Consider the following 70,301-nt stretch of genomic DNA (forward strand, 5'->3'; position numbering starts at 1 on the left):
CTCTAATTTATTTGACCAGGTTTTGTAATTCTCATTGTAGAGCTCTTTCACCTTCTGGTTAGCTGTACTCCTAGGTATTTTATATTTTTTGGCAATTATGAATGGGATTGCCTTTCTGATTTGGCTCTCAGTTTGGTTGTTGTTGGTGTATAGGAATGCTACTGATCTTTGTGCACTGATTTTGTATCCTGCAACTTTGCCGAAGTTTATTACCAGCTGAAGGAGCTTTGGGGCCAAGACTATGGGGTTTTCTAGATATAGAATCATGCTGTCTGCAAACAGAGATAGGGTGACTTTCTCTCTTCCTATCTGGATGCCCTTTATTTCTTTCTATTGCCTGATTGCTCTGGCTAGGACTTCCAACACTACATTGAACACAAGTGGTGAGAAAGTGTATCCTTGTCTTGTGCTGGTTTTCAAGGGGGAATGCTTCCAGCTTTTGCCCATTCAGTATAATGTTGGCTGTGGTTATTATTTTGAGTTATGTTCCTTCAATATTTAGTTTATTGAGAGTTTTTAACATGAAGTGATGTCAAATTTTATCAAAAGTCTTTTCTGCATTTATTGAGATAATCACATGGTTTTTGTCTTTAGTTCTGTTTATGTGATGAATCACATTTTTTGGTTTTCATATGTTGAACCAAACTTGCATCCTAGGGATGAAGCCTACCTGATCATGGTGGATTAGATTTTTGATGTGCTGCTGGATTTGGTTTGCAAGTATTCTGTTGAGGATTTTTGCATTGATGTTCATCAGTGATACTGGCTTGATGTTTTCTTTTTTTGTTGTGTCTCTGCCACATTTTGGTATCAGGATTATGCTGGCCTCATAGAATGAGTTGGGGAAAAGTCCCTTATCCTCTATTTTTGGAATAATTTCTGTAGGAATGGTAACAGATTGTCTTTGTACATCTGGTACAATTTGTCTGTGAATCTATCAGGTCCTAGGCCTTTTTTGGTTGATAGGCTATTTATTACTGATTCAATTTCAGAGCTTGTTATTGGTCTGTTCAGGGAATCAGTTTCTTCCTAGCTCAGTTTTGGGTGGATGTATGGGTCCAGAAATTTATCCATCTCTTCTAGGTTTTCTAATTTGTGTGCATAGAGGTCTTTGTAGTAGTTTCTGATGGTTGTTCTTATTTTTGTGGGGTCAGTAGTAACATTCCCTTAATCATTTCTAATTGTGTTTATCTTCTCTCTTTTCTTCTTCTTCTCCTTCTTCTTCTTCTTCTTCTTCTTCTTCTTCTTCTTCTTCTTCTTTCTTCTTCTTCTTCTTTTATTTTTTATTTTTTGACGGAGTCTCACTCTGTCGCCCAAGCTGGAGTGCAGTGGCACGATCTCGGCTCACTGCAAGCTCTGCCTCCCGGGTTCACGACATTCTCCTGCCTCAGCCTCCCAAGTAGCTGGGACTACAGGCGCCCGCCACCACGCCCGGCTAATTTTTTTTTTTTTGTATTTTTAGTAAAGATGGGGTTTCACCATGTTAGCCAGAATGGTCTCGATCTCCTGACCTCGTGATCCACCTGCCTCGGCCTCCCAAAGTGCTGGGATTACAGGCCTGAGCCACCGCGCCCGGCCTTTTCTTCTTAATTCATGTAGCTGGTGGCCTATTTTATTAATTTTTTCAAAAAACCAACTCCTGGAATTTCAAGCCTGTGGGTTGAATCTTGTGAGGTACTGTGGAAGTGGGGCCTGCGTGCTGTTGCTGCTCAGACCCCTGGATTCAGCCTCTTTCCTGGGGGTAGGTACAGGAGTCTAACCTTCCACTTTGCCGAAGCTGCAGCTACTTTTGCCAGAAAGCCCAAATATCTAAGGCTCCAAGTTCTCCTCACATGCCTGAGCGGCTGCTCTGCCAAGACTCCACGTGACTCTGTCAGACTGAAAACTGAAGGCCCTGGTGGAGTGGGTTCACAAGGAGATCTGCTGACCCAAGGGTTGCAAATATCTGTTGGAGAAGCATGGTTTCCTAGGGTCGCTCATTCACTCACCACTTTCCTGGGTAGGGGAGGATCCCCTCACTCCGTGTTGCTCCCAGGTGGGCCATTGTTCTATCTTGCTTTTTTTCATTCTCTGTGGGTAAAGTTGTTTCCTTGATTAATCCCAATGCAAGTACCTGGATGTTTCAGTTGAAGGTGATGTATTTACTCGCCCCTTCTGTTCCTCTCTGTGAGAGCCACACATACTACCTGCTTCTAGTCAGCCATCTTGGCCACTTGCCCAATTGGTTCTTTTCAATAATTTCTTTTTCTATACTAAAATTTCCTATTTAAAAATTCATTGTTATCCCCTTGGGCCATGTTTGTATATATTTTACATTTTTACACTTTTACCTTTTACATTTTACACATAACATTTACATTTCTACACTACACAATTGGCTTTGTGTAAATCACAGTAAACACAACAGCCAAAGTGATAAGTAGGGTTGGTGTATATAATTCATTCGTTAATTTATTCATAGATCTACCCATTCAACAAGCATTTACAGTGCACCTACTGTGTCAGACATTATTTTAAGTCCTAGAAATTTAGAGACAAATTACGAATAGTCCCTGTTCTTAAGGAGCTGCCAGAATGGTAAGAAAAGACAGGCATGTAAACAAATTTAGTAACACAACTTACTGGGGGTAGTGATAGGGCATATACAGAGTACAGGAGGATACCAAGTGGGCATGTCATACCTGGAAAGGGTCAGGAAAGTCCTCACAGGGAAGGTACACCTTGCATTAGGATAGAGGAGGAAAGATAGAGGTACATATCAGAAACATAGCAAACAATCATCAAATGGCTTGAAGAACATTAGGGAGAGGTGTCCAGTGAGCAGGTGGACATTGAGATTTGGAAAGCAGAAGTTGGTCCCAGAGAGCCAAACCTGATGGCATTTAGCCTTAAGGTGGTTGTGTGAAGCTGGGTGTATTAGTCTGTTTTCATGCTGCTGATAAAGACATACCAGAGACTAGGTAATTTATAAAGAAAAGGAGGTTTGAGGGACTCACAGTTCCACGTGGCTGGGAGGCCTCACACTCATGGCAGGGGCTGAAAGGCACATCTTACATGGCAGCAGGCAAGAAAGAAAATGAGAATCAAGCAAAAGGGGAAACCCCTTATAAAAACATCAGATCTCGTGGGACTTATTCAGTACCATGAAAACAGTATGGGGAAAACTGCCTCCATGATTTAATTATCTCCCACCAGGTCTCTCCCACAACATGTGAGAATTATGGAGCTACAATTCAAGATGAGATTTGGGTGGGGACACAGCCAAACCATATCACTGGGTGAGGGGCTGATATCCCCAGATGGCACCACAGTTATCCTAAGAGGATGTGGGTAAAACAGAGTTGTTTTGAGCCTTAGTCAGTGAAGGAGATCAGAAAAGAATTTGCTGGAACTGAGGGCCAGAAGCCAAGCCTGAGACATTCATAACAAGTTTTACCTTTATACTTAAGGACGCAGACTCTGGACTCAAACAGAGCAAAGTTCTAAAGCCAGCCATGTGGCATTGAACAAATTACTTAAACTCTGTTTGGCTCAATTTCTATAACCATGAAACAGAAGTAATAATAGTATCTGCCTCAGGACTGTTGTAAGAATTAGATGAGATAATATTTATAAAACAATGCCTGGCACATAGCAAACAATCGTCAAATAATAGCCTTTGTTATCAATTTATTGTTTTAATGGATATGAAAAGCTAGATAATTAATTTTAACCCTTAATCACTAGATTGTAACACAGATGCATTCATTTATTTGAGAAATATTTATGAAGCATCTACTATGTGCCAGGCATGTTTTTTTTTTTTGGTACTATCAGGGAGAAATCAGTATCTATGGTCTTAAGACCTTAACCTGGTGTTAAGATCTCAAAGGATCTATGAATCAGATGGCGAAAAATGAATCCTTATTTTTACTAAACTAACTAAACTTTAGTGTTTCCTTCAATTATGAGTGTAGGCAACAAACCACAACAGTATCGGCAGTACATGTGACTTTGTCACCAACAGAAGTAAATATTTTCATATCACATTACAGTTATTGCCAATAGCTAGACATTCGCTGGAAATAACATTTCAACAATTTATGATATTGGTAAAGAACTTTTAAGTACTACTATTTTATGTGTTAATGAAGAAGCATATATATCAATATAAAAATCATTATGAGCATGCTTTACGTTCTTGACTATTGTCAGCCCAGGGTGAGTTTCCCTTGGATGCTTTTTCCCTTGAGTATCAGAACAATTCTTGTTTCTTTTAGTAATCTAGCATTATATCCTGGACACTGCCCATAATGAGTTCTAGTAGATTTGGCTTCTTAGTTTCTGTTATATTTCTTCAAAGATGGGTCATTGTTTGTTATTGTTGCTGTTGTTGTGGTGGTGGTGGTGGTGACGGTGGTTTGTTGTCTTAGTAGACAACTAACCTAGCTAAACTCACACTAAGTCTCCCCTGTATTGGGTACCAACTGCAATCTCCAGACTCCGTCTCCACAGTATTGGGCATCAGCTGAAACCTCTGCTCACTTCTTTTCTTGGACTCTGCCCTGTGCATGCATAGCTCCGGGGTCAACCAGAGATTTGGGCAGAGTGTACAGGCCAAACATGGAGCTCATCCATACGGTGCTTCTCTGCTCCCAGATATTGCCCCTCCTGCTTTCCCTCTGCCATGGCCACCCTAAAATCTGCTCTCTGGGTCTCTGAGTTTTAGCCACCCAGCACAGCATCCTCTGTGGCCCACACTCACATGCAGATAAGCAAGAAACTCACCTTTGCAGAGAAGAACAAGGTTACAAACCTCACCGCTGTGCTCAGCAGTTCGGGCTCCCCTGTTGCTCCCGCCAATGACTGGGCAGACATTGCGGACGCTGCCAAGAGAACCACAGCTACCAGTGCTTCTCAAGGAATGGGTGGCACGACGCCTGCCACCAGCAGCCCAGCCTGAGTGAAAGCTGTGGGGACCCTGCTTCTTCCCACCTCAGGCCTCAGACTCAATGGGTAGTGGATTCATGTGATTGGTGGTGCCTGAGTTAGGTGCCCAAGCTGTAGTTACAAGGGAAGCTGAGACAGTGAATACTAACCATCTTCGGGATCTACAGTGGGAGGCAAATTCTACTTCGTGGGATAGGGCAATGCCCCAAACAAAGAATGGTTAATATAAAAATGATTGTCATTGTCTACTTTATATGGTATTAAATGGACAGAAGAAAGAAGAGAAACACAGGTTAAGAAACAAAACACACAGATTACCAATATCAGGAATCAGGGTGGTGTTATCACTGTAGATAATAATAGAACATCATGTACGACTTTATATTAATAAATTTGGCAACTTACATGAAATGGGCAAATTTCTTGAAAGATACAAATAGCAAAGCTCAGTCAAAAAGAAATAGATACAGGCATACCTTCGAGATAGTATGCCTTCTGTTCCAGACCAGGGCAATAAAGCAAATATCACAATAAGCCAGTTACCCAAATTTTTTGGTTTCCCAGTGCATACAAAAGCTATAGCCTATTAAGTGTACAATAGTATTATGTCTGAAAAAATGTACTCATCTTAATTTTAAAATATTTTATTGCTAAAAATGCTAATGATCATCTCAGAGTTTGGTGTGTGCTGAGGGCCTTCTTATCATGTCCTCATATGGTGGAAGGCAGACACAAAACAGCAAGCTAACCAGATGCTGCATGAAGCCTCTTTCATAAGGGCCTTAATTCCATTCTGAGGTAGTAGCCCTCTGGCCTAATCACCTTTTAATAGATCTGGGTCTCTCTCTCTTCTCCCTTCTGTCCATTTAATACTACATAAAATAGACAATGACAATGCCTCACCTCTTAATAATATCACATTGGCAACACCTGAATTTGGAAGGGATACATTCAAACCATACCATCCAGTCTCAGGTATTTTGTCATGGCGGTGCAAATTAAGACAATTTCCAAATAATTTTGTTGAGTGAAAGGAACCAAACACAAAAGAAGACTTGTTATAATATTTTATTATATAAAACTCTAGAAAATACCTTATAGTGACAGAAAGCAGATCATTGGTTGCCTAGGGACAGGAGAGGAGAAGAGAAAGGGATAGTCATGGGATGAGGAAACTTTGAAGGTGATGAAATCCTTATTGCCTTGATTGTGGTGATGGTTTCATACGTTTGTGTGTGTGTGTGTGTGTGAAAGCTTATCAAGTTGTTTAGCTGAAACATGACAAGCTCACAGTTTACTGTCTGTCAAATATATCTCAGTATAAACAGACAACCTACAGAATGGGAGAAAATCATCTGACAAAGGCCTAATATCCAGAATATAACCCTATCAAAAAATGGGCAAAAGATGTGAACAGACACTTCTCAAAAGAAGACATACAAGTGGCCAACAAACATATGAAAAAAAATGCTGTCATCACTAATCATCAGAGAAATGCAAATCAAAACCACAATGGGACAGTGTCTCACTCCAGCGAGAATGGCCATTATTTAAAAGTCAAAAAATAACAGATGCTGGAGAGACTGTGGAGAAAAGGGGACGCTTATACACTGCTGATGGGAATGCAAATTATTTCAGCCACTGTGGAAAGCAGTTTGGAGATTTATCAAGGAACTTAAAACAGAGCTACCATTTGATCCAGCAATCCCAGTACTGGGTATATACCCAAAGGAAAACAAATCATTTTACCACCAAGACACATGCACCTGTATGGTCATCACAGCACTATTCACAATAGCAAAGACGTGGAATCAACCTAGGTGATCATCAGTGGTGGACTAGATAAAGAAATGTAGTAGGTATTCACCACAGAATACAATGCAGCCACAAAAAAAGAATGAAATCATGTCCTTTGCAGCAACATGGATGCAGCTAGAGGATGTTATCCTAAGTGAATTAATGCAGGAACATAAAACCAAATGCCACACATTCTCATTTATAAGTGGGAGCTAAACATTGGGTACTTGTGGACATAAAGAGGGAACAACAGACAATGGGAACTACAAGAGGGGTCAGGGAGGGAGGGGTCAAGGGTTTAAAAAGTAACTATTGGGTACTATGTTCAGTACTTGGGTGACAGGATCATTTGCACCCCAAACCTCAACATCACACACTATACCGAGGCAACAAACCTGCACATGTACCCCCTAAATCTAAAACATAAAATTTCTCAGGAACTAAATGTCTGTGTATATATATATACACACATACACACACACATATATACACACATTGCACATAATGAGCTAGCTTCCTGTTTTGTCTCTATACACACACACACACACACACACATACACATATATATATATACTGCACATAACATTGGGCAAACTACTTGAACAGACACTTTACAAAGAAAGATATAGAAATGGCCAGTGAGCACATAAAAGCATACTCAACATAATTAGTCATCAGGGAGATGATAATTGAAATAACAATAAGATATCACTTCCCACCCTCTCAAATGGCTAAAAATAAAGGCTGACAACCTCAAATGTTGATGAGGATGGGAAAGAAAAGGAGCTCTCATACATTTCTGGTGGGAATGTAAATTGCACAACCACTTTGGAATACATTCTGGCAGTTTCTTATAAAACATAAAACTATCCTATGATGTGGCAATTCCTCTCTTAGGTATTTGCCCAAGAAAAATGAAAGCATATGTCCACACAAAGATGTGTACATGAATATTCATAGTAGCTTTATTTATGATCACCCAAACTGGAAACAGCCCAGATCATAACCTGGTGAATGAACAAACCAACTCTGATATATCCAAACAACAGCATACTACTCAACGATAGCACATTCAACAACATAGATAAATCTTAAAAACATCACTTTAAATGAAAGATTCCAGACACACAATAGTACAGACGATCTGATTCCATTCATACAGAACAGTGGCTTTCCTAGTCTATTGCCCTCAGTTCCCGACCCTTCACTCCCCCCACCACCATCTTGAAGACGCCCAAAGGAGAGAGGTCTCTTCCATTCCTTCGTTCCCTCCTTCGTCTGCTGGTCGATTTGTTCGCTCTTTCATTCATTCATTCTCACGCTCATTCCACTCCTCCCCACCTCCCACAAGCGTTCAGCCCGCGCGCGCAGCTCCCCCGCAGGCTGATCAGATTTGCCTGCCCAGTCCGCCCCGCCCCAAACCCCGCCCGTTTCCCGCCCCGCCCCCTTTCCTGGCCAATCGGGGCCGAGACTGGGGCCGGGGCGGGGCCTCGCTCGCTCAGAACCCCGGGCGGCGCTCACGGCTCCGGAAACGCGCCGCGGGGCTGTTAGCTCGGCCGGGCACTGGCGGCTCCGTGGCGCTTCCTGCCACGCCAGGCCTGCCTGGGCCGCGCCAGCGCTGCTCCACCGAGGGCCGCGCGTCGGCCGCCGCCGGGCCTGGGTGAGTGTGCGGGCCGCGGGAGGGTGTGCGTTGGCGCTGGAGGGGCCGCAGGGCGGAGGTGATCGTGGGGGCGGCAGGAGAATGTGAGGGCCCGAGTGAGCGTGCAGGGCCGCGAGAGGATGTGCAGGAGGCGCAGGACCGTGTGCGGGGCTGGAGCGAGTGTGCGGGCCGCAGAAGAGTGCACGGTGCAGGGAGGGGGCGTCTCTGGGCTGTTGGAGAGCTGCTCGGCCTTGGGCGGGCCAGAGCTGGGAACGGGTCCCGGATGACGAGTACGAAGAGGCCCGAAGGCCTTCCCGAGGCGGGCGGGGGGCGGCGGTCCCGGGTGGGAATCGCTAAAGTGCGGAGGCCTGCTCTGCTCTTTGGGGGAAGCTAGGAGATGAGAACCGCTCAGGGGCGGAAAGAGAGGACCCTCGCCCCTAACGCCTAGGAGCCCGATCTGGAGGGGCGTTGTAGGGGTGGGGATTAAAGGACTTTTCCCTGGTCTAGGGGAGGGGCTGAGCCGCAGTCTGGGCGCTGGGAGGGTGGGCTAGGTGGGAACAATTCCACTGGGGAGTCCCTCCTTTCCTTTGAGTGGGTTGGGTGGGGGTTAAGCCTCAGCTTGGTGGGGAGGATGGGGGCAGGTAGGTAGCCTAGAGAGAGAACTGTGGGAAGGGAGGGGAAAGGGGGCCGTGAGCTGAGCTCAAGGCCCTCTGTCTGAACCAGTCTTTTTCTCTCCCCTACTGGGGGCTGCCATCTCCCACTCCAGTGCCCCCGCCCCCTTAAACTCCTTTGCTGCCTCCTCCAGTCTATATTTGGGTGATTAATTACATGTCTTTCCACAACCCCCCACCACCACTCGCCTGCCGCCCAAAGTCCATGGTCCCTTTCAAACAACCCCCGCCCCCATTCCTGGCCCTCTTCCCAGAGGTCCCACCCTGCCACCTGTTCCAATTGAAGCCCTCCAGCCAGCCTTGGCCTAGCTGGGCCCGCGGCCCCCCTCCAGTCTCCTTGGTCAATGAAACATTTCCTCTTCAACCTCAGCCCGACATTTTTCCTTTACAAGAGAATTTCAGATGGGATTGCGGGAACAGCACCTCCCCTAGGTACTATGCTGCCTCAGCCCTTCCCCACCCCCACACTCCCCCCACCCCACAACATTGGACCTTCAAGTAGAAGCCACTTGCACAGTGTCTGACCCAGTTCAGTATATCCCCCTAGTAACATTTTGGGGAGATGTACTGAACTGGGCCAGACACTGTGACTTTTATATATAGAACCCTATTGAGTAGTGATTTTCAGCCTTCTGTCTGTGAGGGACCCTTGGAAATCTACTAGAACGTGTGAATTCTCTTCTAACCATCAGCACAGACTCGGAGATAGTGGGCTCCCATTTCACAAGGCTCCTGGGCAGGAATCCTGTCAATGACAGAGATTCTGAGAGTTGGAGAATCTGGGAACCTCCAGATTCTGACAGCCCAGTGTTAAGGAGGTGCAGTTCTGCATCATAATCTCCTGGGGTGCTTGTTGAAAAATGCAGATCCCTTGGTCTCTCCCAAACCTGCTACACTCCCACATGAGTTCTTAGTGAACTCCAAACCAACTTTCTCACCCGATGATCCAGCCCTTACCCAAACCTGCCTGGGCTCCTTGGATGGCCCTGGGCTCCTGCAATTTGCATAGCATCCCACCCCACCCCAATTCGAATCTTTTGTATCCAGGCAGTGTTACCTAAAGGCAGCTATACTTACAATTTATTTTGATTTTTAGTAAGATGCCATGAATATTCTTGGGGAAATGGGAACACAAAACTTTCCTCAATTAAGTACAACAAACACTACAAAATCCCCTTCTGGTCTACCTTCTGGCTTTTTATAGAAAGGAAATAAGATAGAAACCCAAACAGAAAGAGACAGGTGCCCAGGCAAAGTGAGAGAGGAAACAGATGCCTTCCCACCCACACATACAGAAAAAGGCACACACAGACACAAATACCCCAAGAGAGACAGACTTTCCTGGTGAGACACCCTCTCTTTAGACCCTTCAGGATTCTGCTACTTAGAGTAGCAGCCTGTTTGCTGCTTTGGGACGGGACAGGGTGGGCCCACGTGGGGCCTTCACTTCCGCCTCCTGGCCTGTCAGGTGGAAAGAACATGAAGGCCAGGCCCAGCGTGGTCCTGGACTTGGCTCAAGGGTTGCATCCTGACCTGGCTAGGGTGGATCCAGATTGTGGCGGTGTATATTCAGTTGAACCCTGTATCTGGCCCAGTTCAGTACATCCCCCAAAATGTGGGGGCCAGGTTGCTGGGAGGTGCACATGGGTCTGCTTCTGTTCACCTGAATCATTGCAATCCAACAGGTGGGACCTTACCTGCCAGGCTGATCCCTTGGAGTAGTTCTGAGCCATGATGAGTCATCCATGTGTGTCTCTTTTGGGTAAGTCTCGGTGTTTATGCGTGGTGTCTGCTGGCCTTGACGCTGGGCATGCTATCAGAAGACCCTATAGGTGGGGTTACAACATGGTGAGGAGTATCGTTTTGGTTCCAGAAGCACTTATATTTTCATCTATGCCATTGTTGCTGAACTGTCTTTGCCCAGAGACAGTTCTCTCAATCCAAGCAACACAACTCACAGGAGAAAAGATATTCAGGAAAGAGAATTTGGAATCTAATCTCCCTTTTGGATGGGAGAGGGAGCAGAAGCCATCCATCTGAATTGGATCTCTTGTGAGTGGAAACCTTTGAAGACACCCTTTGGGGTACATTTGCTCTGGCCTAGAACTGAACAGAACACAAGCCACCTGTTGTCTTCTGGGTAAACTCAAGCTTTAGGGCCTGAGGACATTCTGCTGCAGGTCTTTATTTAGATGCTTCAGAGAGTCCAGGTGTTTCTGGCACCCCTTGGAAGCTTCTGGAACCTTCCAGATGAGGCTTATTTGGGTGGCCTCGCTGCCTTTCCCCTGCCCAGGGAAGGACAGCGCACCTGTTAGAGAATGTTGCTTGGCTATTTGTGCAATAAAATCAGTTGAATGCTGGTCTTTAGGCTCAGAAGCTACCGTTAGCCAGTAGCCAAACATTCAGCAGTGAGGCAGGGTGTCTTTAATCCAAACAACAACCAGGAAACATCTCATTATTACTACATTTTGTGACATGGGTTGTTTTTTGTCTCTGTGAGTTCATCTCTTCATTTCTGTTCTTCCACATCGAAGTGGAATGATTATTTTGAGTCTCTTAGTGTTTTCTGCTTCCATGCAGTAAATTTGATTTAAATAAGTTGGTTAAAATTTACATTCTGATCTAAAGCACGTGAGCAGGAAGATTTGTTCACTCACGTGAGCTCTCGTGTTTTAGAAAGCATAATTTTTCAAATTATCAGGCAGTAGGTTGACATTGCCATCATTATTTTCCATTTATTCTAGCAGATGTTTGTTAAACAGCTGCAGTGTAATGGTGCTTGCCTAGGTCCAGTGTGCAATTCACAGCTGACCTTGACAGGGCCTTTGCTTTCTGGGAGTTTATAGTCTTTAGACTATCTTCAGATCCCATTGAAAGAAGGAGAGTAATACCACTTACATTAAGGGTTGGAAATGTGTTTTCCCACAGTATTTCTTTGAGCGTTCATATTTCCCAGTTGTATGTAGGAGTGCACCCTACGAGATTCAGGACATGCTTTTGTGCTGTGAGTGAAAGTGCCTTACTTCAAGGTCAGCATTACCCTGTGTGTCCATCGGGTGTGCATTACAATGATTTTCATGTTCTGTCTGGAATTCCTTCGACCTTGATTCCCCAAGATCCATGTCAGAAGGCAGTGGACACCTGCATTTGTCACTTTTGTCACAGCATCCAGCTTCTTTCCTGATTATTTCCACCATTTTAAAATAGAACAGTTGTGCAACATAGATTCTAAATGATCCGATTATCTCTAGGATTGATGATAATTTTATTTTGATCTGCAGTAGGGATTAATGTGTTATCTTTTTTTTAATGACCTTCCTTTACTTCTCATGAAGCTCTTTTATCTGATATACTTGATTGATTAATTATGCAAAGTTTCATTTCCTTTTGTGGAAGCAGGCCCCACTTCTTTCCTCCCATTTTTATGAGTACCTTTTAAATGATCTCCATGTCCAGGGGCTCTGTCACTGTGGGTGGTGATCACGCAGCCACTGAGAGCTAAAGTGCTCTCAGGCTGAGTCCCCTGGGTGAGCTGCTACAGGAAGGGGCACTCCTGTTGCTGCACAGGAAAGGATTATTAACAATTCATTTGGGAGTTATGGCTCCAGGATTTCAACAGTTAATCATGCCAATTAAGTAAAAACACTTCAGTAGGATTTGCCCTATTAAATGGAACACTTCAGGAGGATTCACTCGATTAAATGTGGGTGGCTCGGGGACTGTGTGTGTGTGTGTGTGTGTGTGTGTGTGTGTAAGAGACAGAGACAGAGAAAGAGAGAGAGGAATGACATGTCTCATTGTGCAGTGAGGGCATGTTAACAGGATGGTTTAAAGGCAGCACCCAAACACCCATATATCCCATTAGGCCTAGATGACGCTAAGCCTCACCCCCAGTCTGTCTTCTGGCTGTGGCGTGGTGTTATAGGTTGGATATTATTTCGCTCTTCTCTGGTGTGGTTCGAAAAGTCTCAAATCTTGGGAGATGGATATTAAGCAAGTTAACCTCCTAGAGCCCTGGTTTCCTTCTCTGTGAATGGAGGCGGTAATAACCACAGGATGTGATGAGTGAATTACAGGAAGGGAGATGCATGGCTCCAAACACGTGTAGCGCATGCTCCGGTATTGGAAGTGTGCTTCATTTAACATGCCACTCCCCACACACATTGATTCAGTCACCCCGCAATTTATCACGTGCCCACTCAGGGCCAGGAGCTGCTGCAGACACTGGGGACTCAGGAGTGACCAAGAATGAGAAAGCACCCCTGCGCTGTTGGAGCTCCATTTCTCCTGGGGACTGTCAGTTAGAAGCAAGCAATTTCATTGGATAGTTTTTAGTTAGCAAAAATGTTCCAAGTAGACTATGATGGACACTAGAGAGTGAAGGCATTCTAAGGAGGTGACATTAGAGTTGAAGCCTGATGTGGGCCAGGCGCAGTGGTTCACACCTGTAGTCTCAGCATTTGGAGGTTGAGGTGGGAACATGGCTTGAGTCCAGAAGTTCGAGACTGGTCTAGGCAGCATAGTGAGACTCCATCTCTACAATTTTTTTTTTTTTTAATTTAAAAATTTAGCCAGGGGTGGTGGCACGCAGCTGTAGTCCCAGCTACTCAAGAGGCTGAGGCGGGAGGATCACTTGAGCTTGGGAGGTCAAGGCTGCAGTGAGCTGTGATGGCACCACTACATTCCAGCCTGGGTGACAGAGTGAGACCCTGTCTCAGAAAAATAAAAATAGAGTTGAAGCCCGAATTCTCAGAAGAAGCCATCCATGAGAAGCCCATGGTACTCTCAGCAGTTTCAGAGGCCTTGAAGGCCACAGTCTTGGCCTATCTAGGATTGAATGAAGGCCAGTGTGTCTGGGTGTCACTGCGATGTGTCAGGGCAAGATATGGGATTGGGGGGCTGGGGCAGAACCTTGTCAGAAGGCTAAGTTCTTAGGTCTCTGGCCTGAGGTCAGTGAGAAGAGGTCTCTAACAGGTCCTCTTTCTCAGAAGGTATATCCACAATATCCCCCTCTCCATTCCATTTGGCAGCCAAATGTCAATGTCAATTGGAAGTGAATTTTTTTTAATGAATTGTGTAAGTAATTTATGACCAGTTCATTTTGTACTGGAAGCCAAAGTCAAATCAGACATTGAATGTATACCAGAGGAATCCAGCAGACCAGCAGGGCCCTGCCCAGGTGACAGTGGGACAGAGAGGGTATGGCTGCTGAGCACCTGAGGATGTACATGAACTCACACTGGGGAAGCCCCTGTGCCAGACAGCCAGTTAAAGATGGGAATGGGGCTGCCTTGGATTCTGGGACTAGATGAGGCCTTCTGCCCGCACTTCTTAGGTGCTGATAGCTTGCAGGGAGGAGCCCAGGAAGTCACAACCCCATGGGCCTGTCTCTAGGCTTTCTGGTCATTGCCCTTCGTGGACCGCCCACAGATTCCTGCCAGCCCTTCTCCCCTGCACTTGCCCTGCTGTGTGGGGATCCCAGGAAATGCTGGGTTTTTTACCCAAGCGAAGGGCCACTCCCCATTGACTCCTTGGCCTCAGCCCTTGGCTTCTCACATGCTGAGCATCTTTCTTACTCAAAGTCTTTTAAAACCAAAATATTTTACAATTGTTATGCTTTTCTGATACCAACAAAATTCAGCTTGGTTACTAAAAATTCTCACATTACAGAAAAAGAAAGCAGATCTTTCTAGACCTTGACTCTCCCCAACTCCAACCCCATGTGGTCACATACACATTAGAGATGTGCTTATTCTAGCTACAAGTCACTCTCACTTTTTTCCTTTTTTCTCCTAAAATGCAAATATATACTTAACCATCTCCTCCCCTTCCCTTACCCTCTTTGGGTTTTCAAGGGAGAGTAACTATCTATGCCTGTATCGTCTATGAAGGATTCACATTTTTGTCATCTGCAGCATATCATCCTACGCTGGCACCTGTTGGTTTTATATTGAAACCCTCCAGCTTTCTTCCTGCTGAGTTCTAGGGCTCTTTGGTAGTGTCTCCAGAGCTCTTAGCCACATTTGTCATTCATTCTTTCCCCCACTTCTTTATGACATTGAGATTTTCTAGACTCTTTGTGTTGGTTCTAGTATCCTGTTTTCCATTTTCCATCCATTTACTTTTAACCTATCTGTGCCTTTATATTTAAAGTTTCTTGTAGACAGTATGTCTTGTTTTTTATTACAGCCTGACAATCTCTGCCTTTTGATCGGAGTATTTAGTCCATTTACACTTACCTTAACTATCCACGTGGTTGGGTTTAAGTTTGCCATCTTGCTATTTGTTTTTATTTGCCCCTTCCATTCTTTTTTCCCCTCTTTTTCTTTACCCTTCTTCTTTCAGATTATTTTTAGTATATATTTGATCGCTGCTGTTGGCTTATTAGCATGTATCAGAGTCTTGGAGGACTTGCCAGAACACACAATCGTATGTTTTACTTCTGATGTTATAAACCCCACACTACCTTTTTATTATTTTTGCTTTGAATGATTGAATGTTTTTTAAAACATTTAAAAGTGAGATTGGTAAAAGCATTGTATATTTCCCCACATATTTATATTCCTGGTGTTCCTCATGCCTTTGTGTAGATCCATCTTTCCACCTACTATCATTTTCTTTCAACCTGAAAGATTTCCTTTAATATTTCCTATAGTAGAGATCTGCCAGTGATGAATTCTCTCAGCTTTTGTCTGAAAACAAACTTTATTTTGCCTTCATTTTGGAAGGAAATTTTCCTTGAATATAGAATTCTAAGTTGACAGTTTTGTTTTTCTTTTAGCACTTTAAAAATGTCATGCACTGGTTTTCTGACTTGCACATTCTCTGATAAGAAGTTAGTAATTACTCTGTTCCTCTCCACGCAGCAACATCATTTCTTTCCTCTGGCTATTTGAAGACTTTATCACTGGTTTTTCAGCAGTCTGATTATGATGGGTCTTTTAAAGTCTTGCTAGGGGTTCACTGACTTTCTTGGATGTGTGAGCTTATAGTTTTCATCAAATTTGGAAAACTGTCCTACCATTATTTCTTCAACTGTGTTTTTTATCCCTCCCCCACTTTTCTTCACCTTCTCAGGTTCCAGTTATGTAGGTGTTAGACCATTTTCTCTTACCCCAGATCATTGAGATGCTATTTGTTTTTAAAAACTCTTTTTTCTCTCTGAGCTTCTTTTGAGATCATTTGTATTGCTCTGTCATCAAGTTGTCTAATTTTTTTTTTATACTTTAAGTTCTAGGGTACATGTGCACAACGTGCAGGTTTGTTACATATGTATACATGTGCCATGTTGGTGTGCTGCACCCATTAACTCGTCATTTACATTAGGTATATCTCCTAATACTATCCCTCCCCCGTACCCCCACATCACGACAGGCCCCGGTGTGTGCTGTTCTCCTTCCCGTATCAGATGTTCTCATTGTTCAATTCCCACCTATGAGTGAGAACATGCGGTGTTTGGTTTTTTGTCCTTGCGATAGTTTGCTGAGAATGATGGTTTCCAGCTTCATCCATGTCCCTACAAAGGACATGAACTCATCCTTTTTTACAGCTGCATAGTATTCCATGGTGTATATGTGCCACATTTTCTTAATCCAGTCTGTCATTGATGGACATTTGGGTTGGTTCCAAGCCTTTGCTGTTGTGAATAGTGCCGCAATAAACATACATATGCATGTGTCTTTATAGCAGCATGATTTATAATCCTTTGGGTATATCTCCAGTAATGGGATGGCTGGGTCAAATGGTATTTCTAGTTCTAGATCCTTGAGGAATCGCCACACTGTCTTCCACAATGATTGAACTAGTTTACAGTCCCACCAGCAGTGTAAAAGTGTTCCTATTTCTCCACATCCTCTCCAGCACCTGTTGTTTCCTGACTTTTTAATGATCGCCATTCTAACTGGTATGAGATAGTATCTCATTGTGATTTTGATTTGCATTTCTCTGATGGCCAGTGATGATGAGCATTTTTTCATGTGTCTGTTGGCTGCATAAATGTCTTCTTTTGAGAAGTGTCTGTTCATATCCTTCACCCACTTTTTGATGGGGTTGTTTGTTTTTTTCTTGTAAGTTTGTTTGAGTTATTTGTAGATTCTGGATATTAGCCCTTTGTCAGATGAGTAGATTGCAAAAATTTTCTCCCATTCTGTAGGTTGCCTGTTCACTCTGATGGTAGTTTCTTTTTTTGTGTGCAGAAGCTCTTTAGTTTAATTAGATCCCATTTGTCACTTTTGTCTTTCGTTGCCATTGCTTTTGGTGTTTTAGACATGAAGTCCTTGCCCATGCCTATGTCCTGAATGGTATTGCCTAGGTTTTCTTCTAAGGTTTTTATGTTTTTAGGTCTAACACTTAAGTCTCTAATCTATCTTGAATTAATGTTTATATAAGATGTAAGGAAGGGATCCAGTTTCAGCTTTCTACATATGGCTAGCCAGTTTTCCCAGCACTATTTATTAAGTAGGGAATCCTTTCCCCATTTCTTGTTTTTGTCAGGTTTGTCAAAGATCAGATGTGTGGTATTATTTCTGAGGGCTCTGTTCTGTTGCATTGGTCTATATCTCTGTTTTGGTACCAGTACCATGCTGTTTTGGTTACTGTAGCCTTGTAGTATAGTTTGAAGTCAGGTAGCATGATGCCTCCAGCTTTGTTCTTTTGGCTTAGGATTGTCTTGGCAATGCAGGTTCTTTTTTGGTTCCATATGAACTTTAAACTAGTTTTTTCCAATTCTGTGAAGAAAGTCATTGGTAACTTGATGGGTATAGCATTGAATCTATAAATTACCCTGGGTAGTATGGCCATTTTCACGATACTGATTCTTCCTATCCATGAGCATGGAATGTTCTTCAATCTGTTTGTGTCCTCTTTTATTTCGTTGAGCAGTGGTTTGTAGTTCTCCTTGAAGAGGCCCTTCACATCCCTTGTAAGTTCGATTCCTAGGTGTTTTATTCTCTTTGAAGCAATTGTGAATGGGAGTTCACTCATAATTTGGCTTTCTGTTTGTCTGTTATTGGTGTATAAGAATGCTTGTGATTTTTGCATATTGATTTTGTATCCTGAGACTTTGCTGAAGTTGCTTATCAGCTTAAGGAGACTTTGGGCTGAGACAGTGGGGTTTTCTAAATATACAATCATGTCATCTGCAAACAGGGACAATTTGACTTCCTCTTTTCCTAATTGAATACCATTTATTTCTTTCTCCTGCCTAATTGCCCTGGCCAGAACTTCCAACACTATGTTGAATAGGAGTGGTGAGAGAGGGCATCCCTGTCTTGTGCCAGTTTTCAAAGGGAATGCTTCCAGTTTTTGCCCATTCAGTATGATATTGGCTGTGGGTTTGTCATAAATAGCTCTTGTTATTTTGAGATATGTCCCATCGATACCTAATTTATTGAGAGTTTTTAGCATGAAGGGCTGTTGAATTTTGTCAAAGGCCTTTTCTGCATCTATTGAGATAATCATGTGGTTTTTGTCTTTGGTTCTATTTATATGCTGGATTACATTTATTGATTTGCATATGTTGAACCAACCTTGCATCCCAGGGATGAAGCCCACTTGATCATGGTGGATAAGCTTTTTGATGTGCTGCTGAATTTGGTTTCCCAGTATTTTATTGAGGATTTTTGCATCCATGTTTATCAGGGATATTGGTCTAAAATTCTCTTTTTTTGTTGTGTCTCTGCCAGGCTTTGGTATCAGGATGATGCTGGCCTTATAAAATGAGTTAGGGAGGATTCCCTCTTTTTCTTTTTTTTTTGAGATGGAGTCTCGCTCAGTCGCCCAGGCTGGAGTGCAGCAGCGTGATCTTGGCTCACTGCAAGCTTCACCTCCCGGGTTCACGCCATTCTCCTGCCTCAGCTTCCCAAGTAGCTGGGACTACAGGTGCCTGCCACCACACCTGGCTAATTTTTTGCATTTTTAGTAGAGACAGGGTTTCACCATGTTAGCCAGGATGGTCTCGATCTCCTGACCTCATGATCCGCCCGCCTTGGCCTCTCAAAGTGCTGGGATTACAGGCGTCAGCCACCGTGCCCGGCCGATTCCCTCTTTTTCTATTGATTGAAATAGTTTCAGAAGGAATGGTACCAGCTCCTCCTTGTACCTCTGGTAGAATTTGGCTGTGAATCCGTCTGGTCCTGGACTTTTTTGGTTAGTAGACTATTAATTTTTGCCTCAATTTCAGAGCCTGTTATTGGTCTATTCAGGGATTCAGCTTCTTCCTGGTTTAGTCAGGAGGGTGCATGTGTCTAGGAATTTATCCATTTCTTCTAGATTTTCTAGTTTATTTGCGTAGAGGTGTTTATAGTATTCTCTGACGGTAGTTTATATTTCTGTGGGGTCGGTGGTGATATCCCATGTATCATTTTTTATTGAATCTATTTGATTCTTCTCTCTTTTCTTCTTTATTAGTCTTGCCATTGCTGAGGCTTGAGTAGGTAAACAAAGCGGCCTGGAATCTCGAACTGGGTGGAGCCCACCACAGCTCAAGAAGGCCTGCCTGCCTCTGTAGACTCTACCTCTGGGGGCAGGGCATAATCAAACAAAAGGCAGCAGAAACCTCTGCAGACTTAAATGTCCCTGTCTGACAGCTTTGAAGAGAGTAGTGGTTCTCCCAGCATGGAGTTTGAGATCTGAGAATGGACAGACTGCCTCCTCAAGTGGGTCCCTGACACCCAAGTAGCCTAACTGGGAGGCATCCCCCAGTAGGGGCAGACTGACACCTAACACAGCCAGGTACCCCTCTGAGATGAAGCTTCCAAAGGAACGATCAGGCAGCAGCATTTGCTGTTCAGCAATATTCACTGTTCTGCAGCCTCCACTGCTGACACCCAGGCAAACAGCGTCTGGAGTGGACCTCCAACAAACTCCAACAGACCCACAGTGGAGGGTCCTGACTGTTAGAAGGAAAACTAACAAGCAGAAAGGACATCCACACCAAAACCCCATCTGTACGTCACCATCATCAAAGACCAAAGGTAGATAAAACCACAAAGATGGGGAAAAAACAGAGCAGAAAAGCTGAAAATTCTAAAAATCAGAGCACCTCTCCCCCTCCAAAGGATCGCAGTTCCTTGCCGGCAACGGAACAAAGCTGTACAGAGAATGACTTTGACAAGTTGAGAGAAGAAGGCTTCAGACGATCAAACTTCTCCGAGCTAAAGGAGGAAGTTCGAACCCATCACAAAGAAGCTAAAAACCTTGAAAAAAGATTAGACGAATGGCTAACTAGAATAACCAGTGTAGAGAAGTCCTTCAATTACCTGATGGAGCTGAAAACCATGGCACAAGAACTACGTGACGAATGCACAAGCTTCAGTAGCCGATTCAATCAACTGGAAGAAAGGGTATCAGTGATTGAAGATCAAATGAATGAAATGAAGTGAGAAGAGAAGTTTAGAGAAAAAGGAGTAAAAAGAAACAAACGAAGCTTCCAAGAAATATGGGACTATGTGAAAAGACCAAATCTACGTCTGATTGGTGTACCTGAAAGTGATGGGGAGAATGGAACCAAGTTGGAAAACACTCTGCAAGATATTAACCAGGAGAACTTCCCCAACCTAGCAAGGCAGGCCAACATTCAAATTCAGGAAATACAGAGAATGCCACAGAGATACTCCTCGAGAAGAGCAACTCCAAGACACATAATTGTCAGATTCACCAAAGTTGAAATGAAGGAAAAAATGTTAAGGGCAGCCAGAGAGAAAGGTTGGGTTACCCACAAAGGGAAGCCCATCAGACTAACAGCAGATCTCTCAGCAGAAACTCTACAAGCCAGAAGAGAGTGGGGGCCAATATTCAACATTTTTAAAGAAAAGAAGTTTCAACCCAGAATTTCATATCAAGCCAAATTAACCTTCATAAGTTAAGGAGAAATAAAATCCTTTACAGACAAGCAAATGCTGAGAGATTTTGTCACCACCAGGCCTGCCCTACAAGAGCTCCTGAAGGAAGCACTAAACATGGAAAGGAACAACTGGTACCAGCCGCTGCAAAAACATGCCAAATTGTAAAGACCATCGATGCTAGGAAGAAACGGCATCAACTAATGAGCAAAATAACCAGCTAACATCATAATGACAGGCTCAGATTCACACATAACAATATTAACCTTAAATGTAAATGGGCTAAATGCTCCAATTAAAAGACACAGACTGGCAAATTGGATAAAGAGTCAAGACCCATCAGTGTGCTGTATTCAGGAGACCCATCTCACATGCAGAGACACATAGGCTCAAAATAAAGGGATGGAGGAAGATCTACCAAGCAAATGGAAAACAAAAACGCAGGGGTTGTAATCCTAGTCTCTGATAAAACAGACTTTAAACCGACAAAGATCAAAACAGACAAGGCCATTACATAATGGTAAGGGGATCAATTCAACAAGAAGAGCTAGCTATCCTAAATATATATGCATCTAATACAGGAGCACCCAGATTCATAAAGCGAGTCCTTAGAGACCTACAAAGAGACTTAGACTCCCACACAATAATAATGGGAGACTTTAACACCCCACTGTCAACATTAGACAGATCGACAAGACAGAAAGTTAAAAAGGATATCCAGGAATTGAACTCAGCTCTGCACCAAGCAGACCTAATAGACATCTACAGAACTCTCCACTCCAGATCAACAGAATATACATTCTTCTCAGCACCACATCACACTTATTCCAAAACTGACCACATAGTTGGAAGTAAAGCACTCCTCAGCAAATGTACAAGGACAGAAATTATAACAAACTGTCTCTCAGACCACAGTGCAGTCAAACTAGAACTCAGGATTAAGAAACTCACTCAAAACCACTCAACTACATGGAAACTGAACAACCTGCTCCTGAATGACTACTGGGTACATAACGAAATGAAGGCAGAAATAAAGATGTTCTTTGAAACCAAGGAGAACAAAGACACAACATACTAGAATCTCTGGGACACATTTAAAGCAGTGTGTAGAGGGAAATTTATAGTACTAAATGCCCACAAGAGAAAGCAGGAAAGATCTAAAATTGACACCCTAACATCACAGTTAAAAGAACTAGAGAAGCAAGAGCAAACTCATTCAAAAGCTAGCAGAAGGCAAGAAATAACTAAGATCAGGGCAGAACTGAAGGAGATAGAGACACAAAAAACCCTTCAAAAAAATCAATGAATCCAGGAGCTGGTTTTTTGAAAAGATCAAGTTCTCTAATTTTTTTGTGTGATATCTAATCTGCTGTTAATCACATCCAGTAAAATTTTCACTTTAAATATTATAGTTCTCGCCTCCAGAAGTTCTATTTGGTTCTTTTTATATCTTCTATTTCTCTCACTGTATTCCTGTTTTTCTTTTAATGCTTGTACATCATTAAACTGGCTGTTATCCTTGTCTGTGAGTCGTCACTGGTCATTTCTGTGTGTTTCTATAAACTGATTATTCTCCTTGCCCTGGCCACATTTCTGTGCTTTTTGGCATTTCAGTAACTTCTGATTGGATGTTGGGTATTATAAAGATTATATTGTTGAGTGTCTGGATTTGGGGTGGTAGTTATTTGTGGATCAGTTTGATCCCTTTGAGGCCTATTTTTAAGCTTTCTTTGAGACAGGTCTTGTGTAGCTTTGGCTCTAGGAATACATCAGCCCTACTACTAAGGCCTCTGGATTCTCTACTGTGTGTCCCAGGTGATCACAGAGGACTCTATACTGGTTGGTCAGACCTTGAATATCTCTCTACCTTTGTGTGTCCTGAGAATTGTTCAGCTTACAGCTTCCTGGTCACCCTTTTCCTGGGCTTTTGGAGTTTCACTCTATGCATGCATGGCCTAGTAGTCAGGAAAGACTCAAAGGGAAGCTTATACATATTTTTTGAAGCTCTTTTTACTGCATAACTAACTCCTTTCTGGAACTCTGCTCTGCAACTTCCAGCTGCCTCAGCTGCTCTGAATGCTGGCCTGTGTCTCCTCAACTTGGCAAAGCCACTAAGCTCTCTTTGGTTCTCGCCCACCCCAACACACAGTCTCAATGTGGAAATTGCCTCCAGGCAGAGAGCTGAGGCAATGATAGGGCTCCCCTTATCTGTTTCTCTTCTCTTGGGGATCGTGATTCTGTACTTCCTGCTGTCTAGTGTCTGAAAACTTGTTTCACATATATTTTCTCCATTTTTTTCTACTTATTTATGGCAGGATGTGAAATATGTTCCTTGTTACTCCATCGCAGCCAAACGTGGAAGTTTCTGTCCATTCTTTTTAATGTAACATCTTTAATTTTATATAAGAGTCTTTCTGGAGTAGCTAGATTTTGTGGGCCTTGAGCCAATATAAAAAGCCTTCCTTTTCACTGAATTATGAATTGAATTGAACTGTCATCACAACAGGAACTGTGTAGCTGTTTCTTTGAACTCTGTTGTGGGAGGCCTGTGATGCATGGATATCGGTGGTAGGATCTTTCACATAATTTGCAATTTGGAAGAAGAAGAAAATTTGTAGAAATCATTCAGCTCTTTTGTTTAACAATTTAGTGTTTGAAGATCTTTTCTTTGAGGCTTATTTTTCCAGCTGTTGTGTTCCACTTCTCATTTGGTTGAATGCATTAGAGAACTGCTGTCATGTGTACCTGTCTCGCTGTCACCAGCTTCCTTGTGTAGTGGGCTGTGGCTTTTAAGGGCCTCACTGCTGGTCTAGAAGCCCCCATTCCTGCTGTCTTCCCTCCGGCATCCTGATCCGGTTTTTTTGTTGCCTCTACAAAGTTGGAAAGGTCTCTCATTTCCTGGTTATTTCTTCTAATGATCTTGGTGTGCCTCCTTTCTGTGCAGCATCAGCATGGACTTCTAGGCTTGCCAGTCTTCCTGCCCTTGGATCTCTGTCTAGGTCTGTCTTCACCTGGCTGTGCCTGGGCTGGCATCTGCTGGTCTTGTCTTGGCTCCCTCTGGCCTGCCTCTGTTCATTCTTTGCCAGGCCCTGTTCAAGGTGTGTTTTCTCACGCATCTCCATGCCCTGGCTCGTCATTCAGCCAACATGTGAGAGAAGACTCAACAAGATCAGAAACCAAGGAAGAGGAAATCACCAGTCTCTTCCCAGGGGATCCAGGGACAGGGCTGTCATCACTCATGGCCTTTTTCACTTTCTTTAGTTCCACCTAATCCCCAAGGTCTTACTCTCCCCAGGATGGAGCACCAGGAAACCAGGTCCTGGCAGTCCCTCTTGAGATGCTGGAAGCTGAGGTGAGCTGTGCTTCCCTCTGCCTTGCTTGGGATTCTCTCGCCGCTCCCTGAATCTGGCCTCAGCCTCTGTCTCTTGCCCCAGTATGACACACGGCAGAGTATGAACCCCAACTGCTGCCTTCCTGCCCTCCCACTGCTTCTCTTCTGGAGGCTGCCAAGGATTGGATATCCACTGGGCTTGGAGTCCCAATCATCCAGATGGGGAAGCTGAGTTTCCATCCAGGAAAGTGATTGAACGGAGGTCCCTTGGAAAGATGAGACGCCAGGGCCATGGCCCAGGGATCCTAGCGCTTGATCAGGTTCTCTTTTCAGGACTTCTTGGAGCTGTGGTTAGGCCTCATGTTAGCAACAGACACCCACTCCAGACCCTCGCCTCTTGTCCCTGGCATTACTGGCGCTGCCCCTGCCTCATTCTAAAATAGATGGAAAGACTGATTAGCCCTGGGAATTCTTTCAGGATTTGGTGACATTTGACGATGTGGCATGGTACCTCACCACAAGGGAGTGGTTTAAGCTGGACCCTGAACAGAGGATGCTGGCATATTATGGGAATGTGACCTATGTGGGTAAGGATGTTCTAGCCCTTCCTCAAATTCACCACCTGCTTGGAGTGGGGCAAGGGGCACATGGCTACCCCCACAGAAGCTCACCTTCTCCCTGTATTGTGGGGAAACACAATGGGTCTGCCACACCTGATATGTCAGAGTAGTATGAGTTCCCCCAACTCCTCTTGGCATGGAAAGAACCCCTCTCAGTCTTTTATTGGGAAAGAAATTAGAACACTGCCACTGTAATGTAGAATACTCTTTTCATTTTAATGCACAAATTATGCAAATTGCATGACCATTTGGTTTATTTGTGAGAGAATGGTTGATGTGATCAAGATCTTGTTCACCCATTAGGGGTCTGCATGTGTGCAGTGGGGAGGAGGTTTTAGGAGGAGAGACTGTTGGGAGTCAGATTTGGGAGTTGTGGAAGTCCACATGTCTGGGAAGAGCATGAAGTTAAATGTGTGAGCACTGAGGGGGTGGACAGGGAGAAGGCAGGGTGAGGATTACCTCCTCAGGGTGGCCACTTGATCCTCCACAGAGCCTCCCCCAGGTGGGCCCAGAGCCTGCCTTCCTCAAGCTCCTGGAAGGAGCCTGACCTTGGGAAACACCTTTGAACTGAATGAATGACTTGCCTAAGGTTACGGCCAGCCTGGTCTTTGAAGGTGGAAGGGGGTTCCCCTTCAAAGGCCTTGCCTATGTTCCTCCACTATTCTCATGTCATCTTTGGCTGTCGCCGTAACCAATCTCCTTTCCCATGAGCAGGCGTTCCTGTTTTGAATCCTGCCTTGGTCCCTCACCTGGCACAAGGACAAGTGCTGTTGGTATCAGACCCATCGCCGAACACTGATCCAGCTAAGTACTCTGGTGAGTGAAAAAGAAATGTGAGGAAACTGGGGGAGGCCCAACCGAGCTGGGGTTTGGGTTAGGGTTGGAGGGCCCAGCCGAGCTGTTAGGCTTGAGGTTAAGGTTGGGGGTCCCAGCTGAGTTCTTGGGGTTGAGATTAAGGTTCAGAGGATCAGCTGGCGTCTCAGGAGTTTTGGGTTAGGGTTGGGGGTCCCAGCTGAGCTCTTGGGGTTGAGGTTAGGGTTTGGGGACCCTGCTGAGCTCTTGGGCTTGAGGTTAGGGTTGAAACAGATGAGCTCTCAGGGGTTTGGGTTAGGGTTGGGGAGCCCAGATGAGCTCTTGGGGTTGAAGTTAGGGTTGAGAAGATCAGCTGTCCTCTTGGAGGTTTTGAATTAGAGTTGAGGAGTTCCAACTGAGCTCTTGGGGTTCGGGTTAGGGTTGAGGGGCCCAGCTGAGCTCTTGGAGTTGAGGTTAGGGTTAGGGGATCCAGCTGAACTTTTGAGGTTGAGGTTAGGAGTAGAGGGGCCCATTTGAGCTCCTGGGGTTGAGGTTAGGGTTGAGAGGATCAGCTTGGCTCTCTGGGCATTCGGGTTAAAGTTAGGATCCCAGCTGAGCTCTTGGGGTTGAGGTTAAGTTTGGGAACCCTGCTGAGTTCTTGGGGTTAAAGTTAGGGTTGGGGGCCCCACCTGAGCTCTTGACAGTGAGGTTAGGGTTGAGAGGATCAGCAGGGCCCTTTGGAGATTCAGGTTATATTTGGGGATCCCAGCTTAGCTCTTGGAGTTGAGGTTAGGGTTAGGGGGGCCAGCTGAGCTCTTGGAGTTGAAGTTAGGGTTGGGGGTCCCAGCCGAGCTTTTGGGGTGCTAGTTAGGGTTTGGGGCCCCAGCTGAGCTCTTGACAGTGAGGGTAGGTTGAGGATCAGCAGGGCCCTTTGGAGATTCAGGTTATGTTTGGGGATCCCAGCTGAACTCTTGGGGTTGAGGTTAGGGTTGGGGGCCCAGCTGAGCTCTTGGGGTATAGGTTCGGTTTGAGAGGATTAACTGGGCTCTTGGGGTGCTTGGGTTAGGGTTAGGGGGCCCAGCTGAGCCTCTGGGGACATGTGTGGCTGCTCTCCAGTCACAGAAGGGGTGACCTCCTCAGCACCACTGTGGTAGAGAGTGTCCAGAATGGAATGAGGCCCCTCAGCCCCTGGCTTCTGCAGCCCTTGCTTCTGGTGGCTTCCGGGCCCAGGCCCCATGCTCAGTGGCTGTCTCAGAAAGAAAAAGATTCTTGACAAAGGAGAGGCCCTCCCCTCTGTCCTCCTCTGCAGACTACACTGCCTTGTGTTTATCGTTTCAGAAAGCACCTCTGCCACCCGACACCAGACGATGGGGGAAGACGCCCAGTCACAGGAGATGGCGTCCACAAGCTCCCCAAGGGCCATTGGCCCCAGTCCTGAATTCAGACAGCATGGGGACTCTGACAGGAAGAGAGGGAGCCCACAGAATCTGCCCATAGAACATCATTTTGCTTGTAAAGAGTGTGGGGACACCTTTCGGCTTAAAGTCCTGCTTGTCCAGCACCAGAGAGTCCACAGTGAGGAGAAGGGCTGGGAATGTGGCGATTGCGGGAAGGTCTTTAGGGGGGTGGCGGAGTTTAATGAGCACAGGAAAAGCCACGTAGCTGGGGAACCCCGGCCCGGCCCCAGTAGGGCCCTGGAGAATGCCACGGAGAACAGGGAGCAGATGGAGAGGGAGGGAAAGCCCTTCGAGTGCGAGGAGTGCGGAAAACGGTTTAAGAAGAATGCAGGCCTCAGTCAGCATCTGAGGGTCCACAGCAGAGAGAAGCCCTTTGATTGCGAGGAGTGCGGGCGGTCCTTCAAAGTCAACACCCACCTCTTCCGACATCAGAAACTTCACACTTCGGAAAAGCCTTTCGCCTGCAAGGCATGCAGCAGGGATTTCCTGGATCGCCAGGAGCTTCTCAAGCACCAGCGCATGCACACTGGCCACCTGCCCTTCGACTGTGACGACTGCGGCAAGTCCTTCCGAGGGGTCAACGGGCTGGCTGAGCACCAGCGCATCCACAGTGGGGCCAAGCCATACGGGTGTCCCCACTGCGGCAAGCTCTTCCGAAGGAGCTCGGAGCTCACCAAGCACCGGCGGATCCACACGGGTGAGAAGCCCTACGCCTGCGGCCAGTGCGGCAAGGCCTTCCGCCAGAGTTCCAGCCTCCTGGAGCACGCACGCATCCACAGTGGCGAGCGGCCCTACGCGTGTGGCGAGTGCGGCAAGGCCTTCCGCGGTCCCTCCGACCTCATCAAGCACCGGCGCATCCACAGCGGACTGAAACCCTATGAGTGCGACAAGTGCGGCAAGGCCTTCCGCCGGAGCTCTGGCCTCAGTCGCCACCGGCGGATACACAGCGGGGCGCGGCGCTGTGAATGCAGCCAGTGTGGCCGTGTCTTCAAGAGGCGCTCGGCGCTACAGAAGCATCAGCCGACCCACCACGAGTAGAAATGCCCCGCGGTCCCGCGGGACAGGGACGGAATCCCCAGAGGGGATGGCAGAGTCAAAGGAGATGAACAGTTTTGTAGCGCTTATATATTTTGTCTTCCAAAAGGTTGAGACCGATTTATACTGCCACCAGCAATTTATAAGTGTTACGTTGTGCCCATCGAGAGTAGCTTGTACCATTTAACTTAGTTTGCCTAGTTTAACTGGTAGGAAGTACCATCACGGTATTTCAGTCCACATGCCTTGAATCCAAGGATGAGAGAGGACAAATCTGGATGTGGGGTAGGGAGGGGCTTAGAGGTCATCCACTCCAAGCTCCCCCCACCCCAGAGAAATACACAGAGCTATTCCACGGTGGCGTCCTTATAATACGATCCCAGCTTTCCTGAAGAGAACATTGCTCTCATGTTTTTTGGCCTACTTGAATTTATAAATTTTTAGGGATGTAAATAGAACACTCAAATGTCTTAAAATATTTATTTATTAATTTAGTTATACATACTGTAAATCACATATTATATAAAATAATATATTAATTTAGAAAATGCCCCATTTTGCCATCCTCCCTTTCACGAAATCATTTTACTCTGACTCCTCCCGGTCTTCACCAACATGGGAGCCCTGTTTGAGTCATCAGACAGTTTCAAGACACACCCAGTCACTTCTATCCGAGCTCTGCACCGTAGCTCAGTGACAATCCCTTCATGAGGCTCTCATTAGAAATTTTCTCCCAAGCCACAAGACCGTATTTGCAGAACATAAGGACTATTTCTCTCGTCATTTTTTGATCTGTCCTGTGACTCTACAATATAGCCACTTAAGGTGGCACTTTTTCAAACAACCTTTAAACGTCTTTTCTTTTAAAGCACCCAAAATGTCATTGTGAGGCCAAACGCCTAGTAACAGTTATTGAATCTGGGTTAAATGTCTGTATCTTTTTTTCTTAAACCATTTCAATTTGGTGTCCCCTATACATATCCAAAACTAGCATCGATTAGGATTGTTTTGAACTAATGAGTCTTGTCCTCAAGCAGCACTATTTTGTTCAAAGCAAAATAGTTGAGAGCATGCCCCTAAGAAGAGATACATCTCAAGGACTCGAGTGCAGGGTGACGCCTCCTTTTGGAAACAAGAGCCTCTCCTGGTATCAGGCCTAGATGGTACTTCTCCAGCCTTCCGTTTCTAGCTCTATAAAACGGGGGTGAGCACAGCACCTACCTCCGAAGGTTATCATGAGGACTGCCATCGTGCCTGCAGAGTGCCAGGACCACCAGCCTGGCATGGAGGTACACACTCAGTGAAGGCCATCTGCTGTCATTGTCATTGTCATTGTCATAGTTATTGCCATTATTCTGTGACTTGTCAGTACCAGAACTGGGGATAGACCCCAGGCCTCCTGACCACCAGTCTCATCTTCTTTCTCTTATGCAATGACTTAAATGCTGTTTCTGTTGCATGCAAATTGTCTGTTCATCTCCTTTGACTAGTTATCAAGTTACCTTCCAATATATTGACTTTACGTAGCAGTTCTTTCTATATTGATGGTGATGTTCTCTTTTCCAGTTTTATTGCTTTGCTCTTTGTGGCAGTTTTATTACATTTCTGTTGTGAAAGCTTTTAATTTTTACATATCCAAGCATTCATTTTTTGTCCACTCTGTCATAACTTTCATTGCTTCTGTAGCTAGATATGACATTTTCTCTAGAATTTTAATTACAAACAAAAAGCTGCAACCCCTGCCCATCGGAAGGTGAGTACACCAGGTGGGCAGGCTGGATGGAAATGGGCCAGAGAAGCAGGCTCTTTCCTCATCCGAGATGCAGACTCCGTGTCTATCTGTGGGCACCACTTGACTATCCAACCTGGCCACTGCAGCACACTGGAGATGCTCCCGTCATAGGTTAGCCAGAACTCTGTGACTGTTCATCAATATAGACCCTGCCAGCAGCAGCAGGGCTTGGCCTCACCTAGATCAATGGGGTGGTCCAAACTTGATCTGGGAGCAAGCAGCCCAGCCATCCTTTGAGCTCCTGGGAGCTTTGGCAGTGCTCGGAGTGGATTCAGTGACTGAGCAGCAGATTCACCCACGAGACATCTCCTTGGACACAAGAAGACTCGCCTGGACCACATCCTCCTTTTCAGCCAGTGACTCTAGAACTAGAACGAGATTGGTTCATATGCTTCTGCTTTGGGCAGCTAGGGGAAAATTCACCCATGTGTTCTGGCATCACTTCCTGCAGCCACACCTAAGCGAGGGCAACAGAGCAGAGGTTTAGAGAGGAACCCTGCCGCTCCGATGGCTTGCGTGTTATGCTGATAGAAGCTGGCAGCACTGCCCTGGGCTATGACTTGCAACAGCCATGACCAGGAGGAGCACTAAAGCAAAGGTTTGGAGGGCAGTAGAACCTTCTGACAGCCTGTATGGCATACAAGTAGAAGCTGGTCCTCCTGGGTCCGAGCTGCCATTTCTAGCGGGCTCCCCCAAGAGGAACAGCAGCAAGGTCTGGCAAGGAACCTGCCCCTCCAGTGGTCCACAGAAGCCACAGATAGAAGCCAGCCCCACCAGGGCTGTACTGTGACTTCCCAGCAGCTGTGGCTGGGGACAGGGACACTAGGAGGGTCTGGCAAGAAAGTGTGCCCTTGTGGGCCCACCAAGGCTGAGGCAGAGCTTCCTAGCAGACACAACTTGGAAGGGCTTCTCAGGCCCCCATCCTGGGAAGTAAGGTCCTACAATGACCCCTGTGTCCTTGGCCAGAACGTCCTCTCAAATGGACCCAGGCCACCACAGTGGCATTATGCGACATCTCCACCCTGACCCCTAGGCTGGAGAGGAGCCAAAAGCACTTGTTACATAGTGATTCCTTTTGCCCTGTGGGCCTCAGTTCTTGGAGTAGTGTGAATCTGTGTCTGAAATCACTACTTTCTTCTCGGATCCGTTTTCTCTTTTCGAGTTGTTAGGATATGTTTTGTACAGATGTCATTTGATAAAGAAGGTTGACCTCTACCAGGGCAAGTCTGGCACCTTACCTAGAAGTACTCTGCCATGTCTTGCCCATTCGTTCATCATTTGTTGGGTTTCATGAGGGATCCCATTGAAGTAGATCCCTTTTATGAAGGGATCCCATTGAATGCAGCATTAACTCAGAACATAGCATAAAGTTGTCACTGCTCCCAACTGGGACATGGCGTCTTGGCATCCCTTCCTGTCCTCCTTGACTCTTTCCCATCTTCGGTTCAATAATTTTCTCTCAAACAAATGCTCTTTTAGAGTTAACACTAAAGATCTGGTCTTTGCTGTCAAGGTTGATGGAACAGCTGTTCGTAGTGTTTGCGGTAAAACCCGTGTTCTCTTTCAGCGCAGTCTGTGGCTTTAACGTGTGTCCTTTAATTTCGCCGAGTTCATTTCTCGCCTCTGGTAACTTGGGGTGGATTTCCTTGGGCTCTCTAGGTGTACTGCTATGTCAGATGCAAAATATCACCCAGCTTCCTGTCACATATCCTTGTCTGTGCATTCATGCATCTACCTCATTCCAGTTTTCTTTCTAACCTCATGTATTCCTATTGAGAGGGAATGTGTTCTTTTCCTGATCCTTTTGTAGTTCATACACGTGACAATTGGGTTTTCATGCACGTGTGTGAGATGTGCCTCCTTCAAACCTTGTTACTATGTTGGCACAGTACCCGCCTGACATGGAAAAAGGAAAAAAAAAAAAAGAAGAAATATGTTCTTTTCCTACCATTTGAAAAAAGAAATCCTCCATTACTTTTATTAGAGTTTTGAATACTTGTGAAAATTTTCAAAAGAAACTAATTGTTTACCATTTCTACTGCTTATTACGATGAGCTGTGTCCGTTAGCTGTGTCACCCCACTCTTGCATTTCCAGAATGGTCCCCACCCGATTGCAGCAGGCATCTTTCTCCAGTGGTGTTGCATTCCATGTGCTTGATTTTGTGCTAGAACTGGCACAGCGCCTGCCCTACCTGCAGCCCTGGGTTGTGGCCCTGTTGCATACCATGTGATTTGCCACCCCCCTTGTAGGCCACATTAATTCAGCCAGAACTGAACACCTGACCCAAGGGCGGCAAGCAGTCTTCAGAGCATAGAGCTGGCAGAACACGACGGACCATGGACACCACCAGGCCTTCCAGATCTGCAATGCAAACAAGGAAACAGAAGCTTGTAGGCATCAGAAGGTGTGGGGGGCAGCACAGTACTCAGAGGAGTGAGGAGTGTGGCACCTGCTGGGAGGAAGGCCTGGCCATGCTATGTTCTTGGATTTCTGGCAGCAGCCGTCATTGGTCCACATGTGTCCCCACTACGGACTCCTTGACTTGAGCCAGCTTGAGTGGGTCTCTACTGTTTTCTATTGCATTTTGCCACTTGACTGCTTCCCGGCCAAGTCGCACCTGACTGCGTGAACACCTGTTTAAATGTGTGTTCTCTGTTCTCTAAGATGGGTGAAAGTTGATGCCTTCTAGTCTCAGTGAATTTAACCTGTGATTTTATGTCTAGGTATTGTTCCTTTACTGAACCCACCACGTGCAGGCCATAAAATGAGTGAAGTCACAGCGCACCCTGTTCTCTTATTTTTGAAGTGTTTCACGATTTCCAGCATGTCCATCAGATTGGGGGATTGCTAACTTCTCTCTTACTAATGTGCTTGCATTCTGTGGTTCTCATTGCATCACTTTGGGTGTTTACTTTGCAAAGCAGAAACTGTCTCTTTAAACTTGGCCCTCAGTGTCATTTGCGTATCTCTGTATTTTTCTGTTGGGTTGTTGGCACTCTTTTCTCATTCCCCCCTTCTCATTACCTTGTCTGTTTTCTGGCACTCACTATAATCAGCCTTGCACTAGAGCTGTTTGTGGACTTGGCTTCACCCCCTCCTCCTCAGCCCTCCCCCACCCATTTAATTGTGAGCTCTTAGAAGACAGGGGTGACCTTTCGTGTCTGATCCCCTACCAATCTAGCACAGTGCCTTGCATCAAGTAGATTTCAATAAATATATGTTAAATGGCATTGGTCTTCCCTGACGTCTTTTGTCACAGCTTCGTTTGCCACTTCCCTTGCTCCTTTCTCCATGCCATAGGGTTCTATACTTGTCCTTGCACTTGGAAACTGCCCCCTCCTGGGGTCCAGGTGCTGTCCAGGGTCCAGGCCCCTGCTGGGAATGGTTATTCCAGTGCTTGCTGGGCACTTGGAGGGAAGAGGAAGCACCCTGATGGGGAGGCTGGTTTGCCTGGAGCTCTGAGCTCTCCCTCGGCAGAAAGGGGTCTTTCATTGAGCCTCCCCTCACTGCAGCGAGGGCTCCCCAAGTCGTAATTCCAGGTGGGAGCAGAAGACAAGGCCAGATCCTCAGCTCCTCCCTCAGGGACTGGGAATGGGATAACATGGCTTTGGGACTTGAGAATCATCCCACCTCTCTAGGCTGCATAGGGGTGGGAGCAGGAGTTCAGTCCTCTTGGTGGCCTGTGGCTGGCCCTCTGCCTGGTGACCACTGCCTCAGAGAAGTCGGGGGCAGGAGCAGGCCCCAGTTTCCTGACCCTTCTAAATGCCAGTGGCTCAGCTGTGGAGCCAGCAGCCCAATTGCAGAAGGGCATCCCATCCCTCGGGGTCCGGGGTGCACATCCCGATGGGAGCCAACAGGAGGAGACAACATGACTCTCTCCACTGCCCCAGTCTCCCTGGCTTCTGGCAGGGGCCCATGCTCATCACCACTGTCAGTTCTTCTACCCCAGGTGCAGCTTGAGGGTTGCTTCCTACTTGGCAAGGCAGCCACCTCCCAGTGCGTCTACCCCTAGCCAATGCCTGCCCCGGCGTGGCCCAGCCCTCGCCACTTGCAAGTCACTTAGTTGCTGGAAAAGCATCATTATGGTGCTTGTTACTGAGAATTCCACCTATTTGTTTTTTCTTAAAACGTGTGCAAGCTCTTCTGGCAAGCCTCAGATGTGCATGGGTCCATTTGCACAGCTGACACTGTACCCCAGGCAGGAGGGGACAGCATGGGGTTTCCTCTGGGGGTCCTATGGGCCCCTAGTAGAGGATTGAGAATATTATCTCCTGCCCCTCTCCTAGTGCCCCCACCTGCCTGAGCACTGTAGCTCTTCCAACACCACCCTCTGTAGAACAAACAAGAAGGTATCTGAGGAAATGGGATGTGCCTTTTGGCTCTCGTCCCTGGTGGAACATTTAAAAATCCAAGATTATTGGAAAGATCACGTGCTACACCCTAGAAGTCTCTTGCTGGCCTGAGGGTTCACAGTCCCCAGCCCCTAATCTCTGGGCCAGTGTCTGCAGCCCCGATTCCTCTAGCCCAGATTCCCCATCACAGCCCTCCGCCCCAGCCCACCTCTCATTGCAGGAAGGACAGGCCAGCAGGTAGAAATGGGGGCTTCTGCTTTCATGCCTACTGCATTTTAGCTTCCCCTCCCCAACACTCTCCCAGCCTATTTTCCTGAAGCTTCCAGAGCTGTGTCTTTGTCCACCCTCATTAGTCTCCAGTAGACGTGATGCACCTTCTGGGCTAAAATGCGTCTCATTCAAAAGCTCACTGCACAATAAAAAGCATGGCCTCAAATTTTTTTCAGGCAAGATGTGTCAGAAAAACTCTATGCTCTGTCATCCCTTTGCTGACCTTTATTCAACAAGTATTTATTGAGCACCTGCTCTGTGCTGGGCCCCAGAGGTGTAAAAGCAAGTGACAAGGTCCCTGCCCTCAAGGACAGAGTGCCAGAGAGAAACAGACATGCAGCCAAAATGTCACCACAAGTGGGGCCTATGTAAATGTTCACCAAGCTGTGCTCCTAGGTAGGATTTGTACACTTGAGTGGAGGCAGGTTGCACAACAACTACCAAGACAAATGCATATACAACATTAGTGGATAAATCCCCCCACTCCCTCCTCAGATGCTATGGGATTTTATTAATACATTACTCTCTGGCACCTCTCCATCCCTGCCCCAGCCCTGCTCCATCAGCCTCACTGGCATCCATGACTCTTTGCCTTGCCTTGCCTTGCCTTGCCTTTCTGGGCCCAGTCCATGTTCCACTCTGCACCTGTCGACCTCTGGGGAAGAAAGGCAGCTCCAGTGGGGTGGTCCTCACCCGAGCCCAGCAGGCCCCACCGTGCTACAGAGAGTTCTTTACTGAAAGGTCGGCCTGTCACCTCAGCACTTTCAAAGGTGGGTGGGGCCGGCACCTCAGGGTGCTGTGAGCTGACTGGTCTACGTCACTCCCGGGATACTCTACTGCTAGTTCTCTGTCCATCCCAGTCCTCTGCCACATCTCCTCCAACAAGCCAGCTTCTCCCACAAGTTTAAGTCTGTTCATCCCTTTCTTCCCTATTGTAAATTCTGCAGTCCTGAGGTGTTTCCTCTGGGCCTCTACAGTCCAAGGGCTTCTGGCACCACCACCCCTTATTGAGCTGTTTGTCATTGGTGTCTACAGGTGTCTCCCTTCCCCCACAGAAGTCTCCTTCACCTTTGAACACCCCCCTGCTGGATGCCACAGGGGCCCAGACAGAGAGGGTACTAACTATACCCTGCCCCCAACCGGGAAGAGGCCCCTCCCTCCTCTCTGGGCTCCCTGTGCTGCCAGACCCTGACCCCATAGCCTGGGAGGGGTTGCACCCCTAGACTGGGAGCCCCCTAGTGGGGCAGATCTCCCTGACCTCACTGGACACTGGGGCCCTGGATGAAGATGTCTTTGGAATTCATGAGAGGAATTGGCTCTCCCACCCAGGGCCATGTCCTTGGGGATGGGACAGGTGGGACAGAATGTAGCCTCAGCCTGGGCCTCACCTCATCTCCTGCACCCTCAGATGGAAGTGGTGGAGATGATGGATCAGATCGTCCACTGGGTGTGGGAGGACTCATCAGGATTGGGCCGGCCCCAGCTCCATGGGTCCCCAGCCACAGAGCCCATGGCATTACCCATGATGCTGCTGAACCTGGCGGAGCAGCTCAGGGAGGCAGACAAGGAACTGGCGGGCAAATATGCAGAGCTGGGGAACTGGTGCACTTGGAGGATTCTGCAGCGCATGCAGGTGGGGGGCCTGGGGACCTGGGCAGCAGGAAGCCCTCTACTCCCCAACTCCCCAGGGTGTCCTCAGGCTTTACACACCTGGAGAGAGAGACATGGGGAGGTCCCCACCTGAGGAAAGTGGAGGGCTGGAGGGCTGGAGGGAAGGTGCAGAGCCTTAGGCAAGGCCTGACAGCCGGAGACCCTCCAGATCCAAGTCCCTCCCAGGCCTCTGGGTGGCCACTGCACAAAGGTGCTGACCTCCTGGTTGGAGGTGGCAGGTGGGTGGCAGGTGCCTCGAGAATGGGGATGGATGAAGCCTCCACCAAGGCTCAGAAGGTCCCTAAGGCCAGGAGCTGCCAAATGGGAGGGGCCAAATGGTGGAGGATGGGTGCGTTGCCCCTGAACCTCAAGAAGCCTCAGGGCACCAAGCCCACTTTGAAAGGGCAACAAATGCCAATGACCAAAGCCAAAGCCCAAATTTCACCATCAGGGAATGAACTTCCAAGATCCAATAGTAATTCTGAAATTTATCTCTGGTATGGTTTGGCTGTGTCCCCACCCAAATCTCATCTTGAATTCCCACATGTTGTGGGAGAGACCCAGTGAGAGGTAATTATCCAATTACCATGGGAGCAGGTCTTTCCCATGCTGTTCTCAGGATAGTGAATAAGTCTCACAAGATCTGATGGTTTTTAAAAGGCGCATTTCCCTGCACAAGCTCTTTTCTCTTGTTTGCTGCCATGTGAGATGTGCCTTTCACCTTCTGCCACGATTGTGAGGCCTCCCCAGCCACGTGGAACTGTAATTCCATTAAACCTCCTTCTTTTGTAAATCACCCAGTCTTGGGAATGTCTTTATCAGCAGCATCAAAACAGACTAAAACAGTAAATTGGCACCAGTAGAGTGGGGTACTGCTGAAAAGATACCCGAAAATGTGTGTGGAGGAAAAGTTAAATGTTAAATTTGAACTCAGTTGAACATGGACACAAACAATGGTCACCAAGTCCCGGAACAGGTTGTGTGAGCCCCTTGAGACGTTCATCCACTGCTGTTTCAGAGAAATCTCCATTTCAATCTATTCCTATACAATGAAAAACAATAGACAATTGCAAAAACAAGTTGACCTTTTTATATTCCTTGAGCCCAGTCGTGAAGGGCCCTTGTGACTGGGCCTCATGCCAAACAACTCGTTACAAAAAGAGCTAGGGTCCCAGACTGCACCAAAGCTTCATGAGACCTCTCCTCATCTGTGCTGCAGATGAGTGGCCAACTCTGGAGCCCAGGCTGTTGCTTCCCAGTCTGATGGTGAATCCTCCATAGTCTGGCGAGTGAAGTGTCTGACTCTGGAGCCCAGGCTGTTGCTTCTGACTCTGGAGCCCAGACTGTTGCTTCCCAGTCTGGTGGTGAATCCTCCATAATCTGGTGAGTGTAAATATATATATATATATATATATATATAATATATATATATATATATATATATATATTCCCTTCTCCCCTTCCCATTGCAATTTGCTTATTGTATCAATCTGTTTATTATATCATTTGCTTATTATTATATCATTTGCTTATTATATCTGCCTTGCCATTTACATGGGATAAAGGTTGTTTACCCTTAAAAGTATTGTGTGTGTGTCTTTTCTTCTCCCCTCATGCATTTCCTGCACGGAACAATGTGGAAGTGATTGGAACTGGGTAACAGGCAGAGGTTGGATTCCAAATTTTGAAGGACTCAGAAGACAGGAAAATGTGGGAAAGTTTGAAACTCCCTAGAGACTTGTTGAATTTCTTTGATCAAAATGCTGGTAATTATATGGACAATGAAATCCAGACTGAGGTGGTCTCAGATGGAGATGAGGAACTTGTTGGAAACTGGAGCAAAGGTGACTCTTGTTATGTTTTAGCAAAGAGACTGGCAGCATTTTCCCATGCCCTAGAGATTTGTGGAACTTTGAATTTGAGAGAGATTATTTAGGGTATCTGGTGGAAGAAATTTCTAAGCAGCAAAGCATTCAAGATATGACTTGGGTGCTTTTAAAGGCATTCAGTTTTAAAAGGAAACAGAGCATACAAGTTAGAAAAATTTGCAGCCTATCAATGTGATAGAAAAGAAAATTCCCTTTTCTGAGGAGAAATTCAAGCCAGCTGCAGAAATTTGCATAAGTAACAGTAAGTCAAATGTTAATCACCAAGACAATGGGGAAAATTCTTCCAGGGTGTTTCAGTGACCTTTGTGGTAGCCCTTCCCATCACAGGCCTGGCGGACTAGGAGGAAAAAATAGTTTTGTGGGCCAGGCCCTGGGTCCCTCTGCTGTGTGCACCCTAGGGACTTGGTGCCCTGTGCCCCAACCACTCCAGCTGTGACTAAAAGGGGCCAAAGTATAGCTTGGGCTATTGCTTCAGAGGGTGGAAGCCCCAAGCCTGAGAGCTTCCACGTGGTGTTGAGCCTGCAAGTGCACAGAAGTCAAGAATTGAGGTTTGGGGCCAGGCATGGTGGCTCACACCTGGAATCCCAACACTTTGGAAGGCCAAGGTGGGCAGATCACTTGAGGTCAGGAGTTTGAGACTAACCTGGCCAACATGGAGAAACCCTGTTTCTACTAAAACTGCAAAAATTAGCTGGACATGGTGGTGCACGTTTGTAATCCCAGCTACTCAGGAGGCTGAGGTTGGAGAATCACTTGAACCCAGAAGGTGGAGGTTGTAATGAGCCAAGATAATGTCACTGCACTCCAGGCTGGGTGACAGAACAAGACACCATCTAAAAAAAAAAAATGTTGAGGTTTGGGAACCTCCACCTAGATTTCAGAGGATGTATGGAAATGCCTGGATACCCAGACAGAAGTTTGCTGCATGGGTGGGGCCCTCATGGAGAACTCTGCTAGGCAGTATGGAAGGGAAATGTGGGGTCAGAGCCCCCACACAGAGTCTCTACTGGGGCACCACCTAGTGGAGCTGTGAGAAGAGGGCCACCATCCTCCAGACCCCAGAATGGTAGATCCACTGATGGCTTGCACTGTGCACCTGGAAAAGCTGCAGACACTCAACACCAGCCTGTGAAAGCAGCCAGGAGAGAAACTGTATCCTGCAAAGCCACAGGAGTGGAGCTGCGCAAGTCCGTGGGAGCCCACCTCTTGCATCAGCATAACCTGGACATGAGACATGGAGTCAAAGGAGATCATTTTGGAGTTTTAAGATTTGACTGCCCTGCTGGATTTCAGGCTTGCATGGGGCCTGTAGCACCTTTGTTTGGGCCAATTTCTTTCATTTGGAACAGCTGTATTTACTTAATGCCTGTACCCCTATTGTATCTAGCAAGTAACTAATTTGCTTTTGATTTTACAGGCTTATAAGTGGAAGGCAATTGCTTGTCTCAAATGAGACTTTGGCCTGTGGACTTTTGAGTTAATGCTGAAATGAGTTAAGACTTTGGGGGACTGTTGGGAAGGCATGATTCATTTTGAAATGTGAGGGCATGAGACTTGGGAGGTGACAGGGCAGAATGCTATGGTTTGGCTGTGTCCCCACCCAAATCTCATCTTGAATTCCCACATGTTGTAGCAGGGACTCAGCAGGAGGTAATTATTCAGTTACCATAGGGGAGGGTCTTTCCTGTGCTGTTCTCGTGATAGTGAATAAGTCTCACAAGATCTGATAGTTTTTAAAGGGACGTTTCCCTGCACAAGCTCTCTTCTCTTGTCTGCTGCCATGTGAGACATGCCTTTCACCTTGCACCATGATTGTGAGGCCTCCCTAGCCAAGTGGAACTGTAAGTCCATTAAACCTCCTCCCTTTGTAAATTGCCCAGTCTTGGGTATGTCTTTATCAGGAGCATGAAAACAGAGTATTAAAATCTCCAAACCTAACTGTTACTATAATGTAATGATTCATCTTCATCCTCACTTTCAGAGCTGGCCCTCTGGTGCCCAAAGCAGACTCCTGGGGTCCCTGTATTGGGCTCTTACCCACTTCCTGCTGGCCACAGGATGACACCTGATGCTCCTGGAGCAGCCAACTGGATTCCAGAAGAAAGGCTTCAGTAGCATGTTTTCCAGAAGGAACCTGGCTCCTAGGATTAACAGTTGGGTCAAATCTCAAAAACTCTTTGCCCTTAACTACAGAAAACTGCCAACATCTATAGCAGTCATAGTCACAAGATTTCCTTTAAACTTTTCAGCAATTGTTTTCCTAAAGCATTCTGTAAAGTCTGTCTTGAAGTTTGTGTAGTTGAGATAAAAATGTGTTTGACTGCACTCCAGCCTGAGAGACAGAGTGACATACTGTCTCAAAATAAATAAGTAAATAAATAAATAAGTTTTTTAAAACATGTTTGAGAACCACATTTTTCTCCAGTGCTTTATTTTTTTTCTTTATATTTTTATATTCTTTATTTTGGGGGGATTAGAGACAATTTATCAAAGACACAATTGTACACAGCTTTGGAGTTTTTCCTCCTGGAGGTTCTCCTTTTTTTTCTTGCAAGATGAGAATTCCCCATGGTGCTCTTTCTGAAGACACTTATGACTTAAATGGAGTCAAACAAGTAAAAACTAAATTCCATTCTTAAAGTTCCTTTATTCAATGCTACAAACGCTGGTGTGCCAAATCATCAAGTGAGATTTCTTATTCTGTTCTGTGTTGTTATTAAAAATGTATGAACAGGCCGGGCACAGGGGCTCACTCCTGTAACACTAACACTTTGGGAGGCTGAGGTGGGCAGATCAGTTGAGCTCAGAAGTTTGAGACCAGCCTGGGCAACATGACAAAACCCCATCTCTACCAAAAATACAAAAAAAAAAATAGCTGGGTGTGATGGCACGCACCCATAGTCCCAGCTACTCAGGAGGCTGAGGTGGGAGGATCTCTTGAGGCTGAGAGGCAGAGGTTGCAGTGAGCTGTGATTGCACCACTGCACTCCATCCCGAGTGACAGAATGAGACTGTGTCTCGAAAAAAAAAATATGAATATTGTCTATTTTATATTCATTTTTAATTACACAAACAAAACGTGAACATAATCTCATTTTAAAATATTAAACAAATATGAATAAAATAAAAACCCCGTTTAGTCACTATCTGTCCCCTCCAATCACACTCCCCTTTCTGAAAGGATCTGTCCTGACGTTTTTCTGCCTATTTACCTGCATATATGTACACACACAATAGACAGTTTATCATGCCATCTGCTTATCATGCAACTTACTTTCTTCACATAACTAAGCATGGGAGAATGTTGGGAGAGTGTTGTTAACTACAGCTCAGTATTTCGTAGCATGAGCATAGTGAGGTTTATTTGACCCTTCCCCTTCTTGGTAACATTCAGGTATTTTCCAGGGTTTTGCTAATAGAAACAATGCTGAAAGAGCCTTGCTCGGAGCTCTTGTGCACAGGTGTGAGCTGTACAACAGATGCTGAGTTAGGTAGAGTGACACTAGATTGCTTCAACAAAGAGACCAGCAATAAAGCAGTAGCTTAGAGAAAATTGAGGATCATTTCTCATGGAAGTCTGAGCCATGTAGTCCTGGTTGATGGGGCAACTCTGCTCCACACAGTCACTCAGAAACCCCAGCTCCTCACATTGCCTTTTTCCTCTCTTCTCTAAGACAGCACTTCTCAAACTGTCTATGGTGAAAGGCCAGTTTATGTCATTCAATTGTAGAGTGAAATTTTTTTAACTTACGATAAAGATGCCATGGTGATATTCTGTTACTATAAAAGCCTTAATATCTGTACTAACCCAATGTAAACTAAAAATAAAGTCCTAAGCCCCCAGCTGACTGAACGAACCCCCTCTTGGCCAGGGAGACATTAGAAAACCTTAAAACTGAGTTCACAGCCATGATGAGACAGGAGGTCAGACATGCCTCATTGTACTCCCTCCCTTTTGGAGATTAAGCACAACAACTAACCTGCATTGGTGTTAAAATAGAGATCATAAGACTGACAGAACAGACTCTTGATGACAATTAGATGCGAAATTATAAACACGACCTAAGGCCATGCCACACAAGGGTTAAGTCCCACACCCCTACACTTACAGAATGAACTGTGCTCTCACTGCCACAAGCTTTTTCTTTTTATCTAGCAGCTAAACAAGCACTGGCCTTGAAAGAAGCAAGATTATAAATAATTGCAGCTCAGCCAACTTCAGACATGGACTAACTGAACCCTTGTTCCACCAGACGTAACTACGGCTTTGATGGGACAAGAGATTGATTTCAGTAACTTTCTCCTGATAAGACCAGCAGCCACATGCTGGTTCTTGCCAGTTTACAGAGATTTCATGCTTGAGTGACTTCATGTCCTGAAAAGACCTTTGGATGTATAAGACCTAACTGTAATACATTTAAATGTTAAGTCTCCACCCCAAAGTGAACGTGGGCCATATGTTACATGCATGTTTGTTCAGTACACGTGTGTCAGGACCCCCTTTATGAATATTCATAGCTATTCCTGTAACTTGTTGAATATGTATGTTTAGCTAACCTGTCCAGCACTAAGATCCTAGCCCAACCCCTCCTCCTTCGAAGTGCCTGTCTCTTGTCTTGGCCAGAAGCACACTTCCCAGCCTGTGGGATGACCACCTTACAAGCTGTAACCCTTAAAAAGAAGTAAAGTCTCCTTTCTCCTTTCCAAATTTATAGATTTGTTTAAAAGTTAACGCTGGTCATGGACCTACCACTAACAAACAAGCTGTGGGTGCACAGTGGTTCAGGGACCCTGCTATAGCAGCTCCACTTGAGGAGGAGCTCGAGTGGGGAGTGGGCACCACACTCACCCCAAGGGATGCTGGGGTAATCTTGTCTAGCTGAGCAGCCTAGCACCCAGGAATAATAGCCGTTGGGCCAGGGAGACAATGAGCAGTCTTGCCCAGAGATCCCCAGAAGTGGCATTTACTGGGTTCAAAGGGTACAGGCATTTTAAAAGTAGATTCTGGCAACTTTCTGTCCAAAAAAGCCTGTACCAAGTGGCAAGAGTTCCCATGTCCCCCCACCCTAGCCAAAACCAATGGGCAAAAATGGCAGATACTTCCTTATCATTTGCACTTCCCTGATTACTAGTGCTGTCAGGTTGTGCATCTTTTTACTATTACAGACCATTCAATGGCCTCTTCTCTAAACTGCTCTTTCATACTCTTTGCTGATTTCCCTATGGACATGCAGTTCTTTCTATATGCTTGATAGTAACCCTTTGTCTGTTATGTATGTTGTAGATGCTTCTTCCACTGTGTTTTGTGTTTTTTTGTTTGTTTTTGTTTTGTTTTGTTTTGTTTTTGAGATGGAGTCTCACTCTGTCGCCCAGGCTTGAGTACAGTGGCGCAATCTTGGCTCACTGCAAGCTCCACCTCCCGGGTTCACACCGTTCTCCTGCCTCAGCCTCCTGAGTAGCTAGGACTACAGGTGCCCGCCACCACACCCGGCTAATTTTTTGTATTTTTAGTAGAGACGGGGTTTCACCATGTTAGCCAGGATGGCCTCAATCTCCTGACCTCGTGATCCACTCACCTTGGCCTCCCAAAGTGTTGGGATTACAGGCGTGAGCCACCGTGCCCGGCCCCACAGTCGTATTTTTAACTTAGTTAATGGCACATTTATTGTCCTACAGAAGTTATATTTTTCACAGTTATGTCCTCAAATGTATCAGGCTTTTCTTTTATGGTGTGTGCATTTTGTGCCTTACTTAATAACATCTTCTTTGTCCTCTAGTCTTGTTTTTATAAATTTGCTTATATAGTTTTCTTTTTACAGTTTTGTTTTTTATGTTTAAACTTTTTATTATTCACATATTCACAAGGAATATGTCTTTTCCTATGATATATAGTTAGGATCTATTATTTTGTTTTCCTTACATGAATAGCCAATTGTCCCAACACTATCCTTCCCCTGATTATTTGAAATACCAAGTTCATCACGTAGAAAGTAAGCTCCATGCTTCCATGAGGGCAGAGGCTTTGTTTTCCTCACCCCTAAAATAATGTCTGGCACATGATGATTTGTCAACTGGATGGATGGATGAATAAATGAATGAATTCTAAGTAGCCAAATTTTCATGGGTGTGTTTCTGGAATTTCTGTTGTGCTATCAATTAATACGTTGATTCTTGCTTCAATACTCTACTGTTGTAACTATTGCTTTATAAGTTTTGATATCTAGTAGTTTCTTTCTTTTAAGATTTTTTGCCAATCTTGTACATTTCTCTTCCAAATCGATTTAAGATTTGCCTCCCAGGTTCTATTGAAATCCTTTTGAGATTATTATTGGGATTGCATTAAAGTTATAGATTAATTTCAGAAGAACATATGTCTTTCAAAGTTGAGTCTTTCTATCCAAGAACATGATATATCTTATCATTTATTCAGGCTACTTCTATGTCCTGTAGTGAGTTTTTATATTTTTCTTTATATCAGTCTTATGCATTTTTATGCCTTTTAAGTTCAAATGATTTTATAGTTTGTGTTGCTCTGAGGATTACGAGGTTTTTAAAAATAGTATATTTGGTTAATCATTGCTGGAAAGGTAGAGCTTGTGAAAACATCTCATACGAACATTAAAGATTTGTCAGGTGCTTCTTTTAGATTCTTTAGAAAATGAGCACAACATATCTGAATAATTATAGTCTTTTCTCGTCCAACATTTATACTCTGTATTTCTTTCTTGTCTCGCATTGATCAGGCTGAGTCCATTACAGAAAGTTGGCAAGGATGCTGAGAATAGATGCTAAATTTTATCAAATGCTTTTCTACATCAGTTGAGATAATATATTATGTTTCCCCTTTAACCAGTAATGAAGTGAATTACATTAATAACTGTTAATATTGATTTATCTTTGCATTCTTGGAGGGAACCTGTACTTTGACATGATAAAGGACCCTTGTAATGCCCTCATGGATATGAGGTGTCTTTGTGTTTTTGTTCATGAGGAAAATTGATCTACACAGTGCTTTTACTGTGCAATCTTATTCCAATTTTGGTATCAGAGTTATAATAGCCTCGTAAAATGGGTTTGGATGCTTTCCATCTTTTCCAGTGCAGAGAAAGGTTTGTACAATATGAGAATTACCTATTTCAATTCAGATTTAGCAGAATTTAACCATATAACCACCTGGGCCTGATGCAATATTGAAGCATAAATCTTTGACTATCTTTACATTCTTCTACGGATATTGGTTTATTCTGATTTTCTACTTCTTGACCAATTATTATAATTTGTATTTTTCTAGAAAATTTTCTATTTTATCTGTATTTTCTACTTTATTCACATAAAACTATATATAGTATTCTTTTTGTGTGTGTGAGACAGAGTCTTGCTCTGTCGCCCACGCTGGAGTACAGTAGCACAATCTCGGCTCACTGCAACCTCCGCCTCCTGGGTTCAAGTGATTCTCCTGTCTCAGCCTCCTGAGTAGCTGGGATTACAGGCATGTGCCACCATGCCTGGCTAATTTTTGGATTTTTAGTAGAGATAGGGTTTCTCCATGTTGCCCAGGCTGGTCTCTAACTCCTGACCTTAGGTGATCCGCCCGCCTCAGCCTCCACTGTGCTCGGCCTATACATAGTATTCTCTCACATGTTTTAGAAAAATGGAGTCTGCATCTGAAGTTTACACTCTGTCCTGTTTCTTATTATATTTATTTGTTTTTTCACCTTCTTTTCTCCTGACCAACATCTCCATGAATTTGTGCTTTTTTTTTTTTTTTTTTTTTTTTTGAGACGGAGTCTCGCTCTGTCACCCAGCCTGGAGTGCAGTGGCCGGATCTCAGCTCACTGCAAGCTCCACCTGCCGGGTTTAGGCCATTCTCCTGCCTCAGCCTCCCGAGTAGCTGGGACTACAGGCGCTCGCCACCTCGCCCAGCTAGTTTTGTGTGTGTGTGTATTTTTTAATAGAGACGGGGTTTCACTGGGTTACCCAGGATGGTCTTGATCTCCTGACCTCGTGATCCGCCCGTCTCGGCCTCCCAAAGTGCTGGGATTACAGACTTGAGCCATCACGCCGGCCTAATTTGTGCATTTTTAAATATTGGTATTTTCAACTATTCTGGGCTTTTTGCAATTTATTTTATTAATCATTATTTTCAGTATTGGAGGCTTTCCTTTAGTTACTAATGTCTTATTTTAGTGTTTTGTATTCAATAAATATGGTTTCTGCCTTTGAACTTGAGATTTTCTTTGTGACCAAATATATAGTCAGTCTTGGATACTGTTTCATATACATTTGAGAAGAAAATCTGTGTTATCTGATTGTCAGATGCAGTTATGCACACTGTGCACCTCTTAGGTTAAGCTCCTGACTTGCGTTATTCAGGGCCTCTATATTATTATTTATTTTGTTGTTTCCTTGTTCTATCAGTTCCTGAGAGAAGTATAGCAAGTCTCTTTCACTCTGACTATGAACTTGTCAATTTTTTCTGAACTTCTATCAGGTTTCTGTTTCACATATTATGAAACTATACTGGGCACCAACCCTTTAAGCTTGTGTCTTTTACGTATAGGAATAGTCATATTTGTCCCTGAGAAAGCTTTTTGCTTTGAGCTCCATTTTACATGATAGTAGTATTGTTCTACTTGCTTTCTCTCTGTTAGTATTTTCCTAGCCTTTTTAAAATCCATTTATTTTGACCCTTCTCATTATTTGTTTTGTAAAAAGTTTGTTGGGAGTAGTAGTGTTGCAAGTTTCAAATCTACATTTCCCATTCTCCCTTGCAGATAGGGGTGGCCAGTAAAATGAGAGTGGAAGTCATTGGGTGGAACTTCTGGAAAGTTCCTGACAGTGGGCTGAATTACCAGGAGCTGCCCCATTTGGTCCCCACACTTTCTCTTTCTCCTAACCTAGAACACATATTGATGGCTGGAGCTTCAGCAGCTATGTTGGTGCATATAGGAAAAAAAAAAAAAAGCCAAGAAAATAGTAAAGATCTCTCTTGACATCCTTGAGCAACTAACCAAAGCCAGCAACTGCCTACTTCCATACATCTCCATACATGGAAAAAATAAACTCTTTTGTGTTTGAATCTCCATTGCTGGTTGTCTGTTACTCCATTGAACACAGTTCCTAATTAATACATTGCCTGTGGAGGCAACCAGTATTCCCCAGTTTTTGTCTATTCTTCTAGAGATGTTCTTTTTACTGTCATCATTTAAGTACATTTTCAACTTTTTATAATGGGCAATTTCAAACATACACAATAAATAGCAAATGGTATAATGAACCTCCACATACCCACCAACCAACTTCAACAATTATCCGTTGACATTCTATGCATGTACATGCACACACACACACACACACACATTCCTGTTTTATACAAATGCTAGCATACTACTCACGCTGTGCTTTACTTTTCTTTCTTAAATTAACAATGTGTGTTGGAGATGGTTTATATCAGCACCTAATTTCTTCATTCTCTTTAATGTTCATCTAGTATTCTTTTATCTTTTCACAAAAATACATCTGTAGAATCAATTCCTGCATGTGCAATTGCTGGGTCCCAAAATGTAATTTTGATAGATGCTGCCAAATTACCCCCACAGAAGTCATACCAGGTCCAACTCCCATAAGCAACATAGGACAGTGCCTATTTGCCCACACTCTTGCTAACATTGGGTGCTATCAAACTTTTCTACTTTTGCCAGCCTGATAAATGAAAGCAGGTGGTTTTGATTTGGATTTCTCTTATTTGGAAGTCATTTGTATTTCTCTCCCATGAACCATATTCCTAGTTTATGCCTGTTTTGCTATTGTGTTTTTGCCATTTTTCTTACTATTTTGTAGGAGCTATTAAATAATAGGAAAATTAGCCTCCTTGTCTCCAACAGGAATTGCAAATAATTTTCCCGGTTTAACATTTGCCCTGGACTTTGCTGGCAGGAAGTTTTGTATTGAAGTAACTTTTTGTTTTTATCTACTGAATTAATCAAACTTCTCTGTTTTGGCTTCTGTCATATTTTAAAAGGCCTTCTCTCTTCCAACATATTTTAAATGTCCCATATTTTCTTCCAATATTTTTATAGTTTTTTTTATCTTTAAATCTGATCCATCCAGAATTTAGTTGGTTGCTTATGAGGTGGGATTCAACTTCACATTTTTCCCAGATGGCCACCTACTTGTCCCTACACCATTGATTGAATAACCCATCTTTCTCCAAGGAACTGAAATAACATTTCTATCACATTCTAAATCTTCGTTTGTATTTAGATGTATTTTAGACTTTCTGTTTTTTCTATTGTTCTGTCTTCTATTCATATATTAGTACTACATTGTTCTTTTAAATTACTCTCAATTTATGTTTTAATATAATAAGTATTATATAAATATTACATCATACATATTATAAGTATTATATTAAATATTACATCACACATGTGTTATAAGTATTATATTAAATATTTCATCAAACATGTATTATTATGTTATAAGTATTACATTAAATACTACATCAAACATATTATAAGTATTATATTAAATATTACATCAAACATGTTATAATAAATATTATATTAAATATTACATCAAACATACTTATTATGTTATAATAAGTATTATATTGACAGGACTAGTGCCCCTCTCATTAGTCTTCCTTTTCAGAATACTTCTGGCTAATTTTACTCCTTTAGTTTTCTACACCAATGTTAGAATCATCTTGATGAATTCCAAAATTTTCTGTGGTTGTGTGTTTGGAAGCATCTTTAATTTAGAGACTGATGTAGGGAAATTTTGCTTCTTTATGAAGTTGACTTTTTCTATCTGAGAGCATAATAGGCCATTCCATTCCTTCAAGCCTTTTTTGACGGCCCTGAGGAACATTTTAAAATTTCTTCACACAGATCTTGCACATTCCTTGTTAAATTTATTTCAGGGTATTTTATTGTTTTTATTAAATGGCATCTTTTATTATATGTTCTAACTTGTTGTTTGTCTCAATGATTTTGTACCCACAGAACTTACTGAATTCTCCTTACTCTTCGTAACTTTTTTTTTAATTTGTTTTTGTTGTTGTTTGTTCTGAGATGGAGTCTCGCTCTGTCGCCCAGGCTGGAGTGCAGTGGCGTGATCTTGGCTCACTGCAAACTCCGCCTCCCTGGTTCATGCCATTCTCCTGCCTCAGCCTCCCGAGTAGCTGGGATTACAGGTGCCCGCCACCACGCCTGGCTAATTTTTTTGTATTTTTACTAGAGACGGGGTTTCACTGTGTTAGCCAGGATGGTCTCAATCTCCTGACCTCGTGATCCGCCCACCTCAGCCTCCCAAAGTGCTGGGATTACAAGCGTGAGCCACTGCGCCCGGCCCTACTCTTTGTAACTTTTTAAAGTAGATTCCCTTAGATTTTTCCCAGTGCAGAGACATATATATAATATATAATCTGCAAAGAATCATTGTTTGAATTCCGCCTTCTAATGTTCCAACTTTTCAGATTGTGAACTACAGCCTAGATAGAGAGGACTGCATAAATCATATATATTTTACATGTATTTTCTGCACTTTAAAACTCTACAGTTATAAAGTGAACATATTTAGCTAACCCTCCGGACCCCAGATCAAGGGCTAGAACCTTGGCCCCCACCCCAGCCCAGAGTGTGTCCCTTGCAATCGTCTTCTTATTAAATTTTTCGTAACCTTTTCCTTGCTTTGCATCAGAGTTTTGCCACTGAAGCACACATCCATCCGTAAATCATATGATTCCACTTTACTATTTTTGAACTTTACATAAATGCAACTGTAATGTATGTTTTTGTGTGTCTTGCTTCTTTCATGCATCACCGTGTCTTTAAAATCCATCCTTACTGTAGCAGACGTAGAGTGTATTCTTGTGCATCCCGGTAGAGTATTCCACTGTACAACATTACCATGATGTATTTATCCATCCCACATCTGCTGAGTATTTGGTTTATTTTCAGCCACCAAATGCTGTGATGAACCATTGTACAATTTTCCTGTGGCTGCTGCAACAAAGTACCATAAAGTGGTCAACTTACAATAACAAAAATGGATTCTCCAACAGTTCTGGAAGCCGGAAATCCAAGACCAAAGCATTAGTAGAGCCACACTTCCCCTGAGGGTTTGAGGAGAGACTCTCTTTCTTGCTTATTCCTCCAGCTTCTGGTACTCCAGGCTTGAGGCCACATCACTCCACTTTCTACTTCCATTTTCACACAGCCTCTCTCAAATGGCCTCGTGCCTTTCTCTTATAAGGACACCTCTCACTGTGTTTAGGGCTCACATGGATAGCCAAGGATGATGTACTCTCAAGATTCTTAACTTAATTACATCCACAGAGACCCTTTTCCCAAATAAGATCCCATTCATGGTGCCTAGGGGTTAGGGCGTGGACATATATCATTTTTGTTGTGGAGTGGGAAGCACCATTCAACGTATTGCAGCTGTCTACACTTGCTTTCTGGCGCCCACCTACACAAGTGTCTCCAGAGTTCGTATACTTAGCAGTGGAACTGCTGGGTCATAGGGGAAGTGTGTCTTCAATGTTACTACAGGATGCCAACCCTTTTCCCAACGCACACCCCCACCAGCAGTGTGGGAAGTTTCCATTGCTGCACAGCTTCACAAACTTACAATTGTGATACTTTTTGGTTTCTGCCAATCAGGTGGGTGTGTAATGGTATCTCCTGCTAACGTTAACTTACAGTTCTGAAATGACAAGTGAGGTCGGGCACTTTTCATATGTTGTGAAGAATTGTCTGTTCAAGAGTTTGGCCCATTTTTCTATTGTATTCTATGTATTTTTCTTATTTTTTGTTCCTGCTATCTTCTATTTATGAGAACTTAGTTGCATCTTTGTTTCCCTTCTGTTCTCCAAATCTCCCATCAGAATCTCTCATGTTGCCCATCTTACCAAAACCTATAGGAAAGGGAATTCTAGAAAACATAGTTCAGGCTAGCCAAGGTGACACATGACAAAGCCACCTCAATCCATTTCTTGAACTCTCCTCAAATTACTCAGTCTGCACGTGACATTCGTTTCCTGTCAGACAGCTGACTGTTACAGATGTGTGGTATGTTTTATCATTCAATAAAATATTTTTTAATTCCCATGTTACTGTCCTTGCGCCCTGGGTGATTTCAATGTGCATTTCTTCTTTTCTAAACATCTGGGGATTTTTCTAGTTGTATACGGTGGGCTTCTTCCTCTCTGCAGTGAGGGAGATGTGCACCATCTCAGAGAAAGTATGTTAGAAAAAAACCTATTAGATTTGGACTTTTGTGGGGTATTTTGAGGAGGGTCTGAGGAAGCTGGGATTTGCTCTAAGCACTATCAGAGAGTGAGAACAAGTCTATGATTGGGTATCTTAGTAAATCTTTTCTCTGGGGAGGGCAGGCTAGAACAAAGTTAAAGTTGTAATTTGTAAAGAAGCGGCAGTCACCCACACTAGCCAAGCAAGAGGAGGACGTTTGGTATTTTGTGGGTTGCACGTTAACCTTGTTTTTATCTGCACTTAGACAAAATAATGAAGTGGCCTTGCTTTGTCTCATTTTCTCATGGTCTCCAAGTAACCTTGTCTGAGGTTGGTATTCTGCGAGATTGTTTATGTCCAATAGGAGAACAGCATGGCCTCGCTGCGAGGGCCAGGCCAGCTTCCAAATGTCAGGGTCTGCTGTTTATTTTCCCTTTCTCTTGGGTTTCTAGCTTAATGACACTGTGGTCAGAGATCATGCTCTGAATGATTTTAACCCTTTGAAACATGGTAAGATTTGCTTTAAGTTCCAGTTTGTGTTGGTTTTTATAAATATTCCATGTGTGCCCAAGAGAATGTGCAGTCTGCAGTTGAGTGTGATGTTCCACATATGCTCATTAGGTTAAGCTGCCAGTTCCTGTTCAAAACCATATTCTAACTTGTATTTTGTTTGCTTGATCTACCAATTACCGACAAAGGTGTGTTAAAGTCTTCCAACACTGCATATGAATTAGTCTTGAAAAAAAAAAATGAACTCACATCTGATTAACCTTCTGGATCCAACTACCAATACAGGAAATACAGAGTTTACTACCCTACAGGGCTGCAGCCATTAGTATCCAGACTGAGGGGAATGCTACAGTACGAATAACACTGTTTTATTCAACAAATACATTGCAAGGGGAAAACAAGAGACAGAGGGACAACCTGTAGATTAAAAGACACTTAAAACTAGGACAGGCACAGTGGCTCACTCCTGTAATCCCAGCACTTTGGGAGACCAAGACAGGAGGATCAATTGAGCCCAGGAATTCGAGACCAGCCTGGGCAACATAGTGAGATTCCATCTCTAAAACGAAAAAAAATTTTAATTAGCCAGGTATGGTGGCACACGCCTGTGGTCCCAGCTGCTCAGGAGGCTGAGATGGGAGGATGGCTTGACCTGGGAGATGAAGGCTACAGTGAGCCTGGATGACAGCCTGGGCAACAGAGCAAGACTCTGTCAAAAAAAAACAAAACAAAACATAAAACCATCATCAATCAATGTATGAACCTCAGATGGCTTCTTATCCAAACAAACTATAAAGGAAGTATGTGACAATGGAGAGCTTGAATACTGACTGGCTATTTGACAATAATTAAAAATTGTCACTAATTCTTAGTGTGATCATGGCATTATAGGATGTCTGGACTTTGCCTCAAAATACTTCAGGAAATTCTGGGAAGATGGCGGTGGCATAGCTCTCTAATCTCCCCAAATCCTCACATAAAACAGAACCAGTGGCAGAATCAAAACTCCAAAGACAACATTTACAACAGTGCAAAGTGGAAAGGTCTTCCTAATGAGCTCCAAAATACAAGTGGGTGGGTGCAAACCACCAAGAGCCACAAAATCCACAGAGCAGCCTGAGTGGAGGGTTCTGTTTTATGTGAGGATTTGGAGAGATTAAAGATTCATGCCACTGCCATCTTCCCAGAATTTCCTGAATTATTCTGAAGCAAAGTGCAAACATCCTATGATTTCTCTCATAGATTGTAAGAGTGGACCCATAAAACACACTCTATTAACATAACCACAATGCCATGATCATACTAAGCCCAGGGAATAAAAGGACAGGTGACTGACTTGAGAACAGGGGACCCCAAAGTAGTCAACAGGTGCTCATTGGAAAACCAGGCAGGCCAATTTGAGAACAGCAGCTCAATCTGAGAGGGGTTTTGCTGAAGGCAATGGCAAGTAAGCAAAGGGGGCCCTTAGTAAAGTCTGGCCTCTGTGAGTACCTGAAACCTACCAGACAGGGCTCCCTTCTAGGACAGAGCACCACACTGGGAGAAACTGCCGGAGAGAAGCTGAAATCAAGGAAAACACAGAGAGTGGAGCCAAAGAAAGAGGAGATCTAGCTCAAGGTCAGCCAGAGGAATTGAGCCAGAAGTTTCAGAAGGCACATCACCACATTTTTGATCATCAAAAGAAAACAATGAAAGAAAGAGGGAGATGGGTGAAGTTAGAAAAATTATCCTGAACCATGCCTCCTTCTAAAAGTTAAAGAAAAATAATTTCACATGAAAACTGTCATGGTAAAATCCCATACCTTTTCTTATAATGAAAGCTGTTTGGAAAAAAAAAAAAGCTGTACTGTAAGGAAAAAAGCAAATAAAGAACAGATTCCTATCTATCTGAAAAGAACAGATTCCTATCTGGAAAGACAGCAAGCACACCAGAAAGCTATGTCCTCAAAACAAATCCAAACTAGAATTACGATTTCCCAAACAAGCAGAAAGAAATTAAGAAGTAATGCAAGACATGAAAGAAAAACATATATCAGAATTAGCAAAACTCGGAAATTAGGTGATGGGACTCAGGAAAGAATTAGAAACAAGATTTTTAAATGTTAAAAAGGAAAACTAAATTGGAAGAAACACAAAAACACAACAGATAATGGATTAAGGGACATAAAAGGTGAAAACAAGGACTTTTTTTAGCACAAGAAATAATGAAGAAATAGATTAAAAAGATTTGAGACAAAGTGACAAATATCGAAGTGACCTTATGGGTAATCAAGTTAAAATGAAATCATCAGAGTAGACCATAATCCAATATGAGTCATGTCCTTATAAGAACATAATAAGGAAATTGGGGCACAGATGATACACCCAGAGGGAAGATGATGTGAAGAGACACAGGGAGAAGATGGCCATCTATAAGCCAAGGAGAGAGGCTTGGAACACATCCTGCTTTCACAACCCCTGGAAGGAACCCACCTTGCCAATAACCTGGATCCATTTCAGTTGTTGAAGCTCCCAAGTCTGTAGTACTTTGTTATGGCAACTGGAACAAATCCATCCACTCCAAATCTGAGTGAATCCAATTTTCAGCTCTGTCCACTCTGGTGTTTCACTCATCTATTAAGATTTTATTTCAATGAGCATTTTTACTTTCTAAGATTTCACCTTGGTGTTTCTTATCTGCCTGTCTTTGTTCTGTGACCTCCCAATTTTCTTCTATGGGTGCTAGTCCTCCTTTCTGTCTTTGGAATTTCCCAGGACTCTCTTTCAGGGCACAGGACTTCTGGTGTGTTTTATGCTTGCAGTCTGAGAGTTTGTCCTCATGAGGGAGAGATCTTCCACAGGGGTCCTGAGCATGCCTGGGTGGTGTGGTGGTCCCCTGCTTATCTGCAGTTTCACTCTCTACAGTTTCAGTTACCCGTGGCCAACCTCTGCCCAAAAATATTAAGTGGAAACTTCCAGAAATAAATAATTCATTTTAAATTGAATGAACAATTCAATTAAACAAACCATTTTAAATGGCACCCCCTTCTGAGCAGTGTGATGAAACCTCAAGCCCTCTCCATCCTACCCGGAGCGTGAGTCCTCCCTTTTACCCAGCCATAACTTCTGCAGCTTCAAAAACTAGCACAAATTTCTTATTCCTTCTTCACATTTTCATGGATGGAAGATTTGTTCTTACTGCAGCTCTTAGCAACCTCAACATGTATTTTAGGGCAATTATTAAGTAAAAGCAGGGTAACTTGAACACAAGCACTGTGATACCGGGAGAGTCATTCTGAGAACCACGGTGGCTACTAAGTGACTAATTGGCAGGGAGGCATAGACAGTGTGGAGCCACTGTACAAAGGGAGGATTCACATGCTGGACAGGACGGAACAAGACTTTATCATGCTACTCAGAGTGGTGCACAATTTAAAACTTTTAATTATTTCTGGAATTTTCCATTTAATATATTTGGACCACAAGTCACTGAAACCACAGAAAGTAAAACAGAGGAGGAGAAGAGACTACTGTCTTTGGGAAAAGGGTCTTTGCAGTTATAATTAAGGTAAGGATGTCAAAATTAGGTCATTCTAGATTAGCATGAGCCCTAATTCAATGACAAGGGGCCTTGTAAGTGACAGAAGAGGAGAAAGACATACAACAGAGGCTAGAGTGAGACAGCCATCAAGCTCAGGATGCCTGGAGCCTTCTGGAGCTGGGAGAGGCAGGAAGGAGCCTTCCTTAGCACCTCTGGGGGGAGTGTGGCCCTGAGACACCTGATTTTGAACTTCTGGCCTCTACGACTGGGAGAGGATCCACTTCCTCTGTTGTGAGCCACCCAGTTTATGATGCTTTGTTCTGGCAGCCACAGGACACTAAAGCCCATAGTGTACCAGGCAGAGTGGGATATCTACTTGCCAACTCGGTGAGAACTTTGGGTAGGGAGAAAGGCTGATACTATGAGGAAGGCTGCCTGCAAAAGGTATAATCAAGCCAGATCCTGATGGAAATGAAGGCTTTGATCAAAGAAGCATGAGCAAACGCTGAGATAGGCAAGGATGGCCTGTGTCCAAGGCACATATGTATGTCACACTGGTGGCTTCTGTGCACACAAAGGAGGGGGCAGGTGAGGCTGTGGAGGAACCGGGCCAGCTCTGCCACCCCTGGAAAGCATGGCCCTCTGGAAGCTTGACCTGTTCCCCAGGGTGGCTTTAAGCCCAAGAGGGCAGGTGTGGCTTGCAGCGTCCAGGGCTCTCAGTGGCTGCAGGCAGAGGGGTTTGGAGACACTGGCCTGCCAGGCAAGCTGGGAGAAGGCAGTTGGGGTGGTCCGGAGAAGAGAAGGCCAGCCCAGTCAGAAGGCCTGTGGCAAAGTTGAGTCAGCCAGGTGGCTGGAGAGGAGGTGGGAAAGAGATCTTCAGGCCTGAGCCACCTGGTCTGGGGTGTGCACACAGCCCTTTGGAGACCAAGGAGAGGCCTTGATTTCATATTGGAGCCAACATGGCTTAATGTGTACTCATCTAAAATAAGCAGAGAAAGCAATGAAACAGGAAACAGGGCAGTTATGAGAGCACTCCCTCAACCCCCACCTGGCTGGGCCTCAGGGTAGTTCCTGATGGAAAGATCCATCTGCCATGTCGTCCCTTCTAGGCAGCTGTAGCAGGCCTTACCCTCCATAGGCTCCAATTTGGGCTCAGTGGTTCCCAGCTGGGCCAGGTCCTTTCCAATCCTTTCCTGTTCCCAAATAAGCATAATTAAGTCCTGGATACATGGGACTCAGCTGCTACAGGGATTAAAGCCTTTAGGCGGGTTTCCCAGTTCTGACATTCCATTCAGATTGTGCTGTAGATCCCTGCAGAGAGCAGAATTTTCCAGAGGGGACAACTCACCCCTGGCTGTGCTCTCAGGCTTCTGTCCCTCATGTAAGGCTCAGGGTCCATGTGGCCAAGTCCACTGCACATGCGATGTCCCCCAAAAGATGTCCACGTCCTCATCCCTGAATCCTGTTAATGTGACCTTACATGGTAAAAAGAGACTTTGCAGATGGGATTTAGTTAAGGGCCTTGAGATGGGGAGATGAGTGTGGATTATCTGGGTGGATTATCTAGGTGGACCAAACACAGTCACACACATCCTTATAAAAGAGAGAAGACCAAGTGATGGAACACAGAGAGGTTGGAAGGTGCTGCTGGCTTTAAAGACAGAACAATCAACAAAGTGAAGAGACAACCCACAGAATGGGAGAAAATATTTGCAAGCTACCCATCTGACAAGGAATTAATAACCAGAATACATAAGGATCTCAAAAAACTCTACAGGAAAAAAATCTAATAATCTAATCAAAAATGGGCAAAAGATTTGAATAGATATATCACAAAGGAAAATATAAAATGGCACACAGGCATATGAAAAGATGTCAACATTGTTAATCATCAGGGGAATGCAAATCAAAACTACAATGCAATATCACCTCACCCCAGTTAAAACGGCTGATATCCAAAAGACAGGCAATAAGAAATGCTGGGCCGGGCGCGGTGGCTCAAGCCTGTAATCCCAGCACTTTGGGAGGCCGAGACGGGTGGATCACGAGGTCAGGAGATCGAGACCATCCTGGCTAACATGGTGAAACCCCGTCTCTACTAAAAAATACAAAAAAAAAAACTAGCCGGGCGAGGTGGCGGGCGCCTGTAGTCCCCGCTACTCAGGAGGCTGAGGCAGGAGAATGGCATATAAACCCGGGAGGCGGAGCTTGCGATGAGCTGAGATCCGGCCACTGCACTCCAGCCTGGGCGACAGAGTGAGACTCCGTCTCCAAAAAAAAAAAAAAAAAAGAAATGCTGATAAGGATGTAGAGAAAAGTATCCTGTTCGTATGCTGTTGGTGGGAATGTAAATTAGTACAACCACTATGGAGAATAGTTTGGAGGTTCCTCCAAAAAACGAAAATAGAGCTACCATACGATCCAGCAATCCCACTGCTGGGTATATACCCACAAGAAAGGAAATCAGTATATCGAAGAGATATCTGCACACCCATGTTCATGGCAGCACTGTTCACAATAGCCAAAATTTGATAGCAACCTAAGTGTCCATCAACACAAAAGAATGGATAAAGAAAATGTGGTACACATACACAATGGAGTACTATTCAGCCATAAAAAAACAATGAGATCCTGTCATTTGCAACAACATGGATAAAACTGGAGGTCATTATGTTAGGTGAAATAAGCCAGGTACAGAAAGACAAACATCACATGTTCTCACTTACTTGTGGGATCTAAAAATCAAGACAATTGAACTCATGGAGATAGAGAGTAGCAGGATGGCTACCAGAGGCTGGGAAGGGTCAGTGGGGGGCTAGAGGGGGAGGGAGGAATGGTTAATGGGTACAAAAAATAGTTAGAAAGAATAAATAAGACCTATTATTTGCTAGGACAATAGGGTGACTATAGTCAATAATAGCTTATTTGTACATTTTAGAATAACTTAGAGTGTAATTGGATTGTTTATAACTCAAACGATAAATGCTTGAGGGGATGGATACCCCATTCTCCATGATGTGCTTATTTCACATTGCATGCTTGTATCAACACATCTCATGTACCCCATAAATATACATACCTACTATGCATATACCCACAAAAATTGTTTTAATTATGAAGGAAGTGTCCATGAGCTAAGGAATTCGGCTGTAGGTGCTGGAGAAGGTGTGAACTGGAGAAGGTGTGAATTGGAGAAGGTGTGAGCCGGATTTTCCCCTGGAGCCTCCTGAGAGGGTGTGGTCCTGCTGGCATCTTGACTGTGACCCAATGAAACTGATTTGGGAGTTCTGCTCCCACCACAGCCCTCTGTATGAGCTTAGGGCCCTTCACTGCACAGACTTCTTCTCACGGCCTGGGAGGGGTCCAGAGATTTTGTATTTGTAATTTTATATTCTTTTCCTTAAAGAAGGCCCTCCAAATTCATAAAGTTTAGGCTCCATAAACTGTGGATCCACCCTACCCTGCCTAAACCACCCACCAGCAAATGGAATGAGACCCCCCACAGGAGGCTTCGGTGGTAGGCAGAATTCTAAGATAGCCCCCAATTCCCCATCCCCGGGGTCACAAGTCCCATGTGACACCCCAGGTGGTGAATCTGAGGGAACACCACCCCTATGATCAGGTTATGGTACATGGCACAGGTGACTTTAAGAAAGGGAAGCTCTCTTCAGTAGGCCTGACTTAATCACATGAGCCCTGGAAATCTGGGTCTAGAGGCCAGAGACAGGGAAGTCGGAGAGTCCAGGCGTGAAAGGGGTTCAATGAGACAGCAGCTCTTCTGCTGGCTTTGAAGATGGGGAAGCCCAGAGTGCCCCTGTTGACAGCCAGCAAGGAACAGGACCTCAGTCCGATAGTCACAAGGAGCTGAATTTGGCCAACAACCTTCATGAATTTGGAAGTGGGTTTTTCCCCAGAGCCTCCAGATAGGAGTGCAGCCTGTGAGACCCTGAGCCTCAGACCCAGCCACTTCACTCCCAGAGCTTCTCACCCACAGAAAGGAGCATTGGAGACAGCTGCTAAGTTTGCAGCAATCTGTCCCACAGCAATGCCTAACTAATCCCCTTACAATGTCAATTCAGCTCCTGGCTGGAGGGCTGAGCACGTGGCCCCAAGATAGGGGCCCTGCCAGCAAGGGAGACACAAGGTGGAGTAAGCAGCTATCCCAAATGCAGATGGGACCGCTGCAGATTATAGTGCAAATGTCCCTTCCTCCAGGGACCCTTCTCTGCCCTCTCTCCTCCTAGATGACATCAGAACTCCTTTTGTGCTCTCAGAACACCTGGCATTCGCCTATACATCACTGTCACCATTTGTAATTATCACATAACTGGAAAGTTACTTTTTAATGTCTAGACCACAGTATACACAAGTGCAGGAGGCTGGCGGATCTTGGCTCACTGCTGTACCCCAGCACCCAGCATAGTGCCTGCCCTGGCACACAGTGGGGTCTCAGTGAATGGAGGTGGGGAATGGGCACATTCGCTTTCATCCTCTGCCTCTAGGGCCTCAGTTGTGGTTTCATGGAGCAGACACGTTGAAGGCAGGGGAACAAGGGGTGGCGGGAAGTGCTGAAGGGGTGGTTGAGGGGCAGTCCTGGAGTCCACGTGGTGAAGAAAGGAGGCCTGGAAGAGATTGGGGCCAAGGTGGGTGGGGACAGGGGCTGTTGCTCTCTCCCATCAAGGTCACAGGGATGTAGAGGAAGGAGGAAGAGGCTTCCATTGACAGAGGGTGCTTGGGAGTGAGAGGTCCGGGGGCAGGTCCAAGGTGCACCCATGAGAGCGGGGGATCGAGGGGGATAAACAACAGCAGGGACACTCCAGACAGGCATGACTAGATGGGGCAGGCCTAAAGGGGAGGGGTGCAGTGCCGGACGTGACATCGCAGGGCAGAGGGGGTGCTGGCCCCTTCACCTTCCCACTGTGGTACGTGGGGCCATGGCCTTGGACACATGTCAGCCTCACCCAAGGCAGGCGGTGGAGGAGAAGGCAGACACAAGGGCCAAGGGCAGGGGCACAGTGGGAGGCCTGGGGGAGGAGGAGAGCCCAGGCAAGAATGCAGGGCCAGGAGGGAGTAGTGGGGAGAAGACTGCTGAGTGCTCACCACCAAGGGTCGGGAGGTGAGGTGGAGGGACCACTGGGTTCACCTGGAGGCCTGCTCAGGGGAGTCTGGGTGCAGAGGGTTGGGTCTATAGGGAGTTTTCCAGCTCCTTGGCCAGACTCTGAGTCTGTGCCCCGAGCTCCTAACCCAGGACTGGCCCAAGTGCGTTCTCCACGTGTGGTTGTGTCATTAACACCTACTGCACGGAGGCAGAGGCTAAGGGCTGGGGTGCCTCCAGAACCCTCATGGACCTCATGGCCTCAAGAGAGAAAGAGATGGGCATCATGTCAGGAAAGAAGTGGGGCCTGAAGTAATCTTGCTGGTGACAGGAGCTCTGAGGACAACAGGGATCTGTCACAAACTCCAACACATCAGAGCCACTCGTGACACTCACCAATGTGAACCTCCGTTTCCTAACATGTCCAACCGTTTCAATCCTGCCTGCTGCACGAGGCCATGGCCCATGTGCCCCTCTCCTGTAGAATGCTCTCTTGCCTCACTCAGGTTTCAGATTCAGGGTCACCTACTCAGAGCCCCTTCCTTGAGCCCAGATCTTTGTCCTGCTGGGTCACTCACAGCACTTCTCCCAGTCTGTTCTTTTTTGATGGCCACCTCCTTGCGTCCTCTGGGCTCTCTGGAGCCACACCCACCCAGTTTATCAGTGTGCCCCAGGACCCAGCCCTCGAGGAATCAGCAAAGGGAATGGCTTGTAAAGAGGAAATGAAGTGAGGTGAGGAAAAGTGCCCAGCACTGCATCTGCTACAAAGTGCTTCTGGCATTTCCTTGGACCATGAGATGCAAACAGATTGTAAGTTTAGGAAAGTTGGTAACCAAAGCAGTTGAGCTGAGAGGATTTCCTGGCAGGCGGGCTGTAATCCCTGGCCCGCATGGCCACGGAAGCTGCCTGCAGCCCTTCCTGGGCAGCCGTGCACAGACAGGCGGCCCTGGCCTAAGTCACAGGACTCTGAGTTAAAGTTTCTGTCCGCCGAGCTGTCACCCAGGATAGCTGTCCTTGTCAGCACTAGCCATCCTCCCAGTTCTCAACCTCGAGGCCTCGGGGCTCTGCAATAGAAGCCACCAAAGCAGGTGGAAGAGAGGTCAGCTGGGCTTCAAGGGGCCCCTGAGGGTGGCCTTCAGGCCAGAAGGTGAGACAGAGGTGGCCTGTGAGGGCATCAGGCGCCCAATGGGGATGTGCACCGGGCTATTTGATTCTTTTGACAAAATCTGTCACCTAGCTCCTCTGGGCATCAGCAGAAGGTGAGGGTGACCTCCCCAGGTGATCTCAGCCTCCTTTCTGGCTGGATACTGGTGACATGAATACAATGCAGCCGCTCTCACTCTTTCTCTGTCCCCTGGGCCCTCCAGAGACCCATCACCTGCCATGTCTCGGAGGGGGACTTAAAACTGACTTTTAAGGCCTCAGGCAGGCACCAAAGGCCTTTTCTCCCGGGGAGCAACAGCAGGGCTGGAGGAGTCCCAGGGGAGACAGTTCAGCTATTCACTTCATGAAGACCTCACCCCACAGGCTGGAGGGCCCCAGTTCCTACTTCTCTCCTTCAGCCCAAGCCAGAGGCCTTGGGGACTCAGACCCACAGATCGCATAATAGCCCCAAGCCCAAGCTTACCAAAATAGAGGAGGCCCTGCTACCTCTCTCTGATTTCAGGGGGCCAGAGAAGAGAGGTGTGAGAGCTAGGGGATCACCAACAATTGATCTTGGGCTGAGAAATTAGGAAAAAGATCAATCCTAAATGACAAGATTTTCTTCTAGAACCACCATTTGCCTGTCTTGGTCCACAGTGAGCTCAGATGAACTAGGAGCATCGCAGGGCTTGTTTACATAGGGAAATGTTCCTGGCGTGGATTTGTGGACTGAGCTAAACTCCTGAAGCCAGGGCAGGTGGAAAGGCTTCCATCATGTGCAGGTTTGTTTACCAGTGGCACCATGTGCCTGGCTGGCTCTGGCTGGCCAGTTACATATGTTGAACTACCAGGGGCTCTGTGTCTTTTAAGGACATGATTCCAGATTCCATTGGAGTCAAACCTATTTCGTGGTGCAGAGTCGCTGGGCAACTAGCAATCTGCATGTGGTTTTCATTGCAAATCTCATCTCCCATGTCAGATGAGCAGTCTGCTGTTGCCGTGGTGAATCGGTATTATGCTGTGACCTTGATTCTGGGCAGAAATGTACGTTGCCTTGACCATGATTATACAAAATACGTTGTCTAGGAAACAGCACAGTTCCGAGAACAGGAAAGGCTAGATAATTCTTGGCTTTGACTGGAAGCCACACAGTGTTACCTTGTACCCAGCGGGGTCTCAGCTTTCCTTGGGGGCCCCTCTGCTGTCTGTGTGTGTCACACAGACAGAGAGGCAGGACAGAGCCAGGGACAGACAGAAAGGGGGAAACATTGGAAATTCACAGGCTAGGGTGAGCCTCTGCAGCTACTGTGTGAGAGCTGCTGGGGAGGGGGCCAGGCTTCTGGCCTCTTGCCCAGTCTCTGTCACCCAATGCAGTTCCAGGGCTGGGGAGGTGTGGCACTGTGGGAGGGCATCACCCACCTCTGGGAAATGTTGGTTGCCTACAGAGCATGGCCTGACTCCATCTATGGGAAGTTCTGCAAATACATGTACCCCACACCCCACACACACACCACACATGAACACACATGCCACACATAAATACACACACTCTACACACATCATGCACACCCTACACATGAACACACAAACACCCCATACACACCACACATGAACACACACACACCACACACCACACATGAACACACACACCACACACATGAACACATAAACACATACACCACACATGAACATACACACACCACACACACACCACACACCACACACATGAACACATAAACACATACACCACATATGAACACACACGCCATACATATACCACACATGAACACACACACCACACATGAACACACACACCATATACACACCACACATGAACACACACACCACACACACACCATACATGAACACACACACCACACACATCATACACCACACACATCATACACCACACACATGAACACATAAACACATACACCACATATGAACACACACACCATACACACACCACACATGAACACACACACCACACATGAACACACACACCACACATATCAAACACCACACACGAACACATAAGCACATACACCACACATGAACACACACACCACACACACCACACACCACAAATAAACACACACACCACCCACATCACACACACCACACACATGAACACACAATCAAACCACACACATCACACACATGAACATACACACCACACATAAACACACACCTTACACACATCACGCACACCTCAGACACGAACACACAAACAGCCCAGACACCACACACAGCACACATGATCACACACACCACATATGAACACATACACAACACACACATCACACATAAACACACACACATCACACACACATCACACATGAACATGCACACCACACACACACAAGATCACACACACTACATACACTCCCTACATGAACACACCACATACCTCACACACCCTGCATGAACACACACACCACAAACACCCCCAATGCCCCTACATGAACACACACACCATATATGAACACACACACAAGCCCCACACACAAGCACACACCACACATGAACACACACACCACACACACCACATATGAACACACACACCACACTTGAACAAACACAGCACGCACGAAAATACACCTCACACAACCCACAGACATCACACATGAACACAAACACACCACACACGAACACACATACCACACCCCACACACCAAACACACCACACACAAGACATATGAAGACACACTGCATGCATGAACACACACACAGAGCACACACCCTACACATGAACACATACCCCACAACCCGCAACCCCCACACAGCCCACACAACACATATACCACATATACCACACACATTCCAAATGAACACACACACCACACACAACCCCACTTGAACATACCACACACACCACACCCATGAAAACACACCCATACACCCACACACACCACACGTGAACACAAACACACCACACACACCGCACATGAACACATACACAACACACACCCTACACATGAACAAACATATTACACAACCCCGGCCATGAACACACATACCCCACACCACACAAACAATACATACACCACACATACCCCACATGAACACACAACAGCACATGAGCACACACACACCAAATACACACCCACTTGAATATATACACCACACACACTCCACACACACACCCACATGAACACACACATGAACACACACCAGATGAACACACACATCACACATGAACACAACCACATACACATCACAGATAAACACAAAACACACCACACACGAACACATACCACACCCCACACACCAAACACACCACACACAAGACATATGAAGACACACTGCATGCATGAACACACACACAGAGCACACACCACACATGAACACATACCCCACAACCCGCAACCCCCACACAGCCCACACAACACATATACCACATATATACCACACACATTCCAAATGACACACACACCACACACAACCCCCACTTGAACATACCACACACACCACACCCATGAAAACACACCCATACACCCACACACACCACACGTGAACACAAACACACCACACACACCGCACATGAACACATACACAACACACACCCTACACATGAACAAACATATTACACAACCCCGGCCATGAACACACATACCCCACACCACACAAACAATACATACACCACACATACCCCACATGAACACACACATCACATACACCACACACACTCCACACACACACCCACATGAACACACACACCACACACACCACACACACACACCCACATGAACACACACATGAACACACACCAGATGAACACACACATCACACATGAACACAACCACATACACATCACAGATAAACACAAAACACACCACACACGAACACCCATACCACACCCCACACACCAAACACACCACACACAAGACATATGAAGACACACTGCATGCATGAACACACACACAGAGCACACACCCACACATGAACACATACCCCACAACCCGCAACCCCCACACAGCCCACACAACACATATACCACATATATACCACACACATTCCAAATGACACACACACCACACACAACCCCCACTTGAACATACCACACACACCACACCCATGAAAACACACCCATACAACCACACACACCACACGTGAACACAAACACACCACACACACCGCACATGAACACATACACAACACACACCCTACACATGAACAAACATATTACACAACCCCGGCCATGAACACACATACCCCACACCACACAAACAATACATACACCACACATACCCCACATGAACACACAACAGCACATGAGCACACACACACCAAATACACCCCACTTGAATATATACACCACACACACTCCACACACACACCCACATGAACACACACATGAACACACACACCAGATGAACACACACATCACACATGAACACACACCACATACACATCACAGATAAACACAAACACACCACATACAACACATGAACACACACACCACACACTCACCACAATGAACACACACATCACACATGAGCACACACCACATACACATCACAGATGAACACAAACACACCACATACAACACATGAACACACGCACCACACACCACACACACCCCATATGAACACACACAACACACAAAACACTACACGTGAACACACACGACACACACACCCACAACACATACACTACACACACTCCCCACATGAATACACACACACCACATACCTCACACACCCCACATGAACACACACACCACACAGACCACACACACCACACAAGAACACACACAGCACACACCACACACATCTCACACATGAACACACACACCACACACTTCACATGAATGCACACCACACACATCACACATGAACACACACCACGTATGAACACACACACATCACACACCACACATGAACACATACACCACACACACCTCCACACATGAACACACACAACATACCACATGGACCACGCACATGAACACACATCCCACATAAACACACCACACATGAACACACACATCCCACATATGGACACACATACCATATACCTCACATACCCCACATGAACACAAACACCACAAACACCCTCCACATAGTCCCACGTGAACACACACACCCTACACATCAACACACCACACACACCACACGTGAACACACACCACACACACACCACACACAGTTCCCCGCATGAACACACACACACCACACCCCACTTGAACACACACATCACATACACCACACATGAAAACACACCTCACACAACCCACACCACACATGAACACAAATACACCACACATGAACACACACTTCACACAGGCCACACACACCCAACACACACCACACATGAAGACACACACTCTGCACATGAACACACATATCACACAACCCCCACACATGAACACACACACCCCACACTACACAAACCCCACACACCCCACACCACATACCAAATACACCCCACATGAACACATACACTACACACACCCCACACACTCCCCCACATGAACACACACAACACACATGAAAAACACCCCACACAACCAACACACACCACACACACACGACAGATGAACACAAACACACCACACATGAACACACACATCACACCCCACACACACCACACAGACCACACACACCCCACACATACCACACATGAACACACACAAACACACCCTACTCATGAACACACACATTATACAACCCCCACACATGAAAACTCACACGCCCCACACCCTGCAACCCCCACACAGCCCACACCACACACACACCACACACCCCACATACACCACACACACCTCACATGAACACACAAACCACACACCTCACACACCCCCACATGAACACACACCACACACATGTGAACACATACACCACACGTGAACACACAGATCACACACACACCACACATGAACACACACACCACTTACCACATATAAACACACACTACACATGAACAAACACACCACAACCACACCCACACTACACATGAACAAACACACCACAACCACACCCACACATGAACGCATACACCACACACTAACACAGACAGCACACACATGAACACACACACACCACACAAACCCCCCCACATGAATACACACACACCAGACACACCACACACACGCACACATGCACACATGCACCCCATGCCAGGGACAGACTGACAGGAGACTAGTATCTGGAGCCTGGAGTCCATTTCTCTCCCCTTATAAGGCATTCATTCCCTCAACGCTCTCCCAGCATGATGAGGGAAGGGAGAGACTGAACCCAGAGGAGGCTGTCGAGATGGGGCCTGCGCCCTGGCAGAAACTGCCCACAGAGGGGAAAGGTGACGCTGTACCTGGTTGACTTCCAGTCCAATGTCTTGCTCAACGCCCCCTCACCATGGGTTCTTCCATGCCGGCAGCCCAGGTTGAACACCTCAGCATCATCCAGAAACCCCCACCCCACCGGGCACCTCGCTCGTTACTCATGAACTCCTGCTATCTGGGCCCCTCAGCAGCCCCCAACCCATCCACCACTCCTCTCCACACTGCCTGCCATCTCCTAAGACCAGGCCCCCAGCCCCACTCACTTGCACACAGGAGGAGCACAGCAAATACTCCTTGAATCAATAACTGAGAAGCAGAGAGAGACCACCATGAGCCAACTAGCAAGGAGAGCAGGAGAGGGAGTGCAGGCTTGCTAGGGAAGGCCGAGCACCACAGAAAAGTCCAGGGTGACATTGTGTCCACCCTACATCGCAGCACCTAGAATGCCACCATGAACATCACCCCAGACCCAGGACTGTGAAAGACGGGCTGATGAAGGAACTGGTGGGTGGCAGAACAATTTCCCCAAAATGGGATCATCCAATGTGTTCAGTGAAAGAAGCCAGACACAAAAGGCCACATATTGTGATTCTATTTCTATGATATGTCCAGAAGAGACCAATCCACAGAGATGGAAACAAATAAGTCGTTGCCAAGGGCTGGGGCTGGGAGGAGTGGGGAGTGACTGCTGATGTGGACAGGGTCTCCTTTAGGGTGACAGAAACGTTCTGGGAGTAGATAGTAGTGATGGTTGCACAAGTTTGTGAACATATTAAATACCATTGAATTGTACACTTGAAAAAGATTAATTTTGTGGTATGTAAATGATACATCTCAACAAAAATGGGATCATTATATGTCTATACATTGTGTTTAATCAAAAGTAGTATAGTCATCTTATTTGTTAACACTGAGGGCCTGGTGTGGTAGCTCACATCTGTAATCCCAGCACCTAGGGAGGCAGAGGCAGGAGGATAACTTGAGCCAAGGAGTTTGAGACCAGCTGGGCAACATAGTGAGACCCTTGTCTCTACAAAAAATACAAAAATGAGCTGAGCATGGTGGCATGCACCTGTAGATCCAGCTACTCAGCAGGCTGACGTGGGAGGATCGCTTGAGCCCAGGAGGTCAAGCCTGCAGTGAGCCAGGGTTGCACCACTGCACTCCAGCCTGGGCAACAGAGTGAGACCTCAGCTCAAAAAATTTTAAAAAGAAAACAAACTGAAATAAAGCTGAAAGGATTGTTGAACTTGTAATAAATGTTTCTTCACAAGTATTAGTTCCCAAAAAATCCCACTAAAGGAATAAAACTATGAAAAATGCTGAACTATTTGAAATATTCTGTTTATAATAATCGTATGTTCTGGCCGGGCACAGTGGCTCATGCCTGTAATCCCAGCACTTTAGAAGGCCAAGGCAGGCGGATCATGAAGTCAGGAGATCGAGACCATCCTGGCTAACACAGTAAAACCTCGTCTCTACTAAAAATACAAAAAAATTAGCTGGGCATGCTGGCACGCACCTGTAGTCGCAGCTACTCAGGAGGCTGAGGCAGAAGAATAGCTTGAATCCGGGAGGCGGAGGTTGCAGTGAGCCGAGATTGCGCCACTACACCCCAGTCTACGTGACAGAGCGAGACTCTGTCTCAAAAATAATAGTAATAATAATAATTGCATGTTTAACACAGTGCCTTGCTGTAACGGATGAAGAAATCTCTCCTCAGCCTCAGTCCTTCACCTGGGATCTTTGTTAATTTTCTAATGTCAAGGTTTCTCGCCTTTAAGTTCTATAGGAGGCACCAATGCATAATTCCACAGTTGTTTAATATTCGATCTGTGTATAAATGGATTCAATGTTTGCAATTGTTCCTGCATTTCTGAGTTCTTTTTTTATTACATCTTTTAATTGGCTCAATTTTATTGTCCAGTAGTAATTTTTCATTTTGCTTTTAGACTTAAAGGCCAAGTTGGATAGCTATAACATTATTGAAGCAAACTGAAGTTTGTAAACTTCAGACAAAGTTCGAAGTTGGTAAACCTCGCCCCACTGTCTTCTGGCATTAAGAACTGATCTGGAGAAGTCTAAAGCCGACATGATTCTTTCCAAGTCTGTTTTATTCGGTTTATTTGTGCCATTTTTCAGGAATATCATGCTATATATGCAGTGTCTATTTTTCTATCTTCCATAGTCTCTCTTCCGCTTTGTATCATGTGACTTCTTCAAGTCTTGCCACGAAGTCCCTGGATGACCAGTATGTCTGTGGTTTAGTTTCCTGAAAGTGTCATTGCTTTGCATGGGATTTTCGTCCTGGTAATATTTTTATTCTTTTCTTCCATTTTCTTCCCTGAGCTCTGCGACCATCATTTGTTTCCTTCTGTTTTCTTATCATCTTTTCTCTGAACCCTGTATCCCTCCATTAAGCTATGCC

General features: G+C 45.3%; 1 protein-coding gene and 1 non-coding gene across 3 annotated transcripts; both read left to right on the forward strand.

Annotated features, from left to right (window-relative positions):
• The first annotated feature begins 8,248 nt into the window (after window positions 1-8,248).
• On the forward strand, window positions 8,249-33,135 carry ZNF275 (zinc finger protein 275). Of its 2 annotated transcripts, none has more exons than XM_033201115.1 (4): window positions 8,249-8,386; window positions 10,722-10,798; window positions 25,542-25,643; window positions 26,958-33,135. In XM_033201115.1, the coding sequence occupies exons 2-4, from the start codon at window positions 10,768-10,770 to the stop codon at window positions 28,112-28,114; spliced, it is 1,290 nt and encodes a 429-aa protein (XP_033057006.1). In that variant the 5' UTR covers window positions 8,249-8,386; window positions 10,722-10,767; the 3' UTR covers window positions 28,115-33,135. The 2 variants fall into 2 exon arrangements, with proteins under 2 accessions (XP_033057006.1, XP_033057007.1); XM_033201116.1 differs by lacking the exon at window positions 8,249-8,386 and adding an exon at window positions 24,172-24,228.
• Window positions 31,702-31,805, forward strand: LOC117078678. Its single transcript, XR_004435111.1, has one exon. It is a non-coding gene; the product is annotated as a small nucleolar RNA U13 (small nucleolar RNA).
• Window positions 33,136-70,301: the final 37,166 nt, after the last annotated feature.

The sequence above is a fragment of the Trachypithecus francoisi genome, unplaced genomic scaffold (assembly GCF_009764315.1).
Source record: "Trachypithecus francoisi isolate TF-2019V2 unplaced genomic scaffold, Tfra_2.0 Lachesis_group6, whole genome shotgun sequence".
NCBI lineage: Eukaryota > Metazoa > Chordata > Mammalia > Primates > Cercopithecidae > Trachypithecus > Trachypithecus francoisi.

Excerpts from the sequence above, each read along its gene's own strand:
- ZNF275 (XM_033201115.1), top strand. The coding sequence starts at position 10,768 with ATGATGAGTCATCCATGTGTGTCTCTTTTGG. Across the intron at positions 10,799-25,541 it reads TCCATGTGTGTCTCTTTTGG|GCGTTCCTGTTTTGAATCCT; the intron begins GTAAGTCTCGGT and ends TCCCATGAGCAG. Across the intron at positions 25,644-26,957 it reads TGATCCAGCTAAGTACTCTG|AAAGCACCTCTGCCACCCGA; the intron begins GTGAGTGAAAAA and ends TTATCGTTTCAG.